This window comes from Opisthorchis viverrini (assembly GCF_000715545.1).
Source record: "Opisthorchis viverrini unplaced genomic scaffold opera_v5_4, whole genome shotgun sequence".
Classification (NCBI taxonomy): Eukaryota; Metazoa; Platyhelminthes; class Trematoda; order Opisthorchiida; family Opisthorchiidae; genus Opisthorchis; species Opisthorchis viverrini.
The window spans coordinates 540724-603899 of NW_008751660.1; the positions used below are offsets into that span (position 1 = coordinate 540724).

The window sequence follows — 63176 nt, forward strand, 5'->3', positions numbered from 1 at the left end:
GTCTAATCTAAACTTATGCACCGTTCGTAATTGGCCTTTGTTTTCTGCACAAAAGGAATGCACTCTGGGTTAAATGTCATCTTGTGGAGGCGACTCAGACACTTTTTGCTCCGTGGACCGTAAGGTCAAGTCTCTCTGTCACGGGTTACGCATTCCACGCACGTGTATGTTCACTTTTCCGACTCCAGCTTTTTTCTTACCTTGGTACGTACTGATAAGTTTCTGCTGTGCACAGATTAATCAAGCTCTTCCACTTTTGACAGATTTTTGTGTCCAAAGTGTACAATAGCATTCCTGTGGATTCTGGATCATCCGTTGGCCTAGACAAAATGGACAAACCAAAAACCACAGCATGTTCGTTTATAACATGGACCATTTTCTAGGGAATTATATTACATCTAGTCTAGCGGAGAATGCGGCGGGGAAATAACTTCAGAGAGGTTCAGAGTGACATATCGATTGTCTTGCGTTTAACAGCAGAACAAGCAGACTGTTGTGATCCTTCTAGCCTAATAGAAAATTTATCTGGCATCATGCTGATTCGACAGAGGGGCACGAGCCAAAGTAGCTATTTTGGCTAGTGTGACCAGTGACACCAGAAGCCGTTACATGTCCCATAGTGACCTTGATTGGAATCGATTAATTTCATCGGACACACTAGTATTCATTTCGATCGTGTGTTTGTGTGGGTGCATGGTACGTCTCTGTTGACAAGTTTGCAACCACCCCGAGCACAAACTGACGTCAATAACAATTATGGGGGATCGGGTTAATTAGCCTGACCCCGAGTGTTGTCAAGTGAAGCGAACTAGTCAACCAAACCCGCTATCGGTTCATCACATTGATCTGTCGATGATTGTCTGCTGCGGTGCAACGCTGGAATCACACGACGAATCAATGCGCATGGCAAATGGTAAACGTACGTTTGACATGCCACATACGACAGGCAGCCTTTGAACTTGCGAACGTGACGACGACGAGTGCTGCTACGATGGTGCATGTAGTTGTGAGTTACTGAGACAACCAACTCTAAGTGATTTTTTAACCATCAGACGTGTGTAGCTATGCAAGTGCTGCGTGTCCAAACGCGAACACGTGCATATCATCAGAGGCCCACGATCATACCTTGGAGAGAGAGAACATTACTGAAACTGGGTTTTTCAAACTTCGTGGAGTTGGTTTATCTTCAGGGAGTTATGGCAAATTGCTATTGGGAGATACCGCCATTGTAGGCTCTCCAAAGAAGTACCCCTTCTTCGGAGGGACTTCTTTCCATTTGAGGGGGGCTACCAATAAAACCATGAATTCTATCATGTTGATTGAGGTGTACAGGCTCATTATGAGGATTCTATCTTGTCTAACCTGTTCTTTCGAACAGAACTAGCATGTACTTATAGCCATATCCTATTTGTGTGAGGAGAACGAACATTGGTGTACCTAGAAGCTCAAACTGGTCAGATGAACACATAAATCTGTGACTCGTGAGCGAGTTCATCTAACCAACAAATGAACAAAATGATCAATGCAAGGGACGAATCAAAATTTTAATGAAACTCTAGTGCTTATGATTAAAAAGGATTTCATTTGACCGTTTGAATTGAAATGGAGGCAAATAATAACGACCCTGATAGGCGAAATGTCTACTGATGACTATTCTGTCTATTCTAAAACTCAACAAACTTGTTGCACTCACCTGATCAGTTGAGTACCGTATGTCGAGGTTGTTTTGCAAACCTTCTCATCATCATCATCATCATCATCATCATCATCATCATCATCATCATCATCATCATCATCATCGTCATCNATCGACAGCAGACATCAAGGGTTCAACCCGATGCTTCACTGCCGTATTGCAAACCTTCTGACCTCCTAACATGGAACTTGCTCAGCTTTGCTCTTATTCGAGTTTCAGGTCACTTGGAATCCGTTGGGTAGTCTGAAAATACGATATAGTTACTGGTTTCTGACTGGTATGCCGTTAACAAGCAGACGAACTACTCAGCCGCAAATCTAGCAAGCTCAGTACTAGCAGTCACACTACAAACCGGTATGTTAGCGTTCATACCCTCGGGATCGTCCAGATATCCACCTGAATGCGTGTTTTGTCAATGAAGGCAGCATTATTTGTTCGATGTGTTCCATGTCATAAAAAGAAGTATGGTTTTCAGATTTACAGTCCATACAAAGAGCTTCGAAGGATTCTGTTTCATCAGCAAACAGGACATTTCGGGCCACGGTGTTTATGACTTTACTGCTGGTCCAATCGTTACTGCAGTCTTCAGAACACTTTTCAAAGTGACTGGAGAAATGCACTCCCGCCAATCATGGTAAATAGGAATGACCGATTTGGCCATTCTGAACACCTCTTTGAAAAGTTCAACTTCCTAAACGTTACTTACATATCACGTTGAAGGTCACTCGGTACTCAAGAGCTGGAAACCCCGAAAAATCGTTTGCCCTAAATAACAATAACTAAAACGCACATAGAAATTACGTTTGTTTGAAATATGTTAACGTGTTCACACAAAACCCAACCCTGATTTTCGTAAAGTATTCAAGGACAATTAGCCCGCACCAATTCTCAATAAGCTAATGAACGGAAGTACATAAGTGCCCGCCTTTTTCATATGACGAGCTACTTACAAGGTTGCTGAAAACCCTTCGACAGCCCACGACCGGTTTCGTCCTTTTTCAGGGTCATCAGGTAAGCACAGTCCCCCAGTTTCCGTCAACTTTCGGTTCTACTTGAACCCAAGTTGGACGGATTCAGATAAGTCCACTCATTTACACCTTCATCCTCACTGAAAAGAGTATCACGCACGCGATACCAAACTGGCTTCATTTTACCAAACGACCTTATATACTTGACCAAACAATGAGTTCTTTGCCCGCATTTACTTTACGGGGCGAACAATGCTACAGAAGGATTAGTTTTTTCTGGAGATATCGGATTCCTCTAGCTTGTAGACGTTCCCAATATGATGGCTGATGGACTGATGGACTACGTATTGCAATAGAACTGATATCGACCCTTCAGTCTGCGTAATTTCCACACAGAAGGCTATTTACAGTGATCCATACCCGGCCATGATGTGTTCACTTCAGTGGCTCTGGAGATCGTGAGAATGATATGCATCAGGTAAAATGTCCTGAAGAATTCTACCACAGTGAATTCAAGTAATAAATCATACGTATTCTGTATAGTTTGTGAACGCGCTAAGCAAAAATCTGAACGAACATATAGTAATCAAGTGGGAATTTCTAGCATAAGTCCACTAACCATCATATTCACCCGCGACACTGTTTTTTTTAACTAATTGGCCACAATAAATTGACAAACCGCCATCGCTTAGCAAACATGTGGTTTTAAGTCGATGGGTCTTTTTAGTCTCATCCGGTCATACCTATTAAAACTGCTTCGTTCGGACGTGGATTGCCCAACGCTGTTCACCTGGAGCTCAATAATTGTGGAGTTGGCTTTTGAGGAGAATTTTTTCTATTCAAGTGACAAGACTTTTTACCTTACCACACTTGAATTGACTTCAGTACCCTGAAGGACTTTTAAAAGTGATGCAAATCATGGGTTATTTTTGCATTTCCAGAGTCTCTTGGAGCTACATAGTATGGTCTGATAATATCCCGTTTCAGTGCGGCGGTAGGAATCCTGGTGTATTTTGGAATCAAGTAAAGATGTGCCAAGGGCAAATAACCCCAAGAATTGTGCCACCACATGACCACACCAATATTAACTCAATACATCTCTAGCTCCCGAAAACAGCATAGGAACGCTAACAATCTTTATTGCTTACGTCGGGAAGGGTACTGGGATCTCTGGTAAGATTTACTCTGCAATGGCCGTTGGGTAGAGAGATGGACCTGCATTGAGCCAATTTCGGCAAACAGTGAGATGGAATCGGTAATTCTCCATCTGGTTGACAACGCCCACCTTTTCATCGTGACAGACATAAAGAATTCCTGCGGAATCACCTATCCAAGGCGTCTCAAATCATTACGTAAATTTATATTCCATCTGAGACCACCCTTGGAAAAGGCAAAATGTAGTGTTCTACTTGGGATGGTCTTCATGTAGGGGAAGTAGCCGCATGCATTGTGTTTTTGTCTGCGACAGTTTAGTTATTTATTTCGTCACATTTAATTAAATACAGTGTAGCTCCGTTTTCGCTAACGAATGATTATTCCAGGCTCACCAAATGAGCGTAATCATGAGTGTAAACTTTTCGCAACAATTATTTTTTGCAAATTGCTGCTCCAAATACTGTTGGTTAGTACTGATTCCGCTCCCAATAAGAGCATGCGTCACATCCTACGGTATATTTGCGCATTTATGTCAAGTAAACTTGAACTGTAGAAAATTGGCGGCGAACGTCCGGAATAGCCAAGCATCTTTATTACCGTCAACCCATCAGCACTACTAACATTTCCCCAATAGTATGGATAAGAAGGCGTACATGTCTGTACTGATAGGTCAAAAGACAAGTCACTCAGGTGAGTTTATTTTCACTTTCGACTTCAGTTCTTCTATTGAACCAGTCTAAGCCAAAGTTCAGTCAATTCGTAGGAAGGGATTTCCCTTTGTGAGGAAACCCAGTCCCTTCGTTCACTTCAGTTTCAGGAACTGGACTGTTATCACCTGGTCATGGAAGTTTGAAATACAAATGCAAATAGTGCAAATAAAAATACTACGACTACAAATGCAACATACATAGCTCAGAGGAAGAGTATTTTCACACGATGAGTGAAACCTCCATCTGAAAATCGTCACGTGAAGATTCAATCAATCAATATGTGACCACGTTTTTTGGTGTCCTTGACTGGAGGATGAGGGCGCTATTTCCCGCCTAATACTGGTCAACCTCTCTTGACAGAACAGTTAGGCGCTGAAACTGCTAGCCGGGAAGTCACGCAGTTTTGCAAGATTCGCACTGCTGACGATTGTCAATGAGGATGAAACAGTGCCTCTCTGCTTTTCAGCACAGCTTCACTCACAGGACGAAATCTCAATAGAAAATTATCAAATCTCATCGCGCTACCACTGAACACATTGTGGTCCTAATATCCGATACCATTCGACGGAAAGCGAGTTCCCTCTCTATCTGGGTTTTTCAAAAGTAGGGAAGGAACCCCCTGAACAGGCTGCCACAGACTGAAGAGGCATTCCACATTTCCTGAAACGTACTCTGATTACCTTGCTGGACATGAAGCTCCATCTTAACTAATGGCATGTAGAATGTCAACCTGGAAATTTGTGACCTAAATATGACTGAAGCTGACCTTGGTACCAGTTTTCTTGTCCTTAACTCCTGTTATCTCTGAGGTGCAAGTCAGTCAAAGAAACAGCCGTGTGTATTTCGTTTTAACTGCGTGGATTAAACAGACAGCAAACAATTACATCATTTTCGGAGATACAGAAACAAGCTTAATGTTATTGTGTTCACAGTTGGGTGCGCTGATCGTTTCGTTGTTGAGACACCCGAGCTACAGATGTCACGTGTCACTCACGCATTCTTATTTGCGGAATGGTTCACCATGGATTCGGGCTTTCCGGAACTGTCGTTGGCTAGCTAAAAAGTAAATCTATTTGCTCTTTGAATTCTCAACTCTGTGACACCTGTCACTGTGTGCACCAAACTTCGATTCGATTTGAAATCGCCCAGCGCAGTAAGGCAGTTTCTTCACAGGTTAAATGTCTTCCTATGCATATCCTAATTTTCAATCCAGTCCCCGACAGTCGCATGCAATATGCTTGCAGACAGCACATATGGACTTGTGCTGCATCACCGTTCACACTTAAACAGCTTGTCATCATTGTTAATGAACCCAGCAACGTTGGCAATCTGATAATACCTTTTGTCCGCAATAGCTTTCTTCTTTATCCAGTTGTCTTGTGTTGGTATTCATCACCTTCTATGCACTGACTTATCGATTTTGACAGCTGAATCTCCGTCTCCTTTTACAGCCTGCACCGTCTTTCCATTGGATACTCCTAGGAGTTTCCATCACCCATAAAACCTGTATCATCTAGATTTTCAGCTAAACTGAGATGGGATCCGGTCGTTTCCGTCAGTAGAATTCCTCCCTCTTGTTTTGATGATGTTTTCTACCTAGTACTAGTTATGGTTTACGGATTCGTTCTCCAACAACCTATGACATGGTCTTAAAATGTTTGATAGAATTAGAACATGCCTGAACTGCCATTTTATAAAAAGCGGGCGGTTGATCAGCTTAGGTAAACAAACAGTGCTCACCGGCTACTAGTCAGAACAAAAACCCTTATCAAGCAGGTATCATCAATCTCTTAAATCCTCAAAAGATAAAAAAGACCAGAACGACTGGACCAAGTTTCAAAATGTCTGGTAAAGGAAATATCAAGCTTCTTGGTAGAGGGCCCGACGATGGTAGCTGTGACTGAACACGTCAGAAAGCAAGTCTGGATAGTCTCTCGATCTGATAGCCGCATGATCCGAAGCCTGGCGAGTAGGATGTAGGAATTATGGTTGCCCACCTGCATTGTAAAAGCAACAATGGGAGGACAATAGAGGGAAAGTGACAGGCATTGTTGTTTCTTGTTGTTTCTGTGTCCGGTTGCCACGAGCACTTGTCAAAACAAACGAGGAAATCGGATTTCACATTAGTAATCAAAAGAGACATATTTTTCTCATTGCTTTAGGTGCTTCCTACAAATTTTAGCGCACTAAATCTACCGATTGTCACCAAACATTTTCGAAAACTGTGCACCACTTGTTTAGATTCGCTTCATCACTCTTGAAAATTGTTGGTGGGGTACCATTGTTCTCATTGTTGAATTCAGCTGACGAAAATAATTAGAGAAAGAAAATGCAAAATCCATCATTTACATCAATTTCCTTTACTCTAAGGAGCCCCACCTTTTAACAACGTGCCCTTATCGACTGAAATTTCGCCTTGTGAGTAGAGTCAGTCTATGCCTTAAAGCAGAGGACCAATAAACAGCTGTTTTATTCTTGTGTTGACTCGTTCCTCGAATGCATCTATTCTATATAACACCAAATTTCAGACCTTAAATCCTAATTGGTATCATCAGATATACTTTTAAAGTAGCTTCCAATGGATTCGTAAAGATCCACGCATTGTGATGGAGGGAACGACTCATGCTGAAATGCCCCGGGGTTCGTTGAGTCAGCCTTCACTCGTTCGCATCAGTAATCTTCAGTTTGACTCCCAAGGAAGGGAACACATTGGGTCTGAAAAAAATCCCCAATTATGGGCGCCACCTCTATATTCCCATAAAGTGACTGTGTGCTTGGTTCTGATGGATACGTTTTGCACCAATGGTCTAGCAAGCATATGCAAGGACAGATAACTGAGAATTTGTTGGTCTTCGAGTCAAAAATCCCATTGCAAGAAAGTGTAATACCCAGGTTGGCGTGACGCCTCTTCCAATGATTAGTGAAAGCTGGTCTAGCTTTCGGCAAAAATAAGTCAGGGCTTCCAGACCAACTTGAAGGTGTTCAAAGTCGTTAGATCTGTGAGACGCTCATGATAAACCGAGAGCACTGTAATGAAAGGACAACAGCCAATGACTTACTAAGCTGACCGGACCGACTGACAGTTGGTTGCCCCGTGTCCCCAAGATTTTTGGAATCAGGAACGTGTTTCACACTGTCATCTCGCAAACAAATTTCTCACGGCAAGCTAGTATTAAATTCATTGGCGTCAATTCCTTAATGTCCTCTGAACATTCTGTAGACTAGCTGATGAGTGACCAGCGCGGGCTCAAAGTTTGTGCAGGATTTTCATGGGCATATAGTAGGAATATCATGTGGTTAGATTGCGACTGCGTCAGCTGTTGAACGAAGCTGTACTCTAGCGAACCCAGTTTCACCTGAATAAAACCTACCGACAGCGATAGCATTTGCAACTCGGCTGTGTGATAAGATCATAAGTAAGGTGAACAAAGCCTTGACCATCCATCTGAGCAGATGAGCTGCCTAATGTTTGAGGCTAGTTCCCTAAGCTGAAGACTAATGTGAATTTGGTAACCCGACAATAGGTGTCGACGAGATTGGAGGTTTTAATATGACCCACCATTGAGTGCATGCATGCTACTGTCGTAGACAGTCGCATAATATTAGATGGCAAAGTGAACAGAATCAAACTCTGAAAATGCTGTGTACCGGTATGGAACGATCTGTAGGTGCGAAAAACAAGGGGGGAAATCGAAAGTTCACCGGTGAAAAACCTGGGGGAAACTTGTGAACCCTGTTTCGCAGTGTATCCTTGTCTGTGTGTGGTTTTATAGGAGGAATTCTTATCCGTTCAAATGTAAAGAGATTTAGAATAGTCTTGACATGGGGAAATTTTATTAGCATCGAATGAAAACTCTGCAGTGTATTCTTGACTCTGTTTCGACGAGCTATGTTCATCTACACCGTCAAACAGAATTAGCGATCGGGAATAAATGAAGCTCCCATTAGGTGATAAATCGTGTCTTCGAATTTGGTTACCCCAAACTGTTGTTTCATTAGAGAGTGGCGCAGTTAGACCCCAAGCTGCGGATTAAGCAAGCTTTTGACACAACTGGGGTGACTTCTACCCCCGTTTGTCTTCGGTTAATGTGGTACAATATTTTTCTTGAGAGAAATCATTAAGAATAAAAGTGGCGTTTTCCTTATGGATGTCCCTCGTTAAAGGGGCGCTTATTAAGAACCTCAATCCGCAGGCTTTCTGAATAGGGTAGTTAGACATGCCATGATATTCTCATCAGCTCCCATCGTTCCAACCAAATCAGACGGACGAAGAATTGCAAATCAAAATATATTTCACAAAGACGAATCTCAAGGTGAGACGTTGATTCTTCCTAGTGTGAACTCAGTTAATACGAGTTAGTTGTGTGTATTACTTCATCCAGTTTGTGCTGACTTCCTTACCTCCCACTTGTAATACAGCTGTGATAAGTTCTGTTTAATCGTGTTATGCGCAAATCCTCTACCAAGCTGTCGGCCAAGCCAAGGAAAGGCCCTTTCAAAAAATATCCGCCCTATGTGGCGGAACAGGTGTTCTTAGGACATCAACGATTTAAATAAAAATCGACTTGTAAGCGTAGACCCATGACCCAAAACAATCGCGCTGTGATATTTTCCCCTGGGAAATGAATCAACCACCTGGGGAACCGGGGTAGCAACTCCCCCTTGGTCCTAGGAATGATGGTGACAACACAATAAACCGGGTGCTGCCAAAGTTGTCATGGTGACAAGTTTTCCACTCTTTATGGCATTCTTCACTCTTGAGTAACATACCCAAAAAAGCTTTCCCCTGAGGAAAATTCTGAGGTTAACTTACTGTCTTCAGAGTGTCGGTTATGTGACCACAGATAAGAAGATTCTGGTTCGCCAATCAGTTTGTAGATTGTATTTATGAGCCTGAAGGAAGCAAAAGTAAGTAAATATGATTTATTTGTAATGCACTACTCATAAGGTTGCTGAAAATTTTAGATATCTGAATTAGATATTTTCTGAATCATGACCTACGAGATCGGGGTTTGTACCATTCAGATTGTGTGTCTGGTTGCACATCATTCAATCTGGGAGAAGCAAACCAATGCTTGATAACAAGACGAACAATTGCAAACATCTTTTAAAAACCAATTACCGTTACAGAGCAAATTTGGTAGATCCGTTTGTGGACGAATATCCAGAAGGTAGGGAGATTTCGATCAGCCTAACGGATTCCCTTTCGAAGTATTTTCATTTGCACCCCGACACCAAGACATCGGGGGCTGTGCATCGGAAATCCCCCCCCTATTTTAAGTTGTTGCGTCATAGTGGTTGTTCAGGCAAGAGTGATGAACTTACATAAAACTCTACAACAATGTAGCAAGCTGCCTCGCTCGTTTTAGGGAACTTTGATCCATGTCCTTCAAGCAACTTGCTCACGCTTTACTCCGAGAGCAGCAGTCTCAATCAAGTACAGCGTTAAGTGAGCGCTTTAACCTCTGTGTACGTAGTCTGACCAATACAACAGACTAGTGTATAATGCGCAGAACCACATTCTAGACTGAGATGCTTAGAAACATTTGGTTATCGACCATTCATTTTTAAGGAGTTGATTGTAGTTCTACCAGCCGTTCAGTAGTGTATTATGAGGTCGATTAAACAGTGTCCTCGGGAAAAATGCAACCCCGCGCACCACATGGCCTTATCAGGTCGATTATGAGCTTACGAGGTTTTTGAGTACTTTATGTGAACTTTGTGCTTAAAATAATTACTCATTGATCTGACGCACTTCATCGGCTAACTAAAACGTGCACTTTGTTTCATATATGCAACAAACGGAGACTAACTGGATGGCAAAAGAGGTTAAAATACTTTTCATCTTGGACGTAATACACTACTCGTAAGGTTGATGAAAACGACATCATAGACGAGTGATTCAGCTGGGTTCCAGGTGAGTCTCCCGTCAAAACCAAATCGATGCGCAGATTAGTGCATTTGTCGATAAATTTTCATCTCCCTGATCCCAAGACCTATACAATCCAGCTTTTGTATCTCCTTGTATTCCTTATTCTACCCAAACAACGCCAATTTTGCCAACGCAGCAATCCCACAGAGGAACTGTCAAGGATAGCTGCCCACTTCAAAGGCATGTCCTCTCTTCGGAGGGACTGCACAATCGGTAACGTCTAATTGTCTCCCGTCAAACCAAATCGATGCGCAGATTAGTGCATTTGTCGATAAATTTTCATCTCCCTGATCCCAAGACCTATACAATCCAGCTTTTGTATCTCCTTGTATTCCTTATTCTACCCAAACAACGCCAATTTTGCCAACGCAGCAATCCCACAGAGAAACCGTCAAGGATAGCTGCCCACTTCAAAGGCATGTCCTCTCTTCGGAGGGACTGCACAATCGGTAACGTCTAATTATAACTGCATCGTTTGCAAGCCCCAACGTATTAAATGTGGAATTTCACTTTCTCTACTCAATCTGAGGAACACTAAGTAGTGACGGCTTGTGTTTCGGTGGATCTGTAGAAAGATATTAACAGACAATGTTCACACCTCAGTCTTTAAATTCCTACCAATGAGAACTCTGTGAAAGTGGGGAATCACTTAAAATTACGTATATGGAATGAAGCTGTCAAAAGCAGCAATATCTGAGGGTCAAGTGAGTAATATCGTCGATGAGCATTTGGACGACTTCTGTTGGATCTCACTTTGACCTGTGGTATGGCCATCAGTCTAGGCAGTCAGTGCTCTATGCTGTTTCACGAATAAACGCAAAAAGATGCACAAGCAAATGTGGCTAGTTCGGGCTTTCGAAGGCAGTCAATCTAACATGCTATATGGAACCATCAGGTTTACAACTGAGATACAGCAAAATGACGAATCTGTCCTGTTCGACACCGGTGTTGTGCGACACTTTCATCCCGATAGCTTCGTTTCGTGCATTTGTGGACGAATGCCTGCATGAACTTGCTTCATGTGTGCCGCTCAAATCTGTTTCTATGACACCTCTGAATTTGTCTGAAAGCGCTTGAAGAGAAGTAGATATCTTGATGTGCTATGAAGTATCTGTCCCTGCCCAACGGCCATTTATGAACTCAGTTGGTGTTAGCAGAAGGCTCTACTGGGTTCCAGCCGAACTTCTAGTTTAGTATATTCTTCAACCGAATGTGTTGTACAATAGCTGCCTTATTTTTCGGTCAGTATGATATTCAGGATATCGTTGCGTACTTTCTAGAAAGAACGTACTACTTACGAGGTCGCTGAATACAACTGGACTGGGTACTCCTGGTTTCTTCCTTCTTGGGTTTCTGAGTTTGCACAAACTTTGGGTTCCATCTGAGCACTGGATTGTACGCAGTCAATGAAATATACGTATTTGATGTTCAACTAGTACACAAGATTGGTGGAAATTCGGGGACTGCGGCAATTCGATAACCCCGAAGAACGGTAAAACCGGCGGTAGGTTGTCGAAGTGCTTTCAGCAATCATATAAGTAGTGTTTTATGCAAACTGGCTCTCTCATTCCGTCAGCAAAAGACAGCCGGTCCATCCTGGCCACCTCAGATTTCACCTAGGAACGCATGTGTCTGAACAATTGTCAAAATGGCTGCCTTGCACGGTGACCGAATACTCCAGCATACCTATAGGAAAATAGCTGAACTTCAATTGCACTGAATTATGATAGACAGTTCTGTCAGTCTTCCCTAGCAGATCAGATAAACAGAACTTAAAAAGTTTCCCTCCCTTCTCCTCATCCCATATCTAATCTCTCACTGTGTGGTCCCATTCCATCCTTCATTGTAACTTGCGGAGCATCACGGTTTTGACCTCACATAGTCTCCTGTTTGTTACTTTGACCCAGCCTTTCGTATTTACACCTCAATCCCTTGAGTACTTGTCACTTCCAAGTGGGTTTTCCTGTTTTAGTCATTCATCAAAGTTTGTTGGGAATTTGTCTGCTAGTAAATGCTCTGACTTGTTTCTAACCTTTCACGACTCCCAGAAAGAACCTGATAATCCCCAGACCGCAGACTTGGAATTTTTACAAAGCAGAAATGATCATTCCTAATAAAGCCATCCACTCTGTTTCCGTCTGAGTGGGACTCATCATGTGGATGTGGCCAAGTTCAAATGCCTGATATTCCGTTCCAATGACCACACTCCCAACTCCAACACAGGCGGCAGCCGAATTCCCATGATAGTTGTCATATATTCCTTAAGGAACAATAAAAGTTCGGAACAAGTCCCACTACTCATCATGTATTGGTCGGATTCCTGACAACTTTCGACGTGCGTGCCTAAAAAAGCGAGACCTATTTGAATTAATAAACCCCATGAGCAGAAACGGGACCGGTGACCTCTCGGTACAGGGGTAAAAGTTTGAGCTTCGGACCTCAACCTCAGTTAGTCTAGTCCCGCTACATCCAAACGACGAGTCTCAGTCAAGACCAAATGCGTAATACAGTGTGCATTTCCAGAGCCGACCACTCCCACCTTACAGATCAAAGATTCCGTTTCTATACTTCTCCTATATCCGTTCCATCTTGCCTGGATATTTTTCGTGCCCTGACCTTCAGCGGAAAGCATTTTCCTGTTTATTGTAGTGACAGTCAGCAGTGGAACAACATACCAGTAAATTATATTCGCTCAAACAATTCTGTCAGAAGGCTTTTTCATGTTCGTGGTTGCTCCGCGAATAGTTGTTTCAGAAAAAATAGCAATGTGGTGAAATTTCGCTCCCCCTTGGAAGAGGTCCACGGTTATTCTTAATCCTTTTTCTACCTTGTAAATTCAGTGCCAGAACTAAAAACAAAGCAAACCATAACATCTCGCAATGATACCCACTTTATATACTGTTATCAAACGTCTCAAAAGAAGACTGGCGACACCATTACCCAACTCTACCTAGGAGCAGTCTGTCGGCAATGGATCGGTTTTATACAGGCTTATCGCCCTCACCCCCTTGATCTGTCTGGGATATGAACAAATACGCGAGCTACTGTGATGCTGACCGCCAAAGTGCATTTTCTAGTCTCAATTTGCTGGTGCAGTTTTACGCTAAGCCATAATTAGGCACTTCTGTCTCGAATAGTTTCTGTACTTTAGTTGTTTGGACAGGTGATGCTTTTCTGTACTTTGAGTCTCAACTGACAGCGAGTGACCGAAACAAAGGGCGTGAGTTTTCAACCTCGTGACCGGGTCTAGGAAAGTGCATTGTTCGGCTGAGCAAACGCGAAAACCAGAATGAAATATTGAACTTATTCACGGTAACCCACGTATGAGAGAATTTCATTCGGTCGTATCGAACTATTCGATATGTTTGAAGGAAATTACCGGATGAATGTAGTTTCACGGTTTGGTCACCACGATCTACTTCATCACAGGTTCAATAGTCACCTCTGTCTCTGCCACTCGTGCATTTGAATGATAGTATATTAAGCCTCAGAAATTGTTTACCAAGACATAACTTAGGTCATAAACGCTATTCTGGAATTCAGTATAAATAACGACCAGTTGTTTTAATTCAGTGGCATTTTGGAGTTCAACAGCCAACCGAAGGGAATGTGAGATTATGAAACGCAAAGACAAGTGTTTGAATGGATCACTTTGGGTCTCCACGGATTTGCAAAGGTTCGTTTTTGTCGAACGAACGGATAGAAGTAACAGGGTATCCTAAAAAGCTACTTCTATCTTTGAACTGTAGTGAATCCGAGGACAAAGTTGCAGGGGGCAACGAGCCACGAGCCTGCCTTCAAAGTGCCTTCAATTGCAAGCGTGCACTCGGACATGTTAAATAACAAGTGACAGTGCGAAAGTCACCGACATAATTATGAATCCACATTTTTCATCGCTTCGACCATGCTCAGTGAAAGCCGCATGAGCCGGAGGGCGCAGAACCGCTGGGTATTTCGTCAGCTCTTTCAAGCCCCTCTGAAAATGCTTACCCTTCCGCACTCTGATTGGCGTAACTACAAACCTGACATTGAACAAGAAAGTTCATCGTGGTACGTGAAAACTCTGGATGCCGAATGCATAATTCAGTCCCTGCAGCTTGTGCTGATTTAAACACCCGTTTCCCCGGTGGCTCATTGCAAATTTAGTTGACAGACTCAGTTCAGTAACCGGCTAATATCAATCAAATGCGCAAATTAGGAATATATCCAGCACAAGGACAATTTGTCGTTCAAGAATAATAATTGATTTTCAGGGGCCACCATGGTCTGAATAGCCCGAAACAAATCGAAATCTGCAGTGAACTGCGGAGGAATTTAGGTAGAGCTTCCCGTGCTACGTATAAAAAGTGGATAGTAGTTGATCATGACACGCATACGTATTGGGATTGGTGGGGGAGAATTTATTCGTACACTTCTTTCGGAGGCTGCACAATTTCCACTGAGTACCCTCTTTCTAGTCAGAAATTCGACAAACGGTAAACGCCGGTGGCTCATTTATTGACTCAGGTACCAGGCATTCCACTTCACCGGAGACAGGACAAACCGCTGTCGCCTACTGCTTCCCTCATCGCTGACTTGAAGGTTTCTACATGTGTACATGCTGTGTTTTAGCTCTATCCGTTTGCTCAGCTTCTAGATCTGCTGAGTTGCTGTCTAAATACAGGTATCTGCTTTTATTCGACGTCTGATTCTAGATGGATTGCTTCGTGTTCCCGACAAGCCCTAACTGGTCTCTAGAGGTCCGTTATCAATGTGATATTCTCATTCTACTGCAATCTGAGCCAAACAGCTTGGATGGATGCACTAGTTATAACGAATCTCGTTGAACGGTTCTCGTGAATCTAGTTCACACTCTATCGTCCACAAACTGCTTCACTGCTAAGCTACATCTGTGCATTACATGCAACCCGTCAGGCACAAACAACAGTGACAAGAGAGACCACTGAAGTTCACGAAGACCAGTAGTTTTTCAACCAAAAACGGGTCCCGGCGATATAGTCGATTCGTGTACGGGCTTGTCGGCATGTGGACAGCCGACATTGGTTTCATTCGTTTGACGGGAGATTCACTCAGCTTCAAATTCTGGCGGCCCACACGATGACAGGTTGGTTACCGGTCTGTCTCGATCGCACTAATACTGAGTACTACAAAAGAAACTCGCAACGAGGGCGAACCGGCAGCGTGGGTACACTGCTGTTAGCGCACCTAAGACCATCGCCCAGTTGAGCTCCAACATCATTGGCTGCCCTTAGTCGCGATAACTAAAACCATAGCATAGGGTTCTTGAAACTGTCTTCAACAGAGTTTGAGGTGAACTCTTCCGAAGCATATGCATAAGTGATAAGGAGCCAGTGATATCCACCCATTCGAATAACTCTTTCATAGCCACTGGCACATGAACAAGGTGATCATCCGATCAACCAGAGATACTACGTTGGACGACTTAGAGCACAAACTAGTACAAACAAAGACATCCTCAGACGCCTCTGGGTCACCAGAGTTGTGCAATCTTGAGCGAAAAAGAGACCGACGTGGCAGTCAACTAAACTGCGTTTGGATTTTCAATCCGTGTTTTGGAACTGCATAGTCTTCGCAATCTAGATGAATTAGTTCAGCATACAGCGAGGTGCAATCTACCCCAGCTTATCTCGAGGTTTTGAAAATTGATATTTGAGTCTCGACAGCTCGGCAACTACAGCGCGGTGTAAATTCCACGAAGAGATGACTAACAATCAGATGAGAGAGTGAGTAATATGTTAAGGTTTCTTAGCAGTATGATTTGGTTTATCTATCCATATGCTAATGCTATGGATAAGGAGGCATCGTGGCTGGCAACACCTAATGGTTGATGTGGTATGAAACAATCATTGTATGGACCGTTGATGGCTTTATGAGACCTGTGATGCACGTCGCACTGACATACAATATTGACGAGGCTACCTTCCTCCGGTGCACTGCAATCTGAATGCAAGTGCTTCTTAAAATAGCCAACTGCTGCGTTGTCATTGGCAATTTACGTGTCTAGCTAGAAAACAGACGTCAGGTGTGTCGACAAAAGGTAAAAACTGTTGTGAAAATTAGCATAGTGTGCTACCTCACAATAGTTCACTTGAAATTTTTAGTGCTTTTGATGACACCGCTGAGGCAGCATTCACGAGCGGTCACTGCTTCAATTGTTTGGAAGGAAAGTCCAGCCGCTTGTCAACCTTCGGTCCACTCAAGGTTGCTCCCAGGAAGTGAGGTCATTTCATAATTTCACATCTGGATTTATCTTGCAGGCGAAGTGCATCTATGATGGAAAATCCGACAGTCACTTGATCATTGTTGTAGAATCTCAGCAAAGCTTTTGTCCGCATAGCTTTTCTCCCCATTTCAGCCGGTCTAACGATACAGAATGATATATCCAAACTACCGGAATTTGGTTAGGTTTGTTTAATTAAATGTTATGTATCAGATCCCCCATGCTGTTGGAGAAGCCCAGTTCTCAATTTGCAGTATAGAGCACGGGGTTCAACTACGCTGTTCAAAAGAGACCAGTGCGAAAAACCTACACACTGGGCTGCCTCACAGTCTGGCTACCGCCTAGCGCTGACTCACTGCTTACTCGTTTCCTCTGAAGATCGCTGACTGCCTCAGAGAATGATTTCGATCTGTATGTAAGGCAAAAAGAGATGAAAACTCTGTGCTCTTCCCAAAAATGCTTAACATATAACTTCCAGCAGAAGAGCTAGCGATCTGGAAATTGCGCACGATATTTGCAATCGATACCCAAAGGTGGATAGCAGCCAGGAAGGTCTTAAGAGACGATACTGAACAATGTGTGTGAAATCAAGGTGTCTGCCAGGTAATGTGGAATCGGTGCCACATGGCCTCAAAAAAGACGTCGGGTGGATTCACCCAAGAGGATCAAGTTGGTTGTACACAAGTGAGCCCACATTTTATTCGTTCCACAGCGGTGTGATTGCATATTAGAAGGTACGGGCATGTGCGCGTCCGAACTGGTCACGGTAGATCGATGTGCATATAGAGGTGTGCTTTTGCAAGCTGAAGCATGTCAAGTACTATAAACCAGTGCGGTCTTGTGCCAATGCTGTTCTAGGATGAACAACTTCAAGCAACCTTTTGTTGAATCTGGCAATGGCGTTGACTTAAGCAAAAAACAGTCAAAGAGCGTAGTAGAGTTGACTCAGCGTGTCTGAAGGTATTTAAGGTATTTTCTCGTATAGTTGTAATTCTTCGAAGAGAGGAATTCTTTATTCTACTGTGGTAACGATTCTTTTCGACGGTGAAGTTAGGCTTTGTAAAAAGAAATCGGTATTGAAGGGGGCTCCCAAAATTACGTCAATGGCTTCAGTGCTTCACCTCACTCATTATTTGTCTCCTAAACGATGAGTCGAGCTAAAACGTAGTTCCCTTAGCGGAGTTCTCTCATAAGATGAGGTCTGTTTCAGCCTGTAACTATTCAATGATTCTCATCCAAACCATGCTAACACATCAGACAATCAAAAGTATGGTACACCTGAACCGAGAATCACAGAGGAAGCACCTACTTTCTACTTCGGGACAAATATTCTTCGGTATCCTCCAAACAACGAACGTGTGGTGAAATCCTATTCGCAGGGCATATTGACTCAGCGTGTCTGAAGGTATTTAAGGTATTTTCTCGTATAGTTGTAATTCTTCGAAGAGAGGAATTCTTTATTCTACTGTGGTAACGATTCTTTTCGACGGTGAAGTTAGGCTTTGTAAAAAGAAATCGGTATTGAAGGGGGCTCCCAAAATTACGTCAATGGCTTCAGTGCTTCACCTCACTCATTATTTGTCTCCTAAACGATGAGTCGAGCTAAAACGTAGTTCCCTTAGCGGAGTTCTCTCATAAGATGAGGTCTGTTTCAGCCTGTAACTATTCAATGATTCTCATCCAAACCATGCTAACACATCAGACAATCAAAAGTATGGTACACCTGAACCGAGAATCACAGAGGAAGCACCTACTTTCTACTTCGGGACAAATATTCTTCGGTATCCTCCAAACAACGAACGTGTGGTGAAATCCTATTCGCAGGGCATATTCCACGCCCGTAGCCACAAAACAGAAGCGCTTCTGCACTGTTTTCTTGACGAGAACAGTTAACGACCAGAAAATGTTATTCCACCACAGTTTTTAATCAATTACCCGTTTAATATTTCACACTCTTATGCTTTTATGCGTATGTCTTGAGCTCGAGGGTTGAGCTCCGGATAACTCAGCTGTTATGGTACGAGACTACTGACTGGAAGGTCCATGGTCCGAATCCAACTGATACTTTTCGGTGGCACCTCGATAATACCTCATCCCTAGTATCCCCGCCGAGTGACAGTGCAGCTATGCACCTAAATTATACAAGCTGAAACATTTGGTGAAGATATTCGTGAAAAAAAGCATTACTATTGACAATACCTTGGGCACAGCTACCTGCCCTACTGCTTTAACCGTACACGATTCGATATTTTCCCCATCCGTATCATTTTCTGATAAAGCGAATGTTTCCCACCTATCAGCCTCGATACAGCAGCTTATGTTTGCACTTTTACGGGATGGTTGTCTGTGACCGTGAAATGGGAAACTCACGTACTCATACATATGTGGAGTCGAATTGCCTACCTGCCTTGTTACCGACTGAGATCCTCATCGCGCTTATGTATGTGAACTTCTCTGCTGATTCGACAAACATCCACTTGCAATGTTGACGGACTAATACACTGTATCGCGGACTAGTAATTGCGCACAAAGTTCTACGTAAAAATGTGTGATCCACGGTGATCACGTATGCCTCTGATAAGGGAGAATAAGGTACAGTAAGCACCTAAGTCTAATATTTGTTCGGAAATAGGCCACAGTGATCAGTACGGATTCTCTCCACAGGACGCTGGCCCAGGGGCCTACTTCAAAGCCAAAGTATGCTGATATGCGAGCAAGTTTACACTGGTTGGCACGGCGTGCGATTTCATTACTGAGGCCTGCTGCAGTACACCAGCAAGTATGACAGGCCAACAATTCCAATTTTTTTCTATACCAAGATGTGCATGAATAAGGTAACAAAGAAAATGTATTCACACGCCAACAAAACAAACCATCAAATATGACTGCTATCTCTTCTGCGAAAACGATACTTTACAGCGACAGTTCAACGACGTCTCAAAGATTCTTGGATGGATCCGAAATTTCGTCTTATGTCAGAATCTGACTAACGAGGGCTCAAATGAAGCGCTTGAAAAAGCTAATAGTCAGCAGCACATCGTGAACAACAATCCACTTGAATAGTCTTTCCGCCATACAGATGCTAAACACTATAATCGTATGCCTGCACGGCGATGCGCCAGCGTTGGACCACTGTTACTGTTCGTGGGCAGCTTTTTGGCTGGACGCACTTGTAAAGGGTAGTTTTGTAGCGCACCAACAGCCTAATGCACTAGCAATGCTTCGCTGGTCTGAACATATCATCCCTCTATAGCACTTTTGAATATAGGCTCCCCCAAGTGGCCCCTCATGGTAACTTTGGGGAAGGGATTAACGAGAGGAATGCTACTAGTGAAGGACATGGTATCCAGTGATTGGCGTTCATAGTATATTTGACGTGAAATTACAAAGCAGACAGGTTATGGTACACCAGATGCTCCGATTTCGGTTGAAATTGGCTGGTTCCAAAGCACTACTCTCTGTTTAAGACTCAATATCCGCAGGGAGGTTAAACTGCCCCCCCCCCTAAATTACCCTCCTCTAGAGAGAGGGAGCAGAGCTGAGAAGACTGTACATCTCCCGTAGCTGGTGTGTATGGGTGTTTTCAACAGCGGGCAGCACGGTATGCAGCCACCGGTCGCTCCAACAGCAGCAAGTTGTCAGGACTTCGACAAATTTGAGATATACTGACTTATCAAGAAGATGCGTTGGCGTACTTGTCATCCCAGTTTTTTATCTAGGCTAAGTCAGTAATATTTTATAAACTTTATCGAGACTCAACTGAGGACCAAAAGAGGGAATGATCCTGTCCCCAAGGTGTAATTTAACATTGGGAACAACAAGGGACTATTTCGCGCTCAACAAATAATGATCTTTCATCTGCTAATTTACCTTGCGTAGCTGTAATAAGTATTGTGATGGTGTTCTATGTCCGGCAATGATACGTGTCAATCTATTTACCAAACGAAATCAAGTGTTTTTTGTAAAATCCGGATAATATGGTAGTGTTAGACACACCTGACCTTCGTGACGGTCGAGTTCCTCGGAAATGAATTAGAATGGACAAACACCTTGCTTCAAAATTACCTCCTTGAGGAGATGTTTGTCCATGCATAGGATTATTCATGGGAGATAGAGGTCTGTGGTGATACACAGGAAAATACTCGATTTTCTTCGCTATAACAACCCGAAAGACAACAGAAGTTATTCCATCAGCGTTCACCTTTACAGACCCTATTTTGTTGATAAACGTCTGTCGCTCCGTGCGAGAAGATTTGAGCTTTTTCTGTTAGTAATTATGATTGACAATTGTTTTCGTTAATGTGGCAACCGAAACACGAGACAGTCCAGTGTGCGCTTTCTTTGTGCGAACTCGACGGGATGTAGAATGTCACTGAGTTCTTCACCTTTGTAGCCCTGTGGTGAGTGCACGGATCAGGTCTAATTCTCTTTTTTACATTTGGCCCCGAAAGCCATCTTTGGAACGGATTTTTCGCTCCGACTTGAATTCGAAAATAGCGATTAAATTCGGACGTGATGACCTTATTCGGCATGTAATGGACTACTTTGCGTGTTTGGGTGTATCCACTGTTTTCAGTAGTACTTTCTGTGGAGAGGTCTGACATAAAATACTGTGATTTCAAGGCCCAAACACAACATCTAGCCACCCTTTGTTGACCGATCAGCTGTCGTCAAATAAGTTCTGATCACAACCATATTTGTTGCTTGTTACGTAACCTCGGTGCTCTAGAGTAAGTACCCGCGATCAGGCTCATAAGACGCAGTGCACGGTACACAACTTCGGTTGATTTGGAGTTAAGTACTCGGACTAGGATTCGCATGGTGCACCTGTACAGTTAGGCACAAATACACGTGAAAGCACAGAAAGCGTTCAGCTGTAGCACCCTTCCGGTGCCTAGCTGCCATGCCACCCGAAGGAAGCACGAGGGCTGGGATACTGCCAGGTTGCCCAAGCCTAGACAGGGGAAGTCGAGTGGCGGAGGTCGGATTCGAACCGCGACGTAACCTCGGTGCTCTAGAGTAAGTACCCGCGATCAGGCTCATAAGACGCAGTGCACGGTACACAACTTCGGTTGATTTGGAGTTAAGTACTCGGACTAGGATTCACATGGTGCACCTGTACAGTTAGGCACAAATACACGTGAAAGCACAGAAAGCGTTCAGCTGTAGCACCCTTCCGGTGCCTAGCTGCCATGCCACCCGAAGGAAGCACGAGGGCTGGGATACTGCCAGGTTGCCCAAGCCTAGACAGGGGAAGTCGAGAAGCGGAGGTCGGATTCGGAACCACGGACTTCCGGTCAGTAAATTCGTACTCTAACCATCTCGCCTGTTGCAGAAGTATGCCAGCTATTCCCATCCGGTCAATTTGAACAGATTGAGCGCAGCTGCTGATCGAGGTAGGGTATCCAGGGCAGAACTAAATCGGTTGTGAAATAATGTGAGAAATGAAAATCACAATGCAGTGCATGTCATAGATGGACCGGCAAAATCTATGGAGAGATACCTCCATCCAACTAGCCGGGCACATCGTTAGATGTCAGACAGCCATTGGAAACCGTATATATGCAACTTAGCCATGCACTGACTGCGTTTCCCTTCGACTGGTGACCAAAATTTTACAAATAAGCTGCCAAGCTTGTCGAGTAGATCAACAACCACCTGGACAGCAACTGATTTCCTTGATAATTTGTACTTTTTTATATTAACCAATTTTTTCTTCAAACCATCAGCTAAAACCTCTGTGCAATGGTCGGACGAGACCTGGCCGAAAATAAGTTTGTTCACATCACACGTACTCCTTCCTAACTTACGTAAGTTCGTTTTCGTCGACGCCCTAGCTACGTACAGCTGTTGCGTTTGTGAAAGCATTTGCAGTGCATGCATCTGTTCATCTATCCCATATTCACAAGACAGTCCCACTTGGACCATACACAGTGAGACTAGTCTCGCCATGAATTCAATTACAGAATCCAATCCATGCGCGGATATTGATAATGGAAAGCATCCTGATTGTAGCTAGTTTGTTGAGTTCACGCTGTCCATTTTCTTGTTGGACAAGCTCGATAGAAGCAAGAGCCAGATGGGATGTTGAGGTCAACAAAGCTGTCACATATCACCAAGTGACCTATGCGGGCTACAAATGGCCTGACCTTTGCCCCGCATTTCCAGTGACCCCGGTTCACGTCGTCAAACACCGTCCGGGAGCTACTTCATTCAAAACTACCACCAGACAGCGCACGCGCGGTGGTCTGTCGAGTGAACAAAGCACCAAATTGTGCGCGCGCATGCGTTTGAGTCTGTTCAAGCGCATGCGTGCACCACATGGTCCACCAGAAACCGCCGCATCCACGAAAGCCTAGATGAACTGACTTTCATCGACGCTCCCGAACGGTGATCAGGTCAGGCTTGCTGAAAGACGTCGACGTAGGTGCTCTCAACTCCTTGATGATAGTGCATTCCAGGCGACGGAAACATTTGGTGAGTTCCCTTGCGAGCACATTGGATCAGAAGGCTAAGATCCCAAGCAGTCTTGCCAAATGCGAAATCACTGACCACATTGCGTAGTACATGACACTCCATAGACAGAAGCTTTTCCAAACGCACTACCTCTGCATCAGGATGGTCGCACCAAGTCCCCCATGTTGTTTACCGGCGTGGATGTAGCTGATTGGGTTGTCCTTCGATAGACATAGTCAGCCACGAATAGATTATCTGATGTAATTGTTTGGGCTTCTGAGGGTGTTTAGGTGGACTCGGCCGTGCGCGAGTGAATAAGTCAGTCTCGCCATAAGGTGGTTCCTTGTGATTTACATTCTTTGATGCCGCTTCAGCAGGGCATGCTTCACCTCATCAAGCAGTTTGAGCAGCTGCCATCGGTAGTTGCACAATTACTTCCTACTTCAAGAAGGTCAGATTCCTGAAAGTAACCACAGAATGCCGGAATCTACTGAGACCCTCAACTCCACTAGACATCGACCAGAGAGCCCTGAATCAAAGCCAAACAGCGCAAGACAGCGTCGAACCGAGGTCAGACTGTACTCCTCGAAAAAATAGATTGAGGCCTATGTACTTTCGCACTCGCGCACTCTCAGTGACTTGTCCACAACAAAGTTGTTGCGTTCCTTGTCGGTGAGTCTTTTCCAGCACCCGGCACTGGAGCGGGAACAGCAGACAGGTATAATAACGCCATCAGCAACGAGGCGTTTCGCGTGGGTACGTGTTCTTAAAAAAGGTCACACAAAAACCTGAAGTGGTTCCAAAAAGCAGACGTGAATTTACTTGTATGACATCCGTATATAGGTTTGTTCACCCCAGAGATGATGAGGCAACATAAAGGAAGTAGACATGTGCCCAGCTAATAGGAATGATGAAAGTTTGGACTAATCACGTTACCGTTAATTCAGTGCGAACTATAAGTCTCGAAAGATATAAAACAAAGAAGGATGTCTTTCTAAGTCTGCTGGGAAGAACTTGGCGCGACAAAGACAACGATACCGGATAAGGTGTGGCCCCTTATCGATTGCTTTCGGAGCGCCACAACCCCATCAATAAGCTTTCGCTAATTAACTCAGGCATAGTGGATGCAATTGCGTTGCTGCAATTCTTCATTCCCCACCCCAAATGCCAGAAACTTCTGGCATCCTGCCAGGTCACCCATTAGGAAGAACAGTAGGGAAGTGTGTAAACCTCTTGTACGAGAACATGCGCAAACACACTGTGCGTTCAAAGATGGATTTTCCGCCCTAATGGATTCTCATAATGTCAACAGAGGGAGTTCCAAGTAAAATGTTGTTTGTGAGGCTCCTACAAGACTGAACACCGGTGCCAGATGGTAGGCAGAAGGTCTATCATGATGTGAAGGCCTTAAGTGCACCACTGTGTAGGGTTCGTCAATGTCGTCCACCAGAAGATATGGTTAGAACCCCATCAACAGAGTGAATACATTCTGTGACGTGTCAACATGCCGTAGCCAACGGTCGGCTTCAGGCAACAGTCTCTGAGACACTATTTGGAAGTTAACCCGTTCATTCCCCAAGTTCACCTTTTCATTGACGGCTATTGAACTCTTTGACATCACGAACCAGTTACCTACAGGCGAGATGCAAAGCTGTAAATGAGTACGATAACTGTATAGCTGCTGCTGGTGGTGGTGGTGGTGGTGGTGGTGGTGTTTCGCAACTTGTAGGGAACAATGGGCATGAGGTCCGACTGACTCAAAGACTCAGTCGGCTGACATGAACTAAAACTAAAATCCATTGCTCACCATGAGTGGCCTCAGGCGGTTGGGTAAATTGCCGGATCCGTAACGAGCAAAAGTGGTGGTGGTGATGAGGACAACGACGACAAGCAATAGGGAGAAATTGGGGACGACCTCACTTGGCACACATGGCTGGCAACCGATTTGAAAAACAATGTGATGTCACTGTGGGTGCGTATGATGAGAACCAGTCTGACTGGGATCATTTCGAAAGCATCAGCCGAAACCTGTGAAGTCAAGAGCACTACATGGTAATCTTCCCTTCAGCCCATGGAGTGAACTATATCAATATCATATGCATCATATCGTGCGCAATTTCATCGTAAATAGAAATTGTACATGCGAGTCCAGATGATCATTAGATTAATAAAGCCAGAACTGGCGAAATACGCTCATTTTCATACCAGTTTGGTTTTGACGGGAGACTTACCTGGAACCCAGCTTATGCTGTTCTTTGACCAAATTAGTATGTAAATGAATGTATTTCGCTAAGTTCACGCAATTTGGGGTCAAGTGGAACATAATATTGACGGAAACTTGGGGATTGCACCTACCTGATGAGCCTCAAAAGGAACAAAACCGGTCGTGAGTTGTCGAAGAGTTTTCAGCAACCTTATGAGTAGTGTATTACGTTCATAAAAGTCGTAACTGGTTTCAACTCCTGAGATGCCCGGATAAGCCAAAGCCGTGACTAACTGAGGAGAAACCCTACAAAGACTGGCTTTCCGGCAAACCCCATTGTGACGGTCTGCGCATGAGATGTTTCAGCACAAACTGAAGATTGGCGATCAAGTAGGGTGACTACAAATCAAGCGCAAGTGTGTACAGACATCAGGGAAACCAACATGCAGAAGCTTGGTGCCAATATCAATCGGTAATGAGAAAGTAATAACGAGCCTGTAAAAACGAGGAATGTCCCAGTTTTTCATAAAGTTAGGAAGGTGATGATTTGCATGCCGTCACTTGTTAGGTTGTGTCAAATTTCATAAAGATAAGACGGCAATGATTCTATCGCAGTTACTGCAGTATTGCAGTAAAGCGATTATTGGTCTCAGCTCGAATATATTCTTTGGCTTTTTCACTTCCAAGCAAAGCAGCAAAACGGTCGGCCATCAATCGTCCTCGTTAATTACCTATCTATGACCATTCAGCATATTTCTAAAGGTGCATTTTTGCGAATAAGTACCGACAGTAAAGTCAGAAGAACTGATCAATGAACTTAGAGAGCTTTCATCAACGAGTATCCTGTCTTCAGCATTCGTGATATTGTTGTCTTGATAGTACCGTTAACCATGCCCTGCTTTTCAGTAACTGAAGTGACTGAGAGGAAAATAGTTGGTGAAATACCCAGATCTAACGATGGTCGTACATAAAAGAGCCAAGTAGACTGCTGGTCAGCTTGGACAAGCCTTCGTGTGGGAGTATTTGTGAGCGTACACATTTCAAGTCGGTATCATGGAAACTCTCAGCCACCACATCGCGATTAATAATTAACGATAGCATGCATCGCTTTCCCGAATGGGTCACACAGTCCATCAGACTGAATACGTCTCATAACGAAAAGAGCTCCGCCGTTAATTTCCGGCTTCATCGAAGGAATTATTAGGCGAACAGTAACTCTGGAACATTTCGGAATCAGATCTGATAAGGGCACATCTAGTCGAAATGGCAGACAGAAATTTCAACATAGCTTGTGGGCCACTAACAGATGGACCGAGTTCTGTGACAAGAAAATATCGCCTAGAATCCTTCCTGAACGGTGAAGGAGAGGGAGTGTGCAACGACCAATGAGGAATAGAATACGATTTGTAATGCAACGTACAAACACATCCGTGGAGCAGAGTTCGGCACTCTGCGAACGGAGGGAAGCAGGACCAACCACTGCTGGTACTCGCAGTCGTTCTGTAGCGGATCTTTCCATTAACGATAAAAAGAAGAAAGATATGCTGTTTAACCAAGCTTTTAACTGTCATAGCCAGAACCTCGAATTCATTCGATGCTTCTTCCGCTTCCGTATTAACAGGGCATGCTCATGAACCGGTACAATTTGACTGAAGGCGACAAACTGGCAAATTTTTAGCACGTCAAACCCAAGCATGTGTATATTAGTTCACGCGGAATTCTATAACCAATTCCTATGAGGCCCCTGGTAGCAATTCATGCACCACATAGGGTAATGCAGGCACATTCATAATGTAGAATGTCTCAACCGCTTGCGACCATGCGATGAAAGCAAATCTTAGCTAATCTCACCATTGTAGAACTTGAGCTGCGCTTCAAAAGGTCGCACACAGGACAAAAGTACAAAGAACACGTGCATTTGGATCGTTATGAAGTGCAGGAAACTATTACGGTTTGCTGTAAGTCATGACATGAGCCTGAACAGTCTGTGACCAGAACATTCTGTAACTGATTAGTGCAGAGTGCATGTGAGGTCAACCGGTGTCCTCATCAGGAACCAACCCTAGTGATCCGAAAATCCGTTTCAGGTCACGCACAGTTCGATATCAGTCCAGGTCATCAAAGCAACAGAATGTAATAATCCAATTGACCAAGCAAGCAGTATTACAAGATAAAGAATATCGGCAGGCAAATAACTGACCCATTACTAACTATCTCGGGGGCGGGGGTATCTAACCTCAACGTGAGGCAGAAAGATCAACAGGTGATAGGGATTTGTATACGACTGGTTAAAAGCTGTGGTGAGCATAGCAGGCCGATTTCGGCCGATTTTCTTACTCATCGTCCTCATAGTAAAATATACACTGTACCAAATAACTTGGAAGATTTATTCCCAAGCTGGATGCTTACTGTTTAGACATACACGATTAGCCTGAACGTTCGGAAGATGTCTTCTATCAACAGCACACCTTCAGTCTCACTCCCTCCATTTGCTGCTCCATTCCAGAGGACCCACCTGGTGCTAATGAACCAAACTAACAAAAAGAACGGTGTGGATAAGTTGATGAGAAATCTGCCCCAAGTTTGACAGTTACGTCTGAAAAGATGATTTATTGGCAACTTTGCCTAGTCCTACAGTTGACCAGTCTGGAGTTGGGACCGATTCTCACCGACTCTTACGTTCACCTGGCTGAACTGTTCGAGACTAACCACACCTAAGAACCACTTGTATTTAGTGCAAACCATTGAATGTATGTGATTACGCAAAACCTTTCTGCTACTAATTTGGAAAACAAGCAACTTTGTTCGTATGAGAGATGTGGTCGCATGTTGGGGCCTGTTTCCCGTGGGTGACATGCAGATCTGATCGTCCGTACTAGACAGCAGTCGTTACCGGTAGGTTTGTTTGTGAGACAGTACAGTAATTTCCAAAAAGGTACCACAAAATGGAAAAGGAGATGAGGTCACTCTTCGTCTGGGCTGGCCGTGGTGTATGATGATGAGGGAGTAGCTTGTTCTCGGTTGGGTCTCTCTTGATATTGGAATTCAAGGGTTAACATGTTGTGACTAAGGAAGTTGATTTTGATTATGAAACACGACCTCTGTTTGAAGTCTGGTGTGATGTACGACATTAGAAAACCGCTCTTGGAAGCTGTATTACGGAGAAACCACATCACAACACAGACCGAAACATAAAGCAACTTTCGTGTGGTTTGTTATGTGTTGTTAGCTTGAAATCTGTATCGTTTACGTTCACATCGTTATCATCTGAATAGTGCTTCCTACTTCAATAATAAGCCAGATCCAGAACACATCCGGAAGCCCTACTCTAGTTAGCTATGATTAGAGGACAGCTGTCGTACAAATCAAACCTTATCTCCACTGTCCTAGGGTAAATAAACAACGATATTCCCATTATGTGGCTGTCTTTCTCTTTGTCAGCATTGTTAGCTCGTGGGAGTCTGTTTAGTAAGAAACCTATCCTAGTCTTCCTGCAACGAAGGAACTTGCAACTGGGGTTTTTCAGTGATCGTCTTGAAGGTGGGATAGGTTTTTCCTCACATGTTCAGCACTCCTGCACATCCATGGCTGACACAACATGTTATTCCTGCTCAATGGTAACCGACCCTCGCCTTTTAGGTATTCTTTCCGATCGGGCTACAATTAGATGAGAACCGTTGGACAAGACTATTCGTCTCGAAGGCACGGTCTTGTATAACAACAAAACAATGATAATCGCCATCACTTTTGTAATAGCTCACCTTGTTTCATCTCATCCCCCAGATTTCTTGCTTTTAACTGACGTTGCAACTGGAAACGTTCTGGTGAACGAGGTGTTTTGTGCTTAACCAAGGTTAACTTATGGGCTAAGTCTTGTGTGGTTCAGTAAAGAAAAGCCGGGTGACATCGTGGTTCAGCATACCACTGCACTTGTGACAATCTGTGCAAACTGATAGCCTACAGATAAATTCGGTTTGACGGCTTGTAGCATTTCCTTTTGGAGGCCAAGTTGGGAACACAGAAATTGTATCCTCTTCGGTTCTGAAAGGTTCTTCGGGAAAAGGCTGTCATGGAAATATTCTCCCAAAGAAATAACTCTCACATCGACAACACATCTCAACAACTTACTGGGAGGTTCCTCTAAAGATGTACTATATTCTGTCCCTCCTGGAGCTAACCCCGTTTTCCAATGATCCGACATTGGCTTGAGTGACCTCTTCACTCTGCATGAAAGTGCCTCTTGCACACCACCGTAAGAATTTACGGTTCTATACAACCAGTTGGTTGTTTGGCTTTATTATGCGGTCCAAGTCCGCGGTCATATGGGCTCTGTTCTGGTAAACTTATGTGACACGCCGGGCCCCTTTTCAATGCCAGACCTGGTTTTATAAAGAGATAATATGAATTCGTATGCGGCCTGGAAGCTACTTCTTTCAATTATAATTATTTCAATGGTAAACTGGCAGTAAATGCACTTTTTCGACTCCCCTATGAATTCGCTCTTATGATATTTTTCGACACCAATTTCGGTCAGTCGCCCAAAAGAGCTATTACTTCGTCAAGAAAGGTTGGAAACGATATCTGTTGTTAGTGAGGCAAAATTGCTGCACCACTTTCCATACAGTTTAGGGACACTTTCAGTTTCAGTTATTCCCATCTACCACCTGAGTATTTTGGTGCAGGTGAGCGGGTTCTGTCAACATATGGTAACCACCAGATGGGCAGTAGTGTACTGTTCCTTCAGTGTAAAAGAAGCATCCTGCCATCACCTGACCCGTTAGAAACTAAAATGGATAAAATATCGATAGTAATAAGCCCATGTTCATACTAGCCGTCTTTTGCAACAAACGATCGATTCCTGCTTGAGCTTATTCACATCGGTTCAATATATGCATCATACAACCGCGTAGACGCATCATAGACACAACAATGGGAGATGGGTTGAATTATAAGGCATTCGCTTCTTCATGATCGACACCTAACGGGTGGGAGGTAAGCTCTTTTTGTACCGAGAGGGGATTTTCACTGGAGTCTGATTAGCGAAATTTGTTAGAAGTGGAACTGGATTTAACAAACTTTCGACTAATAACCCACTCGTGAGCAATCAAATCATAGACGCAAAATGTAGCTCGTTTATCCTAAGTAATTGTTGACGCTTTGGCCATTCCAGATGTCCGTCTCTCATACCTCAGCTCAAGTCAGTGGATATCCAGACAGCATCAACGGTGGATCCCACAATGAGCTAACTAGTAGAGGTGACAGACTGGCTGTTGTTTCACCAAGTGATGTGGTGAAGCATTATTGGAATGATAAGGCATCTAAGCAAACTAGGGTAGCCTGCTCCCCTGACAAAACACTCCACCAGTCCACAGAAAGTTTGTAAGTTCAGTTTCCTCACCCTGCCATTAGCTTTCCATTTGGATTATGCGTAATTTGGTCTCCGTGCGATATCCGCATATCTCCATCTGTTCTAAATCCCTCTTCCTCCGAAAATTCACCGGGTACTATCCTCCTGCTGGGATATCTTGTGTGTAGTGCTATTGCAACCACTTACCATTTTTAAATATCTTCACATTGTGTCAACTTCTGGTACCCACCCAGTCTGAGGGGATCCCTTTAATGTTGGACTCAAATATATAAACCAACAGAAATATGGTCCAGGACGTTATAAGTGTGTGAAACACTAGTAAGACGAAAAAAATATGTAGAACCAGTGCCACTATCTCAGTGGCGCCCGGTGACTTTCACATCCCAAGGTTATAGCTGTCCCGTTATCAGTCGTCCATAAAGTACACTGTGAGCTCCGCTCGGGAAATTCGCTGATCGAGAGTTCATTCGAACCAAGTGAAAAATAACATACGATTCAAAAATCGCAACTTTCCGTTGTACAGAACAGTACCAGTAACATGTTGACTGCAACCAAAATGTATGATTTAAAAATGGTGGCTAGTCCATCAGCATACTTCATGCAAAAGACTCATCGGAATGAGGGCTAGATGTAGGCTAACCAAAAAACGGTTGCACCGAAGTTCAGTAGCCTCCCGAATCTCGGCATAAGCGTCAGGCGTATTTACCATTTCAATCCACCTTTAAAATAGACGAGTACGGAGCAGGTTTTGTGTTTGAGCACAATCTGCCCTGTCTGCAGTAAAGAGTGAGGTGAGTATGGGGTCAACTCATTCGGAGGCAGGAATGGTATAGTAATGCGATTCACTTGTTCATCCACCAAGCGTGCTAAAAGCATGATATTCCGGAAGAAGAATGACTTGCTTATCTTTGTAATGCACTACTCATAAGGTTGCTGAAAACTCTTCGACAGCCCACTACCGTTTCGCCCTGGAAACACTAAAACCGAGAGATCCAGCTGGGTTCCAGGTGAGTCTCTCGCAAGACCAAATTTGTTCGTAAATCAGTGTATTTCTCTAATGACTTGCTTAATTTGCCAAGGCTACCTTCCGGTAATTTGGGAGACAGCCTTTGACAATATTAGATAGAAACTAGACAGCGAATTTATGAGCATCAACTCTGAATAATCCCTTTATCCCGGTTATTGTCAGTAGCTTCAATAAGCATGAAGTTTCCAGCGATGATAATGCATCGAAACGCATCTCTTGTTTCAAAAAATCACTGTCATTACACTATAATTGTGATTTATTGGACAGACTGTCCCAAGTAATAAAAAACACCGAATGAGGTAAATTCAGCTTCCACAAAAAACAAGAAAATAGAGGCAAGTTCCAAAAGTGATGAGTTAAACTAAATAAAGCTTGGTGTAAACTTTATGAAAAGCACTCCAGAATAATGTTCTTAGGTAATCAGAATAAATGCCCATTCAACAGGTTTTGGCTGTTTTAGAACTTTCCATCCCAAATGCATGCTATTTAATGTTATTTACGCGTTCGTTCGTTTGATCGTAAAAGCATCTACACACTCACTCCAAGTTTTAGGAGGGACAGTCACAACTACCAGAGACAAACATACCTAAAAAGTGAGCAAATTCGTGTCACCTAAGAAGATGGTCTAACCAGTCACCGTGTGGCCACAGGCTGACTTGACAATCAGCATTCCGCCCAACCCTCTCAGAAGTGATACCACGCCTGAACCTCTGAGATGTTCTTCGCACTCCGCCATCTCCTCATGCTTTCACAGTAATTCGGTTGCTTTAAGTGTCCTGACGACAGCCTCGGGTCAAACCATGTGAGATGCTTTCACTGGTATGAACAAGCTCATTTTAGGTCTTGTACCATATAGTGCATGCGTATCAAACAGCATTATGAAATCTTATGTTACCTCAGTGAACTGAATGAGGGTAACAGCTGGCCTCAAATGACCGATGTCAAGCATGACTTGGTACAGGCAAACACACAAACAGTAACACATGCTTGCATAGTGTGAGAGAGAAAGCCCAACGGAGAGAAAGAATGAGATTAACATCAAACCACGCGCACTCTAGAGGGCATAGTTGTACTGGCTAAGCCTTAGTTCAAAATTGGGTCAATCGATAAGGACGCTTTCGGGACGCTCCATGTCCTTGCACAACAGTGAACTTCTGACCTAGATTGAATCCAGCGTATATTTTTCGCTCTCTCTCTCTCTTCTGTTCCTCCCTCTGTCACTTATTATCCTCCCGTTGCTCAGTTTATTACGAGTTGTTTGATTTCATCAACTGTGTCCTGATTGTTACAGGTTTACCGGGATAACTTGCATATTTTCTAATAGCTCCCAGATACCTTCGCTAGATCAAGTTCTGGCTCACCTTAGAAATCAAACAGGAAGCTTGCTAAATGCGCTGGCAGATATCAACTACCAGCCCACTAGACAGAGATGCAGTGAATCACGTATGCAGTTCCTGTGCATACGCGTGACAAAGGAACATGTTCGATATCTTAGCTGCTGGCGAAATTGTCTGGTAAGCTAGAGGTCAGTGGTTCCAGTCCGTCCTCAAAAGTGCTGTCTCCTCACACCATTTACGTTTCCGCTTCTCAGTTTAGATTTTACTAAGCATGTATATACTATCTAGCCAGTCCAAATAGCGACTGTGCTCGGAAATCACATGAGTTGTCAACATCAGTGGTCGGAAAATGATCTATATTACACCCCTCTTCTCAACTTGAACTTCAATTTAACAACCGTTTTATTTCAACGCACGTAAACCCCTCAGTCTGTCAGTTCCGTAGAAATTTTTGCTTCTAGGTGAGGCTTATGGGCGCTGAAGAGCGAAGAATAAACAGTCGCCTAAAACTTATAGATAAGGAGATCGAAAAAGGTTTCTCTCAGTTTGCTGGTCTATTTGCCGACATTGGCAACTGGTGTTGGGATCCAATTAAGGAGGTATTTCGGTGTTGGGTTTGGTTGGGTGATTCCTCCTTTTGGTTTGGGGTTACTTAGTCTCTAAGCAGTGTCCGTCAACCCTAAACTCATCACTTGGTGGCGGAACGGCCTTCAAGTAACCTGATTGGTCTGCTTGGAAGCTGAGTCGTGTTGTGGTCTCGTTCTCTTGTATCTGGTTGGCTTATCGAAAGCTTTCATTTCGTTGATACTGTTCCTCTGTTGCAACTGGTCTCGAGGGGATTCTTTCCAAAGTGCTTGCTGGCTTAGAGGTGACTGCAACTCCATGTTATCACAAGTGCCTCACGGTCGTTTTATTCACCGTTGTGCTGACAAAGCACACTGTCTCTGATTTTTCAGAGATCCCCGTTTAAAGTCCCCGGGGTACCCTTTTTCTGGGACATCCGTTCATCTCCTACCCTGCTGTATTGTAGGCCATATCAACCCGCTTGAAAAGGGTTAGATTACAACTTCGTTTGTGGCAGTTTGGATGGTTGCTGAATTAGTTCAGGATCTGGTCCCTGTATAGTTCAGTTTGCAGTTGGCCTTCCTCCGTACCTGTGTCGAGTACATCTAGAGACGCATACACCACTGCTGAGTGGATGTCGGGGGATGAGCTGTTTGGCAGACGGTTCGCTCGTGACAGCTTATTCCCCCCTATAATGACAGATGTGTCGTCCACACATCGCACTCACATTTTCGGCTTTATGCCTGGCGGCGCAGTCTGCTCCAAATCTTGCTTGTTGTTTGTGCAGCGGTACCTGAGATTGATGATTCCATAGGTCCCCCTTTGAGCTGTTCATAGTATTTTCCATTGAACTCAAAGTAAGAGGAATAATCCACTCCACCTCGCACTGAGGATGTCTCGCCTACTGGTGGCCCAACTCTTACTCACTCAATTGCCAAACTTGGCAAAAACAGACCAAAGACCAACCACAGCTGCTGAGCTATGCATACTCCGCAAGGTCAGTATGTGCCCAAGCCAGGAACACTGCAATTTATAAATGTATCAAGTGGTTAAACGGGAGCAATCGTTTCTGCAATCATCACTGGGTGCTGGTGAGATTCAGATGCCATTATGACACCTACCGTCAAATGTTGCGCGGTGAAGTCAGTTGACCATCCACAGACGCAATAAGTTACTGGAAATAAAGGCTTCTACTTCTTCCACTGACGAAACCAATCGAAATAGCTCAACGATACTATGCACAAACCTTGTGTTGAAGGGCAGGGTAAATTGACAAAAGAATGTGCGCACCCAACTGCGCACCGATGATGTCCCCTCGTATGGCGACAAAACGTTTGCAAGCCAGTTACCAAGCTCGGCGAACAGATCGACAGCCACCTGATCAACAACCAATGAACTCACCCGAGCTACCAATATTTCAACACATCACGAAAGAACGCTCCACCACTTACAAAATCTATCAGAGTTAAGGAATGATTACCTCTGTGCAACACAGCACCATCAATGAATATAAAGTAAGAATGACGTTCTCCGAACAACGACCATTCATTCCTTAAGAGGTGAACCTCAACCCGATCAATTGAAGAATCAATAAATTTAATAAATTTACATCTCACGTCTTCTTAAATTGTATCTCTAACCATATCTAATCGGTTTAGAACTAATACCTTGATTACTGCTATGGTTATAAGCACATCCGCAAAATCCACGGACAACAAACACCCTGCTTTTATAGACGGTTTGAGTCTCTTGATGAATATCCCTCATCAAGGCTTTAGACTATGTCGCGATCTGTTTCACAGCACAACACGGGTCCATTCTTGTTCTGTTGATCGGACCAGCATAGCCCAAGGAAGCACACTGTGAACGTGCACTTGAAAGACTAGGACTCGATTCCCCATAAAAATTTCGTATTCGGGCGTTGGACCCCGTCTTTATTAGCCGTACACATGTGATTCTAGCAACCACTTATCAACTGTGTACGTTAAAATAAACAACAAAGGATTGTGTCACTGTGTTTGATCGGTCTGAGATACTAACCGTACCATTGCGAGATCTGTAACGGACGGCAATTAAGGTGTTGTGCGACTTTCTGCAGTCATGGTGATAAAAAGACATGTGCAGCATCTGCAGTGAGCGGCGCATTAAAAACAAAATGTAAGTTCCTAACTGGATCCGCGCGCAAATTCGGCAGTTGTAGGGACCATGAGCTGTCAGTAGGTATGTAGCTTATCAGTCTCGCTTGCTTTTGACGTTAAAGGACCGACTGGTCTATGTTTTAAAACGAATTTCACCTGGTAGCTCCTGTGGAAGTGTGTTCGTCACTCAGCAACTTTACCGATTCTATCACATTTCGTCAGCGAATAGGCTTTTGTACGCCCAATTGGTCTAATTGGTTGACTCTGAAAGGCATCATGGGGTACGTTCTTCGTTTTGGGTCCTTGTGAAACCCCAACTTCAAAATAGGATTCTTTTAGAGCGTTCACGGATATATTTGATCTGCAAGGGATGAGTGCATTCGTTCAATCGCCCACTCCCGTCTAGTGTTAGAAACGGACTAACTTAACAAACGTTTGTCACATTTGAACGCGACAGACCGCAGTATTTTCATTCAGGACAGTCCCCACTGTTTGCATATAACCGCTTCTTTGTGTGCATTTTGATCTTATTCGATGCAAGTTGGGATTTGTGACTCGAAGACACCACTGAAGGTCTTTGTTTAGAGTCGGGGGTGGTCTTATAGAAGGTATACTTGTAACCCGAATCTTGCAGGACTGGAGTGAGGTGGTTTGATCTGGGGACTGGTTCCTCTTAAGGGGAAGAATTGGTGGGCTACTATATCTCCAGTAAGTGTAGCTAGAAAGCACGACTAATGAAGGACAATCATGAGTTTCTCTGAGATATATCCGAGTTTAAACACTTATTTATCAATTCAATGCGTTGATCCTTAATCTCTTTCTTGTTCCCTGTTCAGCTGTAACACCCTTTCGGCATCTAACTACCATGCTACCAGAACGAGGCACGAGGTCTGGGATACTGCCAGGTTGCCCAAGCCTAGGCAGGAGGAGTCGAGAGGCAGAAGTCGGGTTCGAACCACGGACCTTCCGATCAGTAAATTCGCACTCTAACCACTGAGCCACCTCGCCCCCTTCTTGTTCGCCTTACCCTCTGAGATGGATCAAGCAGCCTTCTCAGAACCATCCTCCGAACGAAACATTTTCTAACACTATCACGTCTCTCATCTCATCCATTTTGACATTTTCACATTTTGGAGCGCAGCTCAAGTGCACTTCGATTTTATAAAGTATTTCCATAAGTTCACATGAAGCCATACAGCAAAAAGTGTTGGATAGTAGTTGAAATGGTTTCTTTGCAGCTGCTCTTTAACCTGTAGGTTTTATTTTCAGTAGAAAGTGCAACTTTCATGTTGTGTCGAACAGTAGTATAGTGCATAACCTGCTATAGCAGTGAATGTTGGTAGCTCACGCAATACTACTCAAAGCACAGCCACTGTCGTTCGGCTACGCTCCACTCCGTTCCCCCAAAATGCACTGATGATGGGACCTCGATTAGTGATGAAACTTTTGTAGTCAAGTTGCTCAGCTCAGCGAACGAACCAGTGGATAATCTTGACTTTTTGAGAAGAGTGTGATATGCTGTTCCAGCTGTCGACGAGTGCCACTCACACTATATAGAGGAAGTAATTTTAACTGAAACAAAAAAATTTGCAAGATACTCACGTAAATTCGTCGTAATTCTTGCTTTACCGTTTAGTTGGGGCTAATAGACCGACTAAATTTCATCTAACGTAAACAATATTTTCCAAATTAATTTGTTAGGGAATTCATCACAGGGAAAATGTGACATGACTAACCAGAAACAATTTTTCTAGCGCACGATTGACTGATGCTGAAAAGTACTTTGGATAAAGTTCGCTGGCAAAAAGCACTCTGTTATTGTTCCGTCAACAGTGGGGAGATTACTCTCTTCACTATTTCGATTAAATTGATTTTTCGCACAAGTCGGAAAACCTGGATTGTTTCAGTGCTGTAGTATTATGTCGGCTGAACAAGAAAGTGGGAGATCAATAAGAGAAAGGCATACCAAGTTTGCTATTATCTATCACTGCTGATGAAGAAACAAAGGGACCAAGTTTCATCATTCACACAATCAAGGAAATACATAACCTATCACCTCATTTCTGTGTAAAATACGAAAGTACATCGGCCTTTATCAAATTTCCGCGTGGAGATCTAGAAACACTTGTATTTACTAGATTTAGAAACAAACAAACTTCAATAGCAAAATATACTCAGTTGCAAACGAATTTGGTTTTGCGAGAGACTCACCTGGAACCCAGCTGAACCTCTTGTTTGCCTACAGGCAACAAACTTCATTCGTAGGGAAACCCCATAATGAATGGATCTTGGTGTTAAAAACAGCGGATTGTCTGGAGGTCAGAGGTGCATTTTTGGGTAGTGGTATTGAACGTATCCGCTACTAAACACATGCAATGATGCTTAAATCAGTAGTACGAAGGTTTTTTGATCGTAATAAAATATCCCTGTCTTCTGGGAGTGATCCGGCATCCAACATGACAGTGAAAGCACTTTCGATATGTTCGCCTTCACAGTTGAGGCAGCATGCCAACCAAAGGGGACTGATTTTTACGATTCTGCTATTAGCATCTGAGACAAGCTGTTGTGCAGGAAACCGCAGCATCCACAAGCCGATTATGGCACAGGCTACCTGATAATGGAAATAATAAATTTCTGTTTCAGCTCCCTTACCAGTGATAGCATGACTTTTTTTCTAACAGGCACAATTGTGAGTTCCTTGTTGGTTATTCTGGGCCAGCCGAACTGATGTGTTGCATAATGAGACTCAGTTGAAGAGGAAATCATTATCTTCAGATGGCCCAACATTGGCACATTTTTGCTCTGGCTCGTAAGGATCCGGCATCAATAGCGTTCGTGCGCTTACAGTGATCCCCGGCTAACGATAACTCTCTTGTTAGATATGTGCCTCTAGACCTTTTGTCAGCTACAACTGATGCAGGCGAATATGTCCACATTGTTTTTTCCTTCTCCCAACTGGATTGCTGGTGTTTCTTTTTGTTCGCGGTACAAAAAAGGAAATCTAAGTTCTCTTTCCTTTGTCCTTCAAGACAGCTGTTTTCCACAGTTTCACTTTGGATATACTGAATAAGTTCATGTTTTTGGGTTGAGTTGGTATATATATATATATATATATATATATATATATATANTGTTGGGACACCGGTTATCAAGCATGATAGAATGCTTTCTAGACAGCACACACTACTCATAAGGCTGCTGAATACTCTGACAAGCGTATGAATGGTATGACCTGTCAAGAAAATGTAGTGCGATATCTCAAATGTCGTGTCAACCGAAACGTAAGATGGCCCTTGTGCAATGCATCCAGACTTGAAGAAACGAGGGAAACATCACAAACGGGAGATTCAGCTGGGTTCCAGGTGAGTCTCTCGAAAAACCAAATTAGTTTGCAAGCGAGTGTATTTCGCTAATCTCGTGTAATTTGGTTTCAAGCAGAACATAAGTTTGACGCAAACTGGGGAACTGCGCCTACCTGATGAGCCCCAAGAAGGGCGAAATCGGTCGTGGGCTGTCGACGAATTTTCAGCAACCTTATGAGTATACATGTACCACTATATCTCGAATGTCGTAGCGACTGAAACATGAGGCGGCCTGGTGCAGCACATTCAGGCGTTCCCCCAAAATGCACTGATGATAGCACCTCAATTAGTGATGGAACTTTTGTAGTCAAATTGCTCAGCTCAGCGAACGAACCAGTGGCTCCATTTGAGTCCCATGTTAAGACCGTCAGGTGAGTATCTCGCAAAAACAAATTAGCTTGCAAATGAGTGTATTTCGCTAAACGATGGCTCCATTTGAGTCCCATGTTAAGACCGGTATAAGCTGCAAAGGATACTATACTCTTTCAAGAGTAATCTTTCCTGCAACCGTATCTTAATTAATCCCGAGAATATTTGGGTTGCAAGTGGAAAACTTTGGTGTGAATACAGTGCATGATTTTCCCATGCCCTTAATGTGCACGCTAGAACTCCAAAGCTGTCCCCAGGACGCATGATGTTTATTAATTTATACTACCTGAAGTTGGGTACCTGGGTTCTTATGACCTTGTATATATATGTATATACATATATGTATATTTTTGAACATGTAATTCAGGTTTCATATCAATCAGTTGCGCTAAGTGAGCCATGTACTTTAGATTCTAACTGGGGAACAGTAAGACGAATACACATACAACACAATCCGATGTTCCAGTGAGCACTAGGATCCGGGTACAAACACGAAACGCATTCGGAATACGGGACACAACAAGCGTAGGTGGCGCATGCGACTGCCACGTGGGTGGGAATTCCGTGCCTATTTAAACCGACGTCTCGTTTGCCTGTTTAGCGAGTCGCAATAAACGGCAATCGGTCTTTACATTGCAACCGGAGTACAAGTTGCAAGTGAGCTCTACGACCAGCGTTAGTCCGTTCACTTCTTATCGAGGGATGATTTTGGCTTCGCAAATTTTCTGCAGACTTGACGCCAAAAGATATATTTCTCCTGGGGAAGAAATATATCAGGCTCCTTGAAACAAATACACTTTTGGGCCGAACATTATCGGATCCATTCGCTCTCACTCGTGTGGCATTTCAGTTTTTAAGGATTGCCTGTCTAGCTGCCTATTCAACAAACTTTTGTTCGGCCAATGAATGGCACAAGTGATGTGCTCGAGTTTGCACTATCGTTCATCACCTTTGAGCAGATCAAACCGGACGTATGTAGAAGCATGTTCTGGGTGGTGGTCGGTACACAGTACACGATGCTGCCTTCTATTGACACGGAACACGCTATACTGTGCTTTACGAAAATAATTCTCAGTAAAGCCTGTGATGCTACTCCAGATAACTACTTCGCCATTCCCAGACCGACTCGAAACTGTTCTTCACAAGGATGTATTCTTTCATTTGAAGTCTTTACGTTACAAAATATTGCCTAAAGCGAAGTTGTGTCCACCTGCCTTGCCGAGCCTGAAGATAGTAACGATTACTCCTAGGAGTTGCAGTACCCCTGCTTACCTTGGCCAACTTAGCCGATGGAATGAGTCCGTTTGGTATGAGTGCTCATCTATTGTTCAACTGAGGTTCTTTGATTTCTGGTTTGCTTGCATGTGTACTCAATCATAGAAACCTACATAGCCATCGATAAATTACCTACGGCAAGTAGCGGCTGGCGGCTACACCTCCATTTAAACTGTCATTCTGGTACGTAGCTGTGTAAAAAAAACCTTAAATGGGAGAATGCCGTTGGGTGGAACGGTTAGAAAGCGCACAATTATCTGGATTGGGACGATCAACTGAACGACATGACAGACACGCTTTGGGTGCAGTTTATCTGATGAGACTGAGTCGCAAAAGTCTTTCCATGAACGAATCAATCATAAATATCTTCAGATCCGTGTAGCAGCGTCTAAGTGACTTTCTTGCTCACATCACTGTTGACCGGTTCGCCTAGTTGTGCTTGTGTGACGTAGTGCCGATTAGAACACCTTACAAGTCTCTAATCCGACTGTTCTGAAAATCTATCAAGAAACAGGTCACAGAGCAGACTCATCGTCATTAGGATTCAGCGATCCAAGTAAAATTACACATGCCGAGGCTTCGCAGACCGAGCTTCCGTTAGTTTCAGTTCAGGGAAGCCCAAAAACAGAGCAGTGGACGCGACAGTCTTTCTACCCTAATGTCCAGAAGCCCCATGGTAGAAGCCTGGGCTTACTATGCAGTATGTAATTAGCAACTACAGGCAGTAGCCCCCCTCTCTTTGCCGAATGTAATTCAATGTGCAAAACTTCAATACTCTAATGGACCCGGGGGCCTTCGGGGAAAATAAAAGCCTGACAAAGCTAGAAACAGTGGACCATTCAACTGACCTTATACTCGTTGGTGAGGTTACAGAGTAGTCAATTGTGAAAAAGCGAAGAGAAGGTTGTCTCCGAAGTAGAAGGATATGTCTCGCAAACGACCACTTCATATACTACTATGAAGGTTTCCTGATCTACTGCGATGCAGTTTGTTAGTTTCCAATTTATACCGCAGAAGGGTATTCTACTCTCAACTGAACATTATTCCATAAGCTTTGAAAAGGGTGGCTTTTTAGCGGACACGTTCCGAATAAAAAAGTTTCATGAACTTGGAGACAAAGTCACAAAGATGTACAGCAGGGATTACTCAACAAGAAGAATGAGGAGATCAGAGAGGGACGGGAAGTGAGCATGGGAAATTAGAACCGGAAATCACCTTGATGTTATTTCGCCAATAACATGCCTGAATTAATCCAACCGAATTTGACAGTGTTTCAATTCGGAACTTTTTGACTTTTAAATTAGCTAATGCTTGCTGAAAACTGATGACATCTAGGCCAAGCGAGCAGAAGTCGATGGTTCTTGTAACGGTGTTGTGTTTTAAGAAGACTACCGTTTCCTGAAAAATGCGCCTAAAGTTTAGAAAGGGCTTTTCAGTGTAGCGCAAACAGGCTTCCTTATTCTGCGTAGTCTCATAAAAAGAGGGTCGGATTCACAGCCCTTCTGTGAGTCTGCTCCCCCTCAGCTGCGGTATCTTACCCTTCCTGGTACGTTTAATTTTGCCTCCTTTTGGTGATCACGATACCAAACGCTGGACTGATTTTGCCTTCTGTCACCCAATGAAATAAGTCCTATTCGTAATGCACAACTGATAAGAGGGGCGAAACAGGTCGTGGACTATCGACGAATTTTCAGCAACCTTATGAGTAGTGCATTACGAATACACATGTATCGCGATTTCTCGAATATCGTAACGACTGAAACATGAGGCAGCCTGGTGCAGCACATTCGGTGGCCAGGTGAGTCTCTCACAAAACCAAATGAGTAGTGTACTTCGCTGAAATACTTTTTAATTGCGGGCATATCTCTTCTGAATAGGATCGGGCATTTACATTCTTTCCAAAGTCCAAAACAGGCACGATTAGCAAATGATTAAGATGGCACTCTCAACTTTAAGAGTTCAATATTTTCTGGCAATTCTGCCAGGTCCATCGCCTCATTTGTGCAAAAAAAGGTATTCTGATGCCAAACCATTCGGTTAGTCCCATCACATTGTAAACTTCAGCTGCAATTTTATCACACGCGATTGTAGTCATGTTTGTTTGACCTGTTAATAGTAGTGACTATACTAGGTTGTCAGCAGTATTGACAAAAACCAAAAGTGTGTACGAACTCACAATATCTCTGATTCTCTGACGTTGAGTTGTCATCGGAAAAAGAACCAAGGTGTGAATAGTGTAACGAGTGTTGTGCGTTTCTCACGGTTTGGTACGACAAAGTTCGTTGGAACAACAACTGCGTGATTTTAAGGTTGACCTGAACGAAATAACAGAGTTTTGCTGGACTTGTGGCCTTCTAACCCCAAAATGAATGAGTCATTCTCGCCAAACAACAGCCTGTCAGTCGGTCAGGCGCTCGGTCGGTTGGTTGATCGAAATTCATAACCGTCTTGACAATTTCAGGTCACCCTTTGCTTTTTGACGAGATTGTGTTGATGTACGCAAGCGTACACTGTGTGCACAGTTGCATATGGGGCATGTGAACCACTGCGAGGTCAAGCGTTTGTGTTTGTCTGTACCAGATCCGTCTCTCTGAGTCTGAAGGATTGAAGTGCCGAAACATGAGGGTGTTTTTGAATTCTCAAACAAACGTTTCGGCCTAAAATCGTAACTAACAGTGCGTTTAAGCTGAACAAGAATCCTCCAATATCGGGTCGTAGTTGAAGGGAAGAACGTCCTTTTTGAATAATGAAAGAGGTAACTTCTCTTCGAAAAAGTGGCTGTCGCTATCACGGTTTGGCCTGTTTCAGGGTGTTCTCCAGTGATGATAACAGGGGGCAATGGATCTGGCTAAAACAACTCACAAATTACAGATTACGCCTAAGCGGAGATGGGTGAGTATGTTCGATTCGCCCCAGAGCCGACAAGCGCTGGTAACGGGCTGTTTTCTGTTCTGCCTAAGATAACATTATGTGCCATCTTCTCATGCAATTTCATCTGCATGTGGTCTTGATAGAGATCTCCAGCCTATTTCCAAAGTCTTTGTCGGGGAATGGACATGTGACCTGAAAGCTAAAAATTCTTAAGGAGCCTTGGAATCAAAGAAACATTTTTTCTTTATTTAACTGTCTTCGTTCAACCCCATTTCACTTAGGTCAGGAGCGACCGACATATACTCCCACTTGATTTACTTTCCGTTGAAATGAAGAGCCCATCCTCTTTTGAATTGACTATTTCCGGAGGGATAAGTAGTGGTGTAGGTTATATACAGGTATACGTTATATATAGAGGCTAAACACAGTCCATTTTTGTGGGCCAACTTTGGCGTGAAAAGTTATTGCTTCACGTCGCTTTATAACTTATATGATAATCAGTTGTATCCCTCATACATGAGGGTCGCATCCGTTCTTGGCCATATTCCACGGTCATGGTAGAAACATTTTCTGCCATAAGCGTTTAATCGCACAAAATAATTACCGAGAAATAAGTGAAAATGACGGGTTGAAATAAATCGCTGCTTGTTCATTTCCGAATATCCATTGAGAAGTTCCAGCACTACTCTTCCGGACACTGGGGAACTGTTCCCAATTGCGAAGCTTCCGTTGCTTTTAGCTCTTATGGCGATTTGTTTAAAGTACCGTTTTGAGTTACCACTGCGTTTAAATTGATTCAATCATAGCTTGGATCACCACTACGTGGTGATTGTTAGTCCATACTTCCCACAAGATCTAAGATCCCACTAGCTTGCAGTTGCCGTCAACTACGCAGCTGATTACTCATATAGACGAGAGATTTTGTGTGGAAAATGGCAATCCTCCATCCCGTAGATTAGACTCCCGTTTTCTCGTGTTCTACAGCATCAGCCTGATGCTATCTACTCAGAAACATACCGTCATCCTCGAAGACACATTGTAATGCCATCCCAACCGGTGTTTGCAAGCTACACCAGAAATACAACCGAAATCAGGTGATTCGAGCCGTGAAAATTTCGAAAGTCCAGCCTACCAGTGCATTCAAACAAATTTTCTGCAGGAGCTTCCACAGTTGAGATATAGTCCCTTCGCCAACTTTATCATCACGAATTACCAAGACTCCATAAACATGACCACCAAATCGATAAGTACCATGCGCACTCAATGACCGTGAACTCCAAGCGTCTGAACTTCTCACTTAACTCCCGAGAAGAACTGTCTGTTGACAGTATGGAAAGATTTTGAAACTTACAATAGAGTTTTCATCTTATGTTTTCTAGACGATGAAGAAAAAGAAAAGCATTGTACAGCTGTTTCATCCCTATTGGGAGTCATGAGCACCTCACGGGTCACCAGAGGGATTAGAATTCTCAGTCTCCCGGCAAGTACACTAAACCGTTCGGCTCCCAGCGGCTGCTCAGCATCGTGATTAACCCGCATCTAGAGAGGATATGGCGCCATTCCTTCTTCAGTCACGTGATCCACATCACACGGTCACATGTGTTGACTGGCTCCTCGAGCACCGCCCTTTTTAGCTACGTACAGTCTTTTTTACTTCATTCCAAAGCAGTGTCCTCGCATATTCGAGTGTTACACACCCCAGACACGTAAACTTCCCAAATTCGATTAGGAACCATTGACTAGGCGACGCGCAACAACTCTGAGTATAGGATTTCTAGAGGTATGAGACAAGGGGGTAGAAAACACTTCAGATTTATTTACCAGAATACATTATTTTGGTTGCGAATGCCAACCAAACGCTTTTGTCCTAAATGTTTCCGGTCCAACTCTCTATGGAGGCATGTGAGGCATGCGCTGCTGACGATCCCCAACTAGAATGAAACGGTATCTAGGCACTTCAACTACAGGAAGGTAGCTCTATTGAGAAACAGTTTGTTTGTCCAGACCTGCAACACGGTAGTCAAGATTTTGTAGCATCCCTCAATTTATCCACTTCACTAGCCTGCCGACTCAAATATGCAAATATCAACGTTCCACTATTGTGGCATGCGACGAGCACTACCTCCTACGAACTCCTGTCTCGAGAAGTTTAACATGTGTAAATCAAACACAAGTCATCGGTCATCCGTGCGCTAGCAATTGTTCTAGAGTCCTTGTCTGCAAACATTTACGGTGCACAGATTTTTGGTCTGGTTTAGGCCCGTGTTGCAGCCATACGCTAGCTCGTACTACGTTTGCCGTATGTCAGTTTCAAACGACTTGTGTGAGCCTATAAAACATCAGGTTTCCAAAACAACGTCACTTAAGGGGGAAATTTTTTCGATAAGTAACTGTTCCGTTCGACTTGCGACCTGTTTTTTCTGCACGGTTGCTTCCAACGACGGAATCCGATGGTAAGTGTAGAGACGGTTTTGGTAGTTAGTGTGGCTCCAGTGGGAAAAATATCTGAAGACTTAATGGAAGCACGCTCTTGACTGTGGGAATCGGTTTAGCGACATGAACCTGAACCTGAACGTGGGATGGCTAGATGTGCAACCCCAAAATGGAATGATATCGATCCCGGAAACTTTGCTTTTGCCAGGCTTATAACTAGTCGGATGACTATGGCTCCCCCTGCTCACACTTTCGTTGCAGGCAACTCTTCGAGGCCAAATAAAAAAGCTTGGCGTTTCTTGGCTGCCCCTGTCCCAAGCTCATGAGATGGTAGAAAATTGCTTGCATATCGACATGTAGGTGAAGTTTTTAGCAAATTTTCGGCCTAAGATTTGTCGAATAAAGTACTCCAATGTATCAGCGACTGCGCATAATCGGATAAGAACGTCCACACACCCACTTGGCTCACGAGTGATAGTATGCATACTCACTCTGATTCAGTTTCAGAGCACAATGATTCGGACGACTGAACAGTGTTCACAAAACGAACTGGAGATGGCGTTCTACACGGATATATTAATAGGAAAGGACATGCCCTGCCCTCAATCGGTGGCACAAGTTAGGATGCACGAAATTTTCCTCTACCATAACTCACCCTTAGGAAACACATGCCAACTGTATTCCCAATGGAAATGTCCCAGCATTCGCCTACGGTAGCCAGAGAATAATTCAGTATCCGTTAGGACAACAGACAGCTACCAAACAGACGCATTCACCGAGTTTCCGTTAAACCTATGTTCTACTTGAACCCAGATTCGTCAACTAGTCTCATTTGGACACAAATTTTGTTTTGAACAAAAAATCTTTCAGCTCTAGCATCCTTTCGGTGCCTAGCTGCCATGCCATCCGAAGGAAGCGCGAGGGCTGGGATACTACCAGGTTGCCCAAGCCTAGACAGGGGAAGTCGAGAGGCAGATGTCGGATTCGAACGACGGACCTTCCGGTCATTAAATTCGCGCTCTAACAACTGAGCGGGAAACTCAACTGAATCCAGCACACATAAAGATTGATTTAGAGGCATTCTCACGAAGTCCAGTTAATATGATGGAAAACCAGTGAATACTCGTCAGAAAGTAGACAATTGTATACAAAAGTTGCAATCGAGCGGTAACCAGTGCTCACAAGAACTTCCACAGATTAAACTACTCCTGAAATCCCGTTGGAATAATCTTGTCAGTTGGTAGATAGAAAGCTCAATATGTGATAGCGGATTTTTTGTATGGCGAAGTAGGCGCACATACACATTTCTGAAAGCGTCCCTTGTTTGACTCATATTTTATCAACAAGGGATCAAAATTAACGGCGCCAGAACTATCAGCAAGATTATATGTTCACGCATTTTAGAACAGGAAGAGAGATATTCACACTTGATTTGTAATAGGCTGTGTTTGAAATCACCTCGAAGCCATGCCTAAAGATGCCTTCTCCTGGAGCAGGCCAGAGTAATGTCAGGCAGGCACTACAAAACTATAGGATGTATAAAATAAACAGATCTGGAAATAGGACTGTGAAAACATCTAGCTTGACCCATTTTTCTGATATAGGACTAGAGTTTTCTAATTTATGTTCACTGTGTTCAGCCCAACGAAAATCAGCGGTGGTCAATGATTCGAAATTAACCCTAATAGTTAGTGAAGAGGTCACTTTTCGGATCGACTTTTCAGAGGGACAGAAAGGCAAGAGCAACAAAAATGTCAACCAGGGGGGGCCAAATTCTTTGGAAAAGGTCAGATGTTCACCATTGAGCTTCCAAAGTGTAAAAGGTTTGACTTCAGTGACACAGGAGAATAGAAAGCAAAATCACCGGCATATTCGAGAAACTTATTGGACTGACAGCATCAGTATGCTGGGCGAAAAGGGTGGTAGAATGGTGCCATCAGCCACATCTTTGTGACGGCGGAAAGCGATGGTGAACGTCTGTCTAATTTTGCCCACATCCAGCGACGTCAACCAGCTGACGGGTGAAGATCAACAACCGATAGATTAAAGTTTATTCGACAAGACTTTTCTATCCATTGTAGTGAAGTTATCCTCATCCAGAGGTAAATTGTTCAAATGCACCGAATAAGCTGCAGTGTCCAGGTTGGTGCGACTTTTTATACGCGTATTGTTAGAGGTTAAAAGAAACAGACAGTTCGGTGGGATGTCAGAGATTACATCCTTCTCAATGAGATTCAGAAGAGCTAAACAGGAAGTGATCGGACGATGTTTAACTTCGGTTTTAGAGGGGAGCTACATGGCGCTAATTACCGTTCATACCTGGGTTGGATAAAGAATTGGAAAAGCTTAATTCACGATGAGAATGAAGAGGATACTTGTTATATCTGTTGATTCGCCAATCTGTGGTATCTGCTGCCGACCCGCTGCAGTGCTTAGTGTCGGGAAAAAAAGACTCGCAGAAGGGAACACAACAGCTATATTCCGAACAAGCGAGTGCGAGAGTGAGTGCGTTCGAGTGCGAAAAGTACAACGGTCACAAGCTATTTAAAGAGGACTTTCTGACATTGATCCAGGCTGTCTGATAGGCGTTAGTGAACACCCGTCAACATCAATCGTGCCCCTATGAAATGCCTGAACGCTGATCACATTCGGTCCTGGCTTCTGTGGCGTGCATGAGAACTCATTGGCTTTTGCTGAATTGACTGAATAATTGACTGGCCTGGATGCTTGCCGACTTTCCTGTTGAGATTTTGGTAGAGCAGTAGGTTTCGGGCTTTCTGAGGTTGCTTTCAGGAATCTGACCTTCCTGATAATACTGTTTAGATAGTTCACCGGTACAGCACTTCAGTAGTAGGCTCAAATACTGTCGGTGTTGGGAAGAATAGTCGGACGAATAATCGAGTAAACATGTCAAAATTCGTGGGAAACAGTTGGGGTACTACAATTTGCGAAGTAATACTAGTAGCGGTTGGAGACACAAGAAAAGCAGAAAGAAATCAAGTTTTCAGTAATGAGTAAGTGGTGGAATTGGTGAATTCTCTCTTTCAAGCGAAGCTACTGAAACTCTGACTGTTCTTTGTGAATTCATTGTCCATGATTTCGATCACCTGGCCTGATTAGCCCCTTTCACATCTGCACAAATACCACCATGACGAGATGTGGGCGTGTTCTTTTCTTCATAGTCGTTCAGGATTTGAGGACCTGATTAGTCTGTTGAGAACGAATAAACGCTCCATCGGGCAGTACTGGATAGACGATTCAAACACGGGAAATTAGACGCAAAGTGAAGGAGAGTTATTCACCAGGGTGATAAATTCAAGCAAGGAGATGGGGGCGGCCAGAGCAGCCTTCAATACGTATTACATTCAAGTCCAAATGTTGGTGAGTTATTTTCACTTCTGCATTTCTGAAGCAACTTGTGTAATATTCTATCAGACAGGTAACCAGCAGCCAATTTGAAGGCGATGATGTGGAGTACGAAACCAGGTTATCGAAATGTTAGTCCGCTAACTTGCCCACTCGGCTAACAGAGCCATCGAACACTTGTGAACATGATGTTAAACGGAAAATAGCCGAACAGTGGTGATCAAAACTTGAGTAGACAGCGGACAGTAGAGGCCGAAAAGGGAGTGCAAACCTTGGATTGGACAACTTGTTTTCATTTACAAATAAATGGTTGACATGGGCACCATTACTGCTTACCTAAAAAACATACCGTACAGGCCAAAAGAAAAAACTTTCAAGGCTGACCTTGCTAAGGTCACCTGCTAATACATAAAAGCTGTAATCGATACTGGATAAAAATTGGAAAAGGGTTCACTCAAGACTTCATTGAATACATTCCGAGAAACTCAAGGGGAATCACGCAAAAGTTGAGCTAGGTATTCAAAACTTCTTGGGAACACCGAAAGCAGATTCGCAATGGTGCAGCCCGGTCAGAACAGAAAAACATAAGATGACTGCCGCTGTTCTTCTCTTTTATCAGGTGGTCTAAATAGGGGAATGCGGATGAAGGAAGCCTTATGGACACTGCGTCTTTACCAGTGAATGAAGAAATGTCCGCTAGAGTCTGAGTATCCAAGAATTTCGAATTGTCAAAACGCATATGCCGTACGTGAACTTAAGCTGTAGAATCAAAACTAGATAGCCAGTCGTGGTAAGTTTGAAAACTGTGATTTAAGTGAAGAGATAAATTTACGGGAGAAGGCTGTAGCCATGACTGACTGCAACGACGAACACCAGTGAGTCTTTAGGACCTTGACCCACTCTTCAAGGTCGTAAGGGATCGTGCTGGCCCAATTAGTTTTGATTTGTATCTCAGTAGTAAAGAGTGGGTACAGGATCACATGCGTGAAAGTTCCCGGTGAATCTTTGTGGAGATTTCGTCCTGTAAGTGAAGCCAATCTATGCTGAAAAGCTGATGAATCGTCCAGTGCTGTATACAAAGCTCGCCCCGGAAACCACAATTCATCCAGTTATGTCAGTATTTGAAAAAACGTTAAGTTACTTTTTAAAAACAGCGAGTTAGGGAGATGAAACTATAGAGAAAAGAATGGTATCCCAGGCTAACCTGCCTATGAAGAAAAGTTTTAGAGTTTTGACAAAGGAGAAGTTATTTGCAGTTGCTGTGGCAACTAAAACACCAGTAGATATTTTAACCGAAGAAACTGGCATCACCGTGCATGATGGCACAATGTTCAACACCAAGTTTCTGCTACCGAACCCGGTATAACCGATAGAAGAAAGGAGCTGGATGCAAATACGTTCATTTGAAGGGTTTGCTTATCACGCTACTCAAACATCACTACCCAACCATTGAACAGATAAAGGCTATTAAGTGAGTTTTGTAGAGTATTTATCTGTACATTTTTTATTCACCCTTTCCATTACCTTTCCTGTTTATATATATATATATATATATATATATATCCTCTCTTTTCGGAAGGCAGAATTCCTCCTAATGATTAAGAGGAGGGCAAGAATCCAACTTGAATCTAATGACCCGATAACCTCCGCTGTCAGTACGTTCCTCTTTAAACACATGACGTCATTATGGTAAGAATGAACTGCAATCGATGGTCACAACAAACATTGATTTCATCTGTACTGCTAACGCACTGCCTCACCACATAAACTGGTACCTGTTGATTGATTGANATTTGACTTGGTTCAGCAGCCGATTTAGCTCGCTACCCACCGATGCCGTCCGTAACAAAGCACTGATGATGTCATCTCGATTGGGGATGAAACGTCTGCAAGCAAACTGCCCAGCTCAGCGAACAAACCAGCTACCTGAGCTACCAACATTTTCCTCTATAGGAAACCGTGCCTATCTGATGAGCCCCAAAAACGGCGAAGTCGCTTGTGGGCTGTCGAAGAGTTTTCAACAACCTTATGAGTGGTGTACTACGCCCATATGTAATTCCAACTTTTTAGAAGGACTTCTCACTTCTAAGGTCCTTTGGGAAGCATGGTTGCTGGAACACAGTACAAAAATGGTTGTATCTGCTTCGACTGCCAACTGGGAACGGAAGGGCATACATTGGGAGATTTCATTTGAAAAGTAAAACGTGTACAAATGAGAGGCTTGGGGTTATAAATTACAGATAGATTTCAACCTAACAGATCGTTTCCGTTATACCCATTGTTTCATTTTGCAACTGTACCAGGAAGCACGATAGGTTCGAGTTGAATAAGGAGGAAAATAGCCTTGGACTATTTATACAAAGGTCTTATGTTCTTCCAGGACAATGTTAACGAAGGAATCACGTCTGAACGCTGTAGTTGGAATTTTCAGTCCAATCAGTTTCAATAGCTGGAGTCTGCTTTTGTAAACGTCACAGACTAAGGGCGTGTATTTTTGTCCCAGCATCAGAGAAGTACGCCTTTAGAGTGACAGCTTTGTGAGCATGTGTTCCAACCTCATCTGGACTCAGCTGTCCCATACGACATTTCGTAAAAATAATTCTCTGTTTGGCTAAAAAAATGCCCGTAAGTCCAGAATGCTACCTCTTATTTCTCTTGGCGTGTTGAATGTTCTTGAAACTGACAATGCAGTTCCACTTAGTCTTGTGAACTAGTTGTCAAATGAACGATTCTACAGCGATTCATGAATCGAAGAGGCGTTTGATATAAAAACGCACTGAAATCGGACTGGTCTCGCTGTGATTGCCTACGCAACCCCGCTTAACACATTCAACCCTACATGTGTAACTGTGGATGTGCACTGCGACCCGGATGTGGACTGCGTTGACAATGTGATCATGCAGCGCCGACGGTATTTACCGGTGTCTGTCGAATGGTTGGGTAAACAAGTCGTGCTCCGTGGCGAGCGAGACTAATGTATGAAAATCGACCTGTCTACGTCTGGACAGTGTCTGAACAAATCCTGCTGCCACTCTGGCCCCTGCCCAGCCACAAGGGCAGACAGCAACGAGCGGTGACCTGAGCTCCAACCAGCCCAGGTCATACCCTGTGTCCTGGGCTCCGGTCGTCGGCACATATCCGCCATGACCCTGAAGTCACGCAGGTAGGTAGGTGGGCGACAAAACTATAAATGGCCTATCCACCTTTTTACCATTGATCAGACCGACAAACTTTACACTGTACGCCACCCCTCTCGTATTTGCAAATACCTCCGTCTCGAACAGACATGTCAATACGACATGCAGACACGAACAAAGCACGGACTAGCCTGGTTGTCGCATCACGCACACCAGCCAAGTTCAGGGCGAAGCAGAATGTGCGTCCAGCAGCTAGGCCAAACTTGACACCACACTCGGTCGACCCTAGGTCAGAATGGACTGAAGGGTAGATGTGCGATAGTACCGCCACCAAGCTGAGTCAACACCAACTCGCTTTGACCGGCATGATTGACTGGCCGATTGGCTGGTTGGCTGCCTGATTGCTTCGATGGCTTGCTGACTGGCAGAGTGACTAAGGTAAATGACTGGTCGACAGAATCAATCGCCTATGCATAGAGGCTCTGACTACTCTTGCCAACGGTCATAATAAAGGCGCATACGACTGAATAGAACGTTCCATTGCAGAATGGTGTCGCTGTATTGTGATCTGTAAATGCCAAAAGACTGATTAGGTGACACAGTAAGACAGTAGTTGGCTGGAGGAAACTGTGATTAAGGGTGGTGAGAGTTGGAAGGTGAGCCCACAGTAGATACCTGCTATTAAGAGTCTTCGAAACGTCAGACGCCTGGCTTCAGCCACACGCAAGTAGGCATTCAGAGTAAACTAATTAAAATATAAACAGCATTTAATTCGGTCGTCTCTTACTAAATCAAGAATACTTCGATTCAGTTTGAGGACTGCTCAAACAGATGGTATTTGTTCCGAATAACAACTAAGAAAAATGCTAGAACATCCCACAGGATTTCAAGCTTGGCCGCATTCCAATTGGGAGAACCGCCGTGGCAACTACGCAGAGTCACGCGGTTACATTATACTAGTCGAACAGAGACTAAACTGAATTGAACTTCCAGCGACATTTCTCAAATATCCTATTCCTTTCTCTTTCCATTGGTTTGAACACGAAAACGAATTCCTGAAGCCTGACAGATAAAAACCACCATCTCAGCTTTACAAACGATTCGTTAAAAAATCTAATCATCGCCAGACAATAAACTCACATTTTCATTCACCGAAACCAGACACAAATTTTTTACGATGGCCACTTTTTTGGTAGATTTCCACGGCCTGAAAAGGGACATTAATTTCGATGTCATCATAAAAAACAGGACTGTGAGCACTTCAGTCTACTGGTGTAGTAGTTGAATTTACCAACTGAAGCCTTGATCGAGGGGTGCGCAGCCGTTTTGTCACCGTTGGTGTAGGAGACACCGTCGAAGGACGTACACATGTTCAATCCTAGTTCCCAAAAATTTCCAGAAAACACACAGGCTGGTAAAAAAAATGAAAAATGACCGCGGCAGAGGACAACTCTGATGACCGACCTCAGTGTTGTTGCTCGTCAACCAAAAACGACTGGTCTACAATCACGCAATAAGAGAACTCCAGCCTTTCTGGTCTCTCTATCCGATTGTCATCGGAATTTCCGTAAAAATTAGGAATATCCAGGTTAACCGTATAAGGGACATTAAAAATGTACCCTAGAGACCGAAGAGCCCTCTCAAAGAGACACGGTTTCTCTAATACGGTATCCATCTGTTATAGAATCCGACACTTAGATGAGTGAGTTGAGGTTTCTCGAGTGTTTCTGCGGCGCTGTATCCTGACAGCAGTGTGAAGACCACTCAGAAGTTCAAGTCGATCAACTTTGTGTAGCTGTAGCAGGACTTGTTTCCCTCATCGATGATCTGCCCAACGGGACTATGATGTCTATGTTCGTGTTGAGGGCTGTTTACAAACAAGGATTAGCGCAAAGAAAATGCGAGGGGAAAACGCAATTACTTGCCACTTCAGGCATAACCGGTACTCTCCTGAGCTCCGGAGACTTGTATGCTAGAGGTACCGTCAATGGGATGAACTTACTTGATCTGTCCATATAAGTAAGGAATATATTACGGATGGGAGGAATTGCTAGCATTCTCAAATCGACCAATGCTCACTTGCGTGGATGGCTGGAAGAAAGTAAAGTCCTGAAGGTGAGCTCTCAGCTCCATAGGTGGCACGCCGCTCGAATAAACAAAGGCTCTGTGTATCATTTCGCCTTATCACCTCAAGTAGATCTGACATTAGTGTACTGATTGCTGTTCGTTCTTCGGGCGTATGTCCACAGAATTGTAGAAATGGATGGGGAAACCATACTTCGGAGTATTTTGTTCCTCACTGACAGGTCCGCCTGTATATCCTAACTGGTGCAAATAAATGTATTATCGATACTCATGAATTTTGTTGCCGTAAACAATTCACAGCAAAAGATATGTTTCATGCGAATAAACTCATCCTTCCAATTGACAGACGTAAAATCCATATTCCCTATTCCATGTGAAATTAGGATGACAGCTTAAAGGGCCTGGTAAAAACGGGACCCTGTTTGATGATCATCAATTAGAAAATTCAAGCCTCAGTTCCGAAATCGTGTCGACATCCGTGGCTGCATGGTCTTTATGCGACAGCTTGGTCTATGCTTTTCCTGTACCGTTTCAGATGAGTTAGCCAACAACATCTGCACTGACGATGATGGGGCATAATTCGGGTATGATAGACCAGGATAAAATGCTCCGAATAGAATGTGATTTAATACTCTGTTATCCACGGTGATAGGTGAACTGTGAATACACCTTGCCAGTAGAAGCCAGTTCTGAGTGAAGTTGCCAAAATGATGACTCTTAACACTCGGAAAAAACTATACCGACCTGATTGAACATAGCGCCTGAACGCAGTATGATATCTAGATAAACTCGAGGGATTCTGAACGCACGTGAGAAGAGTTCCAATGGAGTCGAACTACTGTGAATAACCAGGGTTGCCAACCCAGTCACAAACAGTGAACGAAAGTTATGGTTGGCGATGATATGCCCAGATTAAGTTTTAAACAAGTCGGCGTCCGAAGTATCGACAAGTTTTGCACACCGGGAACAACGGACAGGGACCCGTTACGTGATATCACACTGAGGTTCTAAAATAGTCCATCACTGACGCTTGTCTTTGTTCTGTGTATGAATTGGCGTATAATGTTTCCCACAAGCTTGTCGCTAGACTGACGTTGCTGCCCTCATAGAATTTCAAAAAAAAAACTGAAGCAATCGTTGTACAGATTGTTTCATTTGCTTTAGTCTCACATGCTTTAGGGGCGAATCCAGTCACTCATCTTGCGCTTCATCCTCCATCAATCGAACCAAGTTTTCGTCTCAAATACCTTATTCAGTTATCACTGCTGCATCTCATTCAATGATGTTTTGCTGTCAGTAGGTTAGATAACGGTAAAAACAACGCTTGTGAAGTTGGTTTCCTGAACATCAGTGGTATCGTCCAGTGATTAATCTCAATACCATGATCGATTGAGTGATACGTTTGTGAAACATACTGAGTGGTACGTGTCTTCTCTCCTCTTCGTTCGCGTGTTTTCTGAATGACTGATTCTAGGGGTGAATCGATCGAAGTTTTTTCTTCCATCCGTTATTGTGAATCAGATTTACTGACTCGGCCTATACGGTTTGCTCACAGAAACACCAGTGATCGTAAACAGCTGCCAAATCATTGTCACCTTACTAATGGGGTAGCAGGCAAGGTAGGTCGCACGTGCCTGTCTTTTCCTCCAATGGCCTCAGACTATCCAGCTGGAATGCCATCTCACACAGCAGCGACCCAGTCATACATGTGTCCCGGTTGGTAAGGTCAAACGAATGAGACGAACGAACAGTAAAGAATAGCGGTGGATTACAAAGTCGCGTCAGACACCTGCAACATGATCGATCATATGGTTTAAATGTGGACGTGAGATGTCATCTCCTATCGCAATCTGAGCAGCACCCTGTTACTTTGTTGTGGTTATCACTGGAAGGTCAGAGCATCAGTTAAAAAGTTCGTTGACTTGTCAGCGAAAGGCTGGAAGCGGATTTGCTTGGCTCCCAGGCTGAGGTTCGGTACAGTGCGGACATGGGGATGGAATGCTAGATCCATGAACCATATGATCGGTTTAGTCAGATAGCTAATTCTTGCATTTTAGGAGTGGTGGCTTAATAACAGAGGAAACTAGTGACGCTCAACTAATGTTGCGGTGATCATAGTGCTGCGACACAGAGCACTTTCAGTAGTGAAAACGCGTGTAATTCAATAATAGTAAGTTCTTTAAATAACTTATTGTGGCTTGGGCGGACAGTTGAGTGCTACCCAAACACCATCAAACCACACTACATTCAATGGATTGTCCAGGAAATCGGGAGGTGGCGTAAGGAATGAGTCGAAACGGATACTCTTTTGTGGACTTGTTTATACAAACGTTAGAGACTTTAGTTGTTACAGGAATTTACATTCTCCATATTGGGGATACTTTTGTTTACACGAGCATCTGAATTACCACCAAGTTGAAGGATTCTACTTATCGATCTGTCCGTTATGTTCCAGTGCCTTTCTTGCGCTTTACAGATCATTACGTGACATAGACACCAGGCAGGGGACCCGAATTTCGTTTGATAGGGAGCAGGATAAACCTGTCTAAGTCCTTAGGAATGTGATAACTGAGTATCTTGATCCCGAGAAGGGCTTGGGCCTTAAGTAAGAACGAATGAAACGTGGAACTTTTCACATTTCCATCAACTGAACCATATGTGTTTGATGACTTCTCGCCCATCACTCCATACTCAAGGTTGAAACTAGGTCCAAAAGATGGAATCAAGGCAATACGAGGACAACAAGTGAGAGAGACTACGAAGTGCGAGTCATATAAAGAAATGAATTCCTACCTCCGACCATCCCCTATTGACTGACATTGCCGGTTAAATATGGTTTCGGAGTCCGAGTCTAAGCTTATAGGGATAAATGAGCCCACAAGGGATTCTGCCGGTCCGCATCGTTCAGTGTTTGCGGAAACAGTTTTCTAATTTTGGTTTTCCAAAAAGAGTGACACAGTGAAGTTGTATGCATACGAAGATGGATTGCTGAAATTGAAAGGTTCCATAGTTTTAGAGATAACTCACGAGACCGGTTCAAAATCGTCCTTCTTCAAGGTTGTCCCAATTGGGGAAGATGGACCGAAATTTCGTCTTTATACGATAACTAGTTTGCATTGGAATTTGTGAAATCCGTCTGTTGTGTGTATTTCAGAGTATTCTGTCTTTATTTGGACTCGAATTTTCTCACATTCCCCGGGGGAAGGTACAAGTGAACACTGAATTTTAAACGTGGCCATCTGAACACTGAAGTTGTGCAGCAAATCCACCCTGTTCAAACTTCTCCATTACGTGTGAGTCACTCGTTTGGATGATGCATGGTCTAAAATCTGCCTAATATTTTCGTTGGTGGAAGTTCATCCTCGGTATTTGGACCCCCTAGTTTGAACTTCCTTGCATGTACTCATCAAGCCCATTAGGGCAGAGTAAGCCACAGCAGGTCAGATCAAATTCTTCAATCGATATTGCCACCTTCGCTTCCTCAATGGTCTGGATCACACCTTGTCTGGAAGGATTACTGGGATCGATCAAGAGACAGCGGAATCGGTTTTCAAGTCGATCGGTGCTTCTATCTAAGAGCATAGTCGGATAGGGCGAATCAACATGTGGCGGTGATCAGCTAAAGACCATTGCGGTGACAACACCATACATAGCTGTTTCCGAAGCTCTCATCTGAGCTCCGCTGGTCAAGGTCGGATGATGTACTGCGATTCTCACGGCCCCCGAGACGGGCGTGCGAGTTTACTTTAGCATAATCTGGTATGCGGCGTGAGTCGATGAGCCTGTTTGTACGCCACGTGAAACGATGTCCGTGCGAAACTCGCATTTCACAACACCTTACGGCCACACACACGCATACTTCCTGACGAGGACAAAGGGTTAGTCGTCACAATACAAACAAATGTAAGAAATCAACACAAGTATTCTCTTGACTTCCGGTCACAACTGAAACGGGTCGCATCTACGATGTGACCAGCAGGCTACGGCCAACTATGAAATGGCGCCCCCAATCTTTCGTTTAGATGCCTCAGATAGAGTAACGGCTAATAGTAGGAATACCGAAAAATTTCACAAACCTAGTCCCAATAACGTAGACTTCTAACCTCAAGATAAAGTAACTGCTGAATCAAAAGTGATGAAGTAACTTGTGTCTGAAAGTTTAAATTTCAAGTCTGGTAACTGATGTCAGAAACTTTCTTAGTTCATTCATTCTGGCGGTAAGTGGGCTAGAACGAGTGTATCATAGATAAAATAAGCGATTTTCCTCAAGCAAGCCTTCAACAAATTCCTCTATCCAGACATGCCTTGTGAATCCTGGTAAGCACGTTCACCTAAGTTTAAAAAATGACTAAAATCGATGGCGCATATTGGGTCAGAATAATGAGACCAGGCGTTTTCATCACTTCACCAACTGGAAGTTAGACAATAAATTCACTTGCATCAGTTTGGCTGTTTTTTCGATATAACAGTATGTGGACTCAGGGAACATTTGCGACGTGACCACATGCGACCTCCACTAACGTTAAAAGGTATGTAGTTCCGGGAAGCTTCTCTCAGGTTCGAATCCACGGAGCAATATAACATACATAAGCTTAGTACTATTTTTAGCAATCATTCGAAAAATTCATCCGTATTGACCCAATTGATTTGGAACGACTATTATCGATAAAAATTTTGCTTTCAGCGACACATTTTAAGGCAGATTTAGGTCGAAATATATTTTGCACTACACTGTAAAAAGGCTCAGTATGAAGCAATCGTTTCACATACGTTTCGAACGCATTTCTGTCTGTACCATTTCACTCCAGAGAACCGTCCTCAAGGTAATGTTTCATCGAGGCCTTTCATTTAGTCGAAATTTCGCGAAAGGATTGTCTAAAAGCTACTCAGGCATGAGAGATACTCGGAAAAAGCTCAAGATCATGGAAGTGGAGCATTCTACTATAATGTACTCTATGAACTACTTCCACGTATCAATCACAGACAGAGTGTATTCTGTATACAGTACATTTATTCTGGGGTTATTCTAAACTCTTTTACCAGTGCTATTCTGCCACTATGGCACGCACATTTCTTAATCCACAATGCAGAACGTGTTGGTCTGAAGTTTCTGTTTGAGTTCCTGAGTTATGGGTTGGCGTATAGGCACCCTCCGCTCACCATCCACCGCTTCTTGGGGAACCAGTCGCTCAAATATCCAACCTCTCTTGATTTGTGCAGCGGACTTTGCAAACACGTTCGCACTTTTAGCATGCTCCCAAGCGGTCAAGGTCAGCAACAGTATCGGGTTCGTACGGAAATCCAGTCACCTACCGCACCGTATTGTCACTGTTCTTGCTGTGCTCCAGACAAAGACAAATAGAAGTAGTACGACAGGGGCGGAATAGGCTGGATAGCGTTACAGGAGGCAAACAACTGGGTCCATATGGGCGCGACTGAATAGTATAAGAGGAATAGCCGCGATTGACAAGGGAAAACTAAAGGTAGCAAAAACTTGCTCTGGATCGCGGATGTCTAAGTTCGACAATGTCATCGTCTTTTCTAACGCCACATCACACTCCATGTTGTACTGAACCACGTGCACCCATGCGGCATAGAACAAGCAAGGGCGTCTCCGAGCCTCGTCCGATGAGCGTAGGATCTTGTAACTCCATGTGCGCTGCAAGAACCCAAATGGGTTAGTAAGCGTGATATGCATACCGTCCTCACAAATCTCCCTGAGAGATGTATGAACGGGATCTGATGAGCGGATAGTTGGTAGATTGGCGCTCACTAGCACAGAGTTCACGCAACAACTGCAGGGAAAATGATGCGTTACGGACTCCAAAGGCTTATTTTGTTCGGATATACAGCAAAATGACCAAAACAAGACAGGCCTTGCGACCAGTGCCGGTTCGGGTGGCTACGAACATTATTGTTCTGACCCGTCCGTCAACCGGAAGCAGTCTACCCACCACACATGCTTTGCTTTCACGATTTGGTGGGGTTTGATGGGAAAAACAATCAAAGCCCCACAAAATTCTGATCTAACCAACCAACAGCTGTGCAAAGTATTGGCTTTTGACACGAGGATAATAATCGGGTCATTTTTAACTCTGAAACGATGTAACCGAGACCAAAATACTCCAAGAATACCGATTCGAAAATTGATCTACGGTCGTAAAAACACTGAATAATGATTGTGTTAATACGGCTCATTAAGTTCAGTTCTGAACGCAGAACACCCAATTCGGACATTTTACATAGAGTACGTCGGTTTTATACGTAGTTTAACGGGATTTCATGCTCGTTCAAAGTGCCATAACCGTGGTGTTAGTGTGAAAACCATTTGATAAACCTGGTTGTAACTGAGCTAGGGTCACACTTGACTGGTGGTGCATTTTTACATTTAAAAGTCTATTCTTACAGAGGCGAATCAGGAATAGAGCGAAACAGGAGTGATACAACGGCACCAAACCTGTGACCAGGCTTCTGTGCTGGTGCCAAGCCTAGGTCACAAAATAAAGCGGGTAGGATTGGGCCTGGTCTGCTGCGGCCAGGGCCTGTCTAACGAAAGGACCGATGCCATTGGGGTAACCCGGCTTAAGCAGGCCAGCATAGTTACTTCCGATTTTCACAATATGCATAAGGTCAGTAATTCAGACAAAAGTGCTGTCAGGCCTCGTAAGCAGACCATGGCGACTGCTATCGTCACAGCTTGCTTAAAGGAAAAATGTGGCTAATACGCACGGTGTGTGGTCTAGGCTTATGTAAATGATGTGCCGTTGCGGTTCACGTGATGCTAAGCTTAGGGAAGCCGCGCTCGCTCGATGAAAGAACGTCAGACAAAACAGATTCAGCCTAACGGCCACTGGGCCATGGTCTGCTGAAAAAAATGGGGTCAATGTTTTTTATACCTGCAGAGTGATTTTATTCTGCCAGGGCTTGCCTAAATGACTCGAATTAGTCCCAGATATTTTTCCACTCGATCTTTGTTTTTAACGCACATGAGCATAAAACTGTGACTGCACACGAAACTGTTTTCAAAAATCAACCTGACTTAGCACCACAGTAGTCCTGAAGGCTTGATGAAAAGAACCAAGAGCGAGTGTAGCCTAAATCACGCACTGACTGTCATCTTAACCTAGATGACTTTAGCCCATATTCACCACCTAGGACTTCTGACTACCATCTGAGTTTCCGGTCAGAAACTCGGGGGTGTCAAGTTCCCTGCATTTTCATCTAATAGGTACATGTGGATTACGTGCTCTCCTGATAACTCGTGTAAATGGCATGATATTTTAGTGGTGCGCTGGTTCCAATAAAAATTATCGCGAACCGTTCATTAATGAAAGACTCTTCGCTGGGGGAGTTCAAATTCTCCGTCGAACGATTCATGAAATTCGATACCTTGCAATATCTACAGTTTGTATTTATAAAGTTTTGAGGTAAGAACTGACTGCTGTCTCTCGTCGGAGTCGCGAATTTTACCCTGGTTATTCTGTTCAATTTGCCAGTATCGGTGTGATAGGTTCATTCATTGTACAACAGCAGTCCAAAGACCACTCATCGACTCCACCGAGCCTCACGCACTCAGCATTTCTGAAACAGCCGGAAACACCGGCACCTGCAAAGTGTGGAATCGACGAAGCTGAAAATACGCTCTAAAGGACACAGTATATCTCGAGTAAGCCTGCGGAGTGAACTGTTTGTACAATGCTGGGTTATCCCCACTCATCACACTTCCCAAGCACTGCTCCACTATTGAAGACGATATTCAAGTACAAAAGGAGACAGTCCGAATCTTTTCCAGCTAGGCCTCGCCAAAAATTAACCCCCGCCACCCAAAAAAGATTGGAAAAAAGAGGATATGAAATTTGTACTTTTAGTTTTTATTGAAGAGGGGGAAAATGGGACATGTCATCAATTATTTGCATGAAAAAGTCCGTTTTTCGGTACATTTTGTCTCCAAACAAACTCACACAAGTAGCTATCCACTAAACATCGGTGTGTGCCGCATAGGCGTTTACTCTGCATCTTGTAGACGTGTCAAAGATGGTTTGTGTGGCTAATAGATAATTCCTCTGAGCAGAATTTGACTTTTGCCAAATCTTCATACTAAGCAATAAATGGATAGAATTACTGTCCTAAACTCCATCCTAGACCTCTCCAGCCAAGTTTCCTTTCGAAGACCGATTTCTTGCCGACACAGTTGGGCATTGCACTTCCACCTGTCAGAAACAGCTGTAAGTGCCATTTGGTAGCCATTGTTGCATAAACGTTGTTGATGGATCACTCCGTAGCGATGCGAGAAACTTAGTGCCGTCTGCTTGTCATGAAAGCGTCATTTGAGGTGTTACGTCCGAACGGAGAAACTTTTTGCACAAAATGAGCCTAGATGCGGATAGGGAGTTGTTTTCATCAAAAATAGGTCAACGTTATGTGCGTAGATTAAATTGGAGCTGGCAAAAAGGGGCGGGACTTATCTGGAAAAGATCCAATAG

General features: G+C 43.7%; 2 protein-coding genes across 2 annotated transcripts; both read left to right on the plus strand.

Moving 5' to 3' along the window:
* Positions 1 to 22695: 22695 nt before the first annotated feature.
* On the plus strand, positions 22696 to 23061 carry T265_00405 (hypothetical protein; the record flags this gene model as incomplete). Its single annotated transcript, XM_009164178.1, has 1 exon — positions 22696 to 23061. One exon carries the CDS (start codon positions 22696 to 22698, stop codon positions 23059 to 23061), a length of 366 nt encoding a protein of 121 aa, XP_009162442.1.
* A 20628-nt stretch (positions 23062 to 43689) lies between these two features.
* T265_00406 (hypothetical protein) lies at positions 43690 to 47129 on the plus strand (the record flags this gene model as incomplete). Its single annotated transcript, XM_009164179.1, has 3 exons — positions 43690 to 43693; positions 45052 to 45196; positions 46976 to 47129. The coding sequence occupies 3 exons, from the start codon at positions 43690 to 43692 to the stop codon at positions 47127 to 47129; spliced, it is 303 nt and encodes a 100-aa protein (XP_009162443.1).
* Between the last annotated feature and the right edge of the window lie 16047 nt (positions 47130 to 63176).